Source organism: Arachis stenosperma, chromosome 2 (genome assembly GCF_014773155.1).
Source record: "Arachis stenosperma cultivar V10309 chromosome 2, arast.V10309.gnm1.PFL2, whole genome shotgun sequence".
NCBI lineage: Eukaryota > Viridiplantae > Streptophyta > Magnoliopsida > Fabales > Fabaceae > Arachis > Arachis stenosperma.
The window spans coordinates 109968239-110040327 of NC_080378.1; the positions used below are offsets into that span (position 1 = coordinate 109968239).

The 72089-nt window shown below is 36.2% G+C and overlaps 1 long non-coding RNA gene, 1 other non-coding gene and 1 pseudogene across 2 annotated transcripts; 2 read left to right on the top strand and 1 right to left on the bottom strand.

Annotated features, from left to right (window-relative positions):
- Positions 1–4221: 4221 nt before the first annotated feature.
- LOC130964609 (small nucleolar RNA R71) lies at positions 4222–4329 on the top strand. Its single transcript, XR_009080697.1, has one exon. It is a non-coding gene; the product is annotated as a small nucleolar RNA R71 (small nucleolar RNA).
- Positions 4330–30593: 26264 nt separating this feature from the next.
- LOC130963445 (uncharacterized) lies at positions 30594–38887 on the top strand (annotated as a pseudogene).
- Positions 38888–43786: 4899 nt separating this feature from the next.
- LOC130960309 (uncharacterized) lies at positions 43787–44904 on the bottom strand. The gene is made up of 4 exons (XR_009079061.1): positions 44803–44904; positions 44376–44436; positions 44043–44141; positions 43787–43843 (listed from the first exon to the last, which is right to left on the bottom strand). It is a non-coding gene; the product is annotated as an uncharacterized LOC130960309 (long non-coding RNA).
- Positions 44905–72089: the final 27185 nt, after the last annotated feature.

Sequence of the window (72089 nt, forward strand, 5' to 3'; positions counted from 1 at the left end):
TTAATAGGACCTTTTGATATTGTATCGGAACTCATGACACTTTACGTGTTTCATACTGTACCTTCTACGGCATGAGTCTCTAAACCCCATGGTTGGGGGTGAGGAGCTCTGCTGTGTCTTGATGGATTAATTCAATTACTACTGTTTTTCATTCAATCACGCTTGCTTTTATTCTAAGATATCACTTCTTCCTCAACTTGATGAATGTGATGATCCGTGACACTCATCATCATTCTCACCTATGAACGTGTGCCTGACAACCACCTCCGTTATACCTTAGATTGAGTGGATATCTCTTGGATTCTTTAACCAAAATCTTCGTGGTATAAGCTAGAATTGATGGTGGCATTCAAGAGAATCCGAAAGGTCTAAACCTTGTCTGTGGTATTCTGAGTAGGATTCAGGGATTAAATGACCGTGACGAGCTCCAAACTTGCAATTGTGGGGCGTTAGTGACAGACGCAAAAGAATCACTGGATTCTATTCCGACATGATCGAGAACCGACAGATGAATAGCCGTGCTGTGACAGAGCGTGTTGAACATTTTCACTGAGAGAATGGGAGGTAGCCATTGACAACGGTGAAACCCTACATACAGCTTGCCATGGAAGGAGCCTTGCGTGCATGAAGAAGAAGACAGTAGGAAAGCAGAGATTCTGAAGATGGAGCATCTCCAAACCTCAACCTGTTCTCTATTACTGCAAAACAAGTATTTATTTCATGTTCTTTTACTTTTTACAATCAAATCTGAGAATTATTGATATCCTGACTAAGAGTTACAAGATAACCATAGCTTGCTTCAAGCCGACAATCTCCGTGGGATCGACCCTTACTCACGTAAGGTATTACTTGGACGACCCAGTGCACTTGCTGGTTAGTTGTGCGGAATTGCAAAAGTGTGATTGCAATTTCGTGCACCAACGGGCTTGTCCTCATCCATAAGGATGTCTCCCTCTATGTCAATCCCAGCCGAATTGCAGAGGTGGCAAATAAGGTGAGAAAAGGCTAACCTTGCCAAAGTGGAGGACTTGTCAGCCACCTTGTAGAGTTCTTGAGGTATAATCTCATGAACTTCCACTTCCTCCCCAATCATGATACTATGGATCATGATGGCCCGATCCACAGTTACTTCGGATCGGTTGCTAGTGGGAATGATAGAGCGTTGGATGAACTCCAACCATCTTCTGGCCACAGGCTTAAGGTCCGGTCTTCTCAATTGAACCGGCTTGCCTCTTGAGTCAACTTTCCATTGAGCTCCTTCCACACATATGTCCATGAGGACTTGGTCCAACCTTTGATCAAAGTTGATCCTTCTAGTGTAGGGGCGTGTGTTTTCTTGCATCATTGGCAAGTTGAACGCCAACCTTACATTTTCCGGACTGAAATCTAAGTATTTCCCCCGAACCATTGTGAGCCAATTCTTTGGGTTTGGGTTCATACTTTGATCATGGTTCCTAGTGATCCATGCGTTTGCATAGAACTCTTGAACCATTAAGATCCCGACTTGTTGAATAGGATTAGAGAGAACTTCCCATCCTCTTATTCTAATCTCTTGTCGGATCTCCGGATACCCGCTCTTTTTGAGCTTAAAAGGAACCTCAGGGATCACCTTTTTCTTGGCCACAACTTCATAGAAGTGGTCTTGATGGACCTTTGAGATGAATCTCTCCATCTTCCATGACTCAGAGGTGGAAGCAATTGCTTTCCCTTTCCTCTTTTTTGAGGTTTCTCTGGCCTTAGGTGCCATTGATGGTTATGGAAAACAAAAGCAATGCTTTTACCACACCAAACTTAAAAGGTTTGCTCGTTTCCGAGCAAAAGAAGAAAGAAAGTAGTAGAAGAAGAAGAAAATGGAGGAGATAGAGGGAGAAGGTGTATTCGGCCAAGGGGGAGAAGTAGTGTTTGTGATGTGTGAAAATGGAGTATTGTTAAGAGGTTTATATAGGGGTGGGAGGGAGGTTAGGTTTCGGCCATTAGGGTTGGGTTTGGGAGGGAAAGGATTTTGAATTTGGAGGTAGGTGGGGTTTATGGGGAAGAGGTATGGAGGTGATTGGTGAAGGGTATTTGGGGAAGAGTGTTATGAAAAGGTGTGAAGAGGAGAGAAGAAGACGTGGGGTAGGTGGGAATCCTGTGGGGTACACAGATCCAGAGGGGTCAAGGACTTAGCATCCCTGTTCCATTTAGGCGTGCAAAACGCCCTTAGAATGCATGTCTGGCGTTAAACGCCAATTCCATGCTCTGTTCTGGCGTTAAACGCCAGTCTGGTGCTTGTTTCTGGCGTTTAACGCCAGCTTGATGCTTCTTTCTGGCGTTAAACGCCAGTTTGATGCTTCTTACTGGCGTTTAAACGCCAGTAAGCTCTTCCTCCAGGGTGAGCTATTTTTAATGCTATTTTTCATTCTGTTTTTGATTTTTCAGTTGTTTTTGTGACTTCACATGATCATCAACCTAAAGAAAACATAAAATAGCAATGAAAAATAAATAGAAATAATTAAATAACATTGGGTTGCCTCCTAACAAGCACTTCTTTAATGTCAATAGCTTGACAATGAGCTCTCATGGAGCCTCACAGAAAATTAGAGCAATGTTGGGGCCTCTTAATACCAAACTTAGAGTTTGGTTGTGGCCTCCCAACACCAAACTTAGAGTTTGAATGTGGGGGTTTTGTTTGACTCTGTTCTAAGAGAAGCTTCTCATGTTTCCTCTTTATGGTTACAGAAGGAGAACCTTGAGTCTTAAATACAAGGTAGCCCTCATTCAACTGAAGGACCAACTCTCCTCTGTCAATATCAATCACAGCTTTTGCTGTGGTTAGGAAGGGTCTGCCAAGGATGATGGATTCATCCTCATCCTTCCCAGTGTCTAGGATTATGAAATCATCAGGGATGTAAAGGCCTTCTTTACTAACACGTTCTCTGCTAGTCCATAAGCTTGTTTCATTGATTCGTTTGCCATATCTAGTGAGATTCTTGCAGCTTGTACCTCAAAGATTCCCAGTTTCTCCATTACAGAGAGGGGCATGAGGTTTATCCCTGACCCCAGGTCACACAGAGCCTTCTCAAAGGTCATGGTACCTATGGTGCAAGGTATGAAGAATTTTTTGGGATTCGGTTTCTTCTGAGGTAATGTATGCCTCATTAATACATTCAGTTCTTTGGTAAACAAGGGGGGTTCATCCTCCCAAGTTTCATTACCAAATAAACTGGCATTCAACTTCATGATTGCTCCTAGATACTTAGCAACTTGCTCTTCAGTGACATCTTCATCCTCTTCAGAGGATGAATATTCATCAGAGCCCATGAATGGCAGAAGGAAGTTCAATGGAATCTCTATGGTCTCTGTATGAACCTCAAATTCCTTTGGTTCCTCAGAGGGGAACTCCTTTCTATCCAGAGGACGTCCCAAGAGGTCTTCCTTACTGGGATTCACGTCCTCCTCCTTCTCTGGGCATTCGGCCTCACCAAGTAAGGTTATGGCCTTGCACTCTCTTTTGGGATTTTCTTCTGTATTGCTTGGGAGAGTTCTGGGAGGAGTTTCAGTAATCTTCTTACTAAGTTGACCCACCTGTGCCTCCAAATTTCTAATGGAGGACCTTGTTTCATTCATGAAACTTAGTGTGGTCTTGGATAGATCAGAGACTATGGTTGCCAGGCCAGAATGGCTCTGTTCAGAATTCTCTGTCTGTTGCTGAGAAGATGATGGAAAAGGCTTGCTATTGCTAAACCTATTTCTTCCACCATTATTATTGAAGCCTTGTTGAGGCTTCTGTTGGTCCTTCCATGAGAAATTTGGATGATTTCTCCATGAAGGATTATAGGTGTTTCCATAGGGTTCTCCCATGTAATTCACCTCTGCTATTGCAGGGTTCTCAGGATCATAAGCTTCTTCTTCAGAAGATGCTTCTTTAGTACTGTTGGATGCAGCTTGCAATCCATTCAGACTCTGAGAAATCATATTGACTTGCTGAGTCAATATTTTATTCTGAGCCAATATGGCATTCAGAGTATCAATTTCAAGAACTCCCTTCTTCTGAGGCGTCCCATTGTTCACAGGATTCCTCTCAGAGGTGTACATGAACTGGTTATTTGCAACCATTTCAATGAGTTCCTGAGCTTCTGCAGGGGTTTTCACGTGAAGAGATCCTCCTGCAGAATGGTCCAATGACATTTTTGACAACTCAGACAGACCATCATAGAATATACTTATGATGCTCCATTCTGGAAGCATGTCAGTAGGACACCTTTTGATCAGTTGCTTATATCTTTCCCAAGCTTCATAGAGGGATTCTCCTTCCTTCTGTCTGAAGGTTTGGATTTCCACTCTAAGCTTGCTCATCTTTTGAGGTGGAAAGAATTTGGCCAGGAAAGCACTGACCAGCTTATCCCAAGAGTTCAAGCTATCCTTAGGTTGTGAATCCAACCATGTTCTAGCTCTGTCTCTTACAACAAAAGGGAAAAGCATAAGCCTGTAGACCTCGGGATCAACTCCATTGGTCTTGACAGCGTCACAGATTTGCAAGAATTCAGCTAAAAACTGATGAGGATCTTCCATTGGAAGTCCATGAAACTTGCAATTCTACTGCATTGGAGAAACTAATTGAGGCTTAAGCTCAAAGTTGTTTGCTCCAATTGCAGGAATTGAGATGCTTCTTCCATAGAAGTTAGAAGAGGGTGCAATAAAGTCACCAAGCGTCTTCCTTGCATCTCTACCATTGTTATTATTTTTGGCCATGTCTCTTTCTTTTTCGAAAAGTTCTGTAAGGTTTTCTCCAGAGAGTTGTGCTTTGGCTTTCCTTAGCTTCCTCTTCATAGTCCTTTCAGGTTCAGGATCAGCTTCAACAAGAATATTCTTATCCTTGTTCCTGCTCATATGAAAAAGAAGAGAACAGAAAAGAAAATATGGAATCCTCTATGTCACAGTATAGAGATTCCTTATGTGAGTATAAGAAGAGGAGAATAGAAGAAGGAGAAGAGAAAAACTCGAACACAGAGAAGAAGATGGGGTTCAAATTTTGGGTGGGAGAGAAGTGTTAGTAGATAAATAAATAAATAGAAAGAGATGAGAGGGGGAAGAATTCAAAAATTAAATAAAAATAAAATAAAAATATTTTTGTTTTTATTTTAAATGTTAATTAGAATTAGAAAATTAAAAAGAGAAATAAAATTAAAGTTAAAATTTGAAACAATTAGTTAATTAAAAGGAATTTTGAAAAAGTGGAGAGGGGTTTTCGAAAATTAGAGAGAGAAAATTAGTTAGGTGGTTTTGAAAAAGATATGATTGAAATAGAAAACTTTAATATCAAACCAAAAAGGCAAGTAGTTAATTGAAAAAGATTTGAAAATCAAATTTGAAAAGATATGAAGTTAGAAAAGATAAGAGGTTAGGAAAGATTTTGAAATTAAGTTTTGAAAAAGATATGATTGGAAATTTATTTTGAAAAAGATTTAAAAAAGAAATTTAAAAAGATTTGATTTTGAAATTAAAGTTGATTACTTGACTAACAAGAAACTAAAAGATATGATTTTAAAATTTAAAGATTGAACCTTTCTTAATAGGCAAGTAACAAACTTTAAAATTTTTGAATCAATCACATTAATTGTTAGTAAAGATTTTGAAATTATGAAATGAAATTAAGAAAAAGATTTTGAAAATCATTTTGAAAGTTTTCGAAAATAAAAAAAAAAATATGAGAAAGATTTGATTTTTGAAAGGTTTTGAAAAGATAAGATTTTTAAATTGAAAATTTGATTTGACTCATAAGAAACAACTAGATTTTAAAATTTTTTGAAAAAGTCAACTCAAATATTCGAAATTTATGAGTGAAATAAAGGAAAGATATTTTTTTTATTTTTGAATTTTTAATGAGGAGAGAGAAAAAAAGGAAAGATATCATTTTTATTTTTTTCTCCTTTTCTATTAAACAACAAAAATGAAACACACATAAAAATTTAAGATCAAAATAAAAAATGCATGCAAGAACACTTTGAATGTCAAGATGAACACCAAGAACACTTTGAAGATCAAGATGAACACCAAGAACTTATTTTTGAAAATTTTTAAGAAAAGACCCACATGCAAGACACTAAACCTAGAAATTTTCAAATTTTAGATACTAACAAATTGAAAATGCATATGAAAAACAAGAAAAGACACAAAACATAAAAATGCAAAGATCAAACAAGGGAAATCATCAAGAACAACTTGAAGATTATGAAGAACAAATGCATGAATTTTTGAAAATTTTAATGAATAATTAAAAAGATGCAATTGACACCAAACTTAAAAATTGACATTAGACTCAAACAAGAAACATCAAATATTTTTGGTTTTATGATTTTATTAAATTTTTTGGTATTTTTCGAAAATTAATTGGAAAGAAAAAAATAAAGATTTCAAAATTTCTAATGAGAATTCCAGGAATCATGCAATGTTAGTCTAAAGCTCCGGTCCAGGAATTAGACATGGCTTACTAGCCAGCCAAGCTTTCAGTGAAAGCTCCAGTCCAAAACCCTAGACATGGCCAATGGCCAGCCAAGCTTTAGCAGATCATTACATACAACAGCTAAATTGCTAAGGAAGACAAAGAAGCTCTTCTCTTAAGGATAAGTGAAACCTCGGTCCAAAAGATTAGACATGGCTTAATAGCCAACCAGGATTCAACATATCTCTTGAAACTCTAGAATTCATTCTTAAAAATTCTGAAGTCATAGAATAATTTATTTTTATTATTATTATTATTTTTTTTAATTTTTTTGAAAATTGTTCGAAAATAAAAAGAATAAAAACAAAAACTTAAAATTAAAATAAAATTACCTAATCTGAGCAACAAGATGAACCGTCAGTTGTCCAAACTCGAACAATCCCCAGCAACGGCGCCAAAAACATGGTGCACGAAATCGTGATTGTTCGTTCCTTGGTAACGGCGCTAAAAACTTAATACGCACGTTCATAATCTTAGTTCTTTTTCACAACTTCGCACAACTAACCAGCAAGTGCACTGGGTCGTCCAAGTAATAAACCTTACGTGAGTAAGGGTTGATCCCACGGAGATTGTCGGCTTGAAGCAAGCTATGGTCACCTTGTAAATCTCAGTCAGGCAGATTCAAATGGTTATGGAGATTTGATAATTAAAATATAAAATAGGATAGAAATACTTATGTAGTTCATTGGTAGGAAGTTCAGATAAGCGTATGGAGGTGCTTTTATTTCTTTTGAACCCGTACTTTCCTACTGTCTTCATCCAATCATTCATACTCCTTTCCATGGCAAGTTGTAAGTTGGGCATCACCGTTGTCAATGGCTACATCCCGTCCTCTCAGTGAAAATGGTCCAAATGCACTGTCACCGCATGGCTAATCATCTGTCGGTTCTCGATCATGCTAGAATAGGATCCAGTAATCCTTTTGCGTCTGTCACTACGCCTAGCACTCGCGAGTTTGAAGCTCGTCACAGCCATTCCTTCCCAGATCCTACTCGGAATACCACAGACAAGGTTTAGACTTTCCATATCTCAAGAATGGCCGCCAATAATTCTAGCCTATACCACGAAGACTCTGATCGTGAATCAAGAGGCTAAGAGATATGCATTCAAACTTGTTTTCATGTAGAACGGAAGTGTTTGTCAGGCATGCGTTCATAAGTGAGAATGGCGATGAGCGTCACATAATCATCACATTCATCATGTTCTTGTGTGCGAATGAATATCTTAGAGAAGAAATAGGATTGAGTTGAATAGAAAAATAATAGTACTTTGCATTAATTTATGAGGAACAGCAGAGCTCCACACCTTAATCTATGGTGTGTAGAAACTCTACCGTTGAAAATACATAAGTGATAATGGTGTTCATTGGCTTCGGCCCCAGAGAGGGAACCAGAATGACCAATTCTTAAAAGTGGTCCAAAAGACTCTGAATACAATAGTAAAAAGTCCTATTTATACTAAACTAATTACTAGGGTTTACAGAAATGAGTAAATGATGCAGAAATCCACTTCCGGGCCCACATGGTGTGTGCTTGGGCTGAGTATTGAAGCTTTCACATGTAGAGGTCTTCCTTGGATTTGAACGCCAGTTTGTAACTTGTTTCTGGCGTTTAACTCTGCTTTGCAACTTGTTTCTGGCGTTTAACGCCAGAATAGGGCAGAAAGCTGGGGTTGAACGCCAGTTTGCATCGTCTAAACTCGGGCAAAGTATGAACTATTATATATTGCTGGAAAGCCCTGGATGTCTACTTTTCAACACAATTGAGAGCGCGCCATTTGGGTTTCGATAGCTCCAGAAAATCCCTTTCGAGTGCAGGGAGGCAGAATCTAATAGCATCTGCAGTCCTTCTTCAGCCTCTGAATCAGATTTTTGCTCAAGTCCCTCAACTTCAGCCAGAAATTACCTGAAATCACAGAAAAACACACAAACTCATAGTAAAGTCCAGAAATGTGATTTTTATTTAAAAACTAATAAAAATATACTAAAAACTAACTAAATCATACTAAAAACTATGTGAAAATAATGCCAAAAAGCGTATAAATTATCCGCTCATCAAGCTTCAACAAGAATGTCTTTATCCTTGTTCCTGCTCATATGAAAAAGAAGAGAACAGAAAAGAAGAGGAATCCTCTACGTCACAGTATAGAGATTCCTTTATGTGAGTGGAAGAAGAAAAGAATGAGGTAGAGAGAAAATAAGAAGAATTCGAACACAGAGAGAGGGAGAATTCGAATTTTAAGAAGAAGAGAAGTCTTAGTAAATAAATAAAATAAATAGAAAGAGATGAGAGAGAGAATTCGAATACTAGTAAAAAAAAAAGAAAAGAAAATATTTTTGTTTTTATTTTAATTATTAGTTAGAATTCGAAATTATTAAAAGGAATAAAATTAAAATTTAAAACAATTAGTTAATTAAAAAGAATTTTGAAAAAGGATGTTAATGGTTTTCGAAAATTAGAGAGAGAAAAGTAGTTAGGTAGTTTTGAAAAAGATAAGAAATAGTAAAACAAACAAAAAGTCAAGTAGTTAATTGAAAAAGATTTGAAAATCAATTTTGAAAAGATAAGAAGTTAGAAAAGATTTTGAAATTGATTTTGAAAAAGATATGATTGAAATTTATTTTGAAAAAGATTTGAAAAAGAAATTAAAAAGATTTGATTTTTGAAATTAAAGTTGATTACTTGACTAACAAAAAACTAAAAGATATGATTCTAGAATTTAAAGATTGAACCTTTCTTAATAGGCAAGTAACAACTTGAAATTTTTTGAATCAAAACATTAATGTTAGTAAAGATTTTTGAAAATTTGAAGTAAAAATAAGAAAAAGATTTTGAAAACCAATTTTTTTTTAATTTTCGAAAATATTAAGAAGAAAATGAAAAAGATTTTATTTTTGAAAAAGATTTGAAAAGATAAAAATTTTTAAATTGAAATTTTGACTTGACTAATAAGAAACAACTAAATTTTAAAATTTTTGACCAAGTCCACTCAAAACTTTCGAAATTTATTAGTAAAATAAGGGAAATATATTTTTTTGATTTTTGAATTTTTAATGAGGAGAGAGAAAAACAACAAAATGACACATGACATAAAAATTATGAATCAAAACAAACAATACATGCAAGAACACTTTGAATGTCAAGATGAACACCAAGAACACTTTGAAGATCATGATGAACATCAAGAACATATTTTTGAAAAATTTTTTAAGAAAAGAAAAACATGCAAGACACCAAACTTAAAAATTTTTAAACTCTAGACACTAATAATTCAAAAATGCACATGCAAAACAACAAAAACACAAAACAAGAAAATCACAAGATTAAACAAAGAAAATCATCAAGAACAACTTGAAGATCAATGAAGAACACAATGCATGAAATTCAAAAATTAAAGAAAAATTAAAACATGCAATTGACACCAAACTTAAAATTTTGACACTAGACTTAAACAAGAAACAAATTTTTTTTTGGTTTTATTAAATTTTTTTTGTATTTTTTGAAAATTATTTTGGAAAAAGAAAATAAAGAAATTCAAAATTTTTAATAAGAATTCTAGGATTCATGTAATGTTATTCTAAAGCTCTAGTCCAAAAGATTAGACATGGCCAAATGGCCAGCCAAGCTTTAGCATAAACCATACAAGTATGTTAATGGGAAGTGGAAGCCTCAGTCCAAAAGATTAGACATGGCTAAACAGCCAGCTAGGCTTCAACATATCTCATGAAGCTCGAAGATGGAATTCATTCTTAAAAATTTTGATGAATTTTTTTGAAAATTAATTATTTTTAAAATTTCTTTTGAATGATTTTTCGAAAATAAAAATAAAAAGCTTAAACATAAAATAAAATTACCTAATCTAAGCAACAAGATGAACCGTCAGTTGTCCAAACTCGAACAATCCCAGGCAACGGCGCCAAAAACATGGTGCACGAAATTGTAATTCACACTTTTCACAACTCCGGTGCAACTAACCAGCAAGTGCACTGGGTCGTCCAAGTAATAAACCTTACGTGAGTAAGGGTCGATCCCACGGAGATTGTCGGCTTGAAGCAAGCTATGGTTATCCTTGTAAATCTCAGTCAGGCGGATTCAAATGGTTATAAGGTTTTGATAATTAAAAGATAAATAAAATATAAAATAAAATAAAGTTACTTATGTATTTCATTGGTGGGAATTTCAGATAAGCGTCTGGAGAGGCTTTGTTGCCTCTGAACCTCTGCTTTCCTATTGCCTTCTTCCAACCATGCGTGCTCCCTTCCATGGCAAGCTGTAGGATCCTCTCAGTGAAAATGGTCCTCTACGATTTCTGCACGGCTAATCAACTGTCGGATTTCTCGTCTCGGATGAAAAATACCAGGTACAGCTACCGCATGGCTAATCATCTGTCGGTTTCCGCTAGCGTCGGAATAGGATCCATTGATCCTTTTGCACACTGTCACTTGCGCCCAACATTCGCAGGTTTGAAGCTCTTTACAGTCATCCCTTCCCAGATCCTACTCGAAATACCACAGACAAGGTTTAGACTTTCCGGATCCTAGGAATGCTGCCAATGGTTCTAGCCTAAACCACGAAGATACTAATCTCACGGACTCGGTCCGTGTATTAGATATCCAAGAGAATATACTCCGGCTGTCGTCTAATGACTACGTTGAACATCATGTAGACCGCTTGTGGTTTTCAGGCACGTGGATCTTGGCTAAGCGAGTAACGAAGATATTGGGTGATTGTCACGGGTCACCTCTTCATTCTGACTTAACTGAATTAAGTACGAGAGTATATCTTGGAGAAGAAGTAGGCGTGAATTGAGAGAAAAACAATAGTACTTGCATTAATTCATGAAGAACAGCAGAGCTCCACACCTTAATCTATGGGGTGTAGAAACTCCACCGTTGAAAACACATAAGTGAAAAAGGGTTAGGCATGGCCGAATGGCCAGCCTCCCATGGAGGTCTCAAGGTGTAAAAAGTTACATATGATTCCAAAGATGGTCAAAAGACCTATAAAAGTAGTTTTTATACTAAGCTAGTAACCTAGGGTTTATAGAAAATGAGTAACTAAGTGCAGAAATCCACTTCCCGGGCCCACTTGGTGTGTGCTTTGGCCGAGCATTGAAGCTTTTTCGTGCTTAGGCTGTTCTTGGAGTTAAACGCCAGCTTTGGTACCAGTTTGGGCGTTTAACTCCAATTCTGGTGCCAGTTTGGGCGTTTTACGCCAAGAAGTTTTAGGCTAGCTTTGGACGCCAGTTTGGGCCATCAAATCTCGAGCAAAGTATGGACTATTATATATTGCTGGAAAGCCCAGGATGTCTACTTTCCAACGCAATTGAGAGTGTGCCAATTGGGTTTCTGTAGCTCCAGAAATCCACTTCGAGTGCAGGAGGGTCAGAATCCAACAGCATCTGCAGTCCTTTTTCAGCCTCTGAATCAGATTTTTGCTTAGGTCCCTCAATTTCAGCCAGAAAATACCTGAAATCACAGAAAAACACACAAACTCATAGTAAAGTGCAGAAATGTAATTTTTGAATAAAAACTAATAAAAACATAATAAAAAGTGACTAAAACATATTAAAAACTATGTAAAAACAATGTCAAAAAAAGTATAAATTATCTGCTTATCACTTGGTTACCACACCAGAAACATTTGAGCTGCAAAAACTTTTTTAGTGATGATTGTGCGTGCACCAAGAAAAATTCTAGTAACCGAAAACCTCAGAACCAGTGGTAAAAATAATTTCTATTCAAGTAAATGTGTCTCTAGATTTATATTGGCTATCTCTTCATGATTTACTTCTTTAAGAATAGTTATTAGTCATTAATTGTTTTACTGTCCGGTAAAAGTTATCCCAACCAAATTTCTGCCTAGTATTCCGCAAATGACTCCTAGAGTCCCTGAATCCTCTTTCTTGCTACCCAATTAACTCGGCTTCCCTCTCTTAGCCTCTGGGATGAGATTATCTCAGCCTCTCACCCCACTCTGCTGTGTTTTTAACAACGAGAAATTAACTACGGTTAACTACAGATAAACATGTCATTATGATGCTGACTGTGTTTCCTCGAAATCATGCCCTTTCTCTCTTGCTATCAGCCCATTTCTATCTAACTTTTCCATCCCGCTTTTACTACATTTAATTAGGTTAGATTTCAAATTTTTATTTAAGACAATTACCAAGCAAAAATTCAATACCATTTTACCATAAAGAGAAGATAAGAACCGTGAGTGAAAGAGGAGAAACAGAGAAAATTCTGCATACACTACCTACGTTTTTAGCCTCTTATTTTACCATTCACAAACTATTCTTCAAGTGTTCTTCAAGGACTCAAACCATACAAGTACAAACTCTTGTCCGTTTTCACCAATTTTACGTTTATACCCGAATTCGACTAGGTAAACTCTTGTTCTTTCTCCTTTTCTTTTTATTTTAAAAAGAAACAGTAATCATTATGAATCTTTACTCTCCTCTATGTATAGAGAACTCCTCATGAAGCACCCGTGGAGCACGCCTAAGGAGTGACAAACCCCGTTTTGACGGTTTATCTTGTATTGATTTTAGGGGATTTTATAACCTTTTACCCACATTTATTCAATGAAATAGCATGGTTTTGTATATTCTCCTTTAATTGTGCTTAAGAGTGAAAACATGCTTTTTAGGTCTTAAAATAGCTAAATCTAATTCTCCTTGATTCCATTAGATGCCTTGATATGTTTGTTAAGTGATTTAAGGTTTAGGAGGCAAAGATTAGATCAAAGGAATGAAGAAGAAGCATGAAAAGTTGGAGAACTCATGAAGAAATGAAAGAACCAGAAAGCTGTCAAGGCGACCTCTTCGCACTTAAACGACCATAACTTGAGCTACAGAGGTCCAAATGATGCGGTTCCAGTTGGGTTAGAAAGCTAACATCCGGGGCTTCAAAACGATATAAGATTTGCCATAGTTACATCGCGCATAGGGGCGCGCACGCGCACGGTACGCGGACGCGCCGATGGTGGCACATGACCCACTTAATGCAACACGTGGCCAGCGATTTTAGAAGCCTTGTGGGCCCAATCCAACTCATTTCTGATGCTATTTAACCCAAGGAATGAAGAAGGAAACACATGTTAGTTACCATTAGTCATAGTTTAGTTTTAGAAGTAGTTAGAACTAGTTTCTAGAGAGAGAAGCTCTCACTTCTCTCTAGAATTAGGATTAGGATTAGGTTTAGTTCTTAGATTTAGATTTAGATTCATCTTCTTCTACTTCTATCTTCTCAATTCCTTGTTGTTACATTCATTCTTCTTCCATTCTTTTATTGCAATTTCCTTTATGTTGTTCTTATATTTTGTTGTAGATCTAGTATTGTTCCTTCTACTTTCTTCCAATTCAATAAAAGGCAATTCATAATAAATGTGTTTCTTTTGATTGTTGTTGTTAATTCCTTTCAATAAATGTTGTTAGATTCTATTCTTGTTGTCAATTTGCTTTGCTTTTCTTTTGTGCCTTCCAAGTGTTTGGTGAAATGCTTGGTTGGATCTTAGTGTAGGTTTTGTTCCTCTTGGCCTAGGTAGAGTAATTAGTGACTCTTGAGTTATCTAATTCCTTTGTTGATTGATAATTAGAAGTTGCTAATTGATTTGAATGCCTCTAAAGCTAGTCTTTCCTTTAGGAGTTGATTAGGACTTGAGGAATCAAATTGATTCATCCACTTGACTTTCCTCCATGGTTTGAGGTTAACTAAGTGGTAGCAATGAACAATTCTCATCACAATTGAGAAAGGTAACTAGGATAGGATTTCTAGTTCTCATATCTTGCCAAGAGCTTTGTTAGTTGTTAGTTTATTTCCTTTGCCATTTATAATTCTTGTCTATAATCTCAAAAACCCCAAAATAACTCACAACCAATAACAAGACACTTTATTGTAAATCCTAGGGAGAACGACCCGAGGTTCAATACTTCGGTTTATAAATTTAGGGGTTTGTTACTTGTGACAAACAACTTTTTGTATGAAAGGATTAGTGATTGGTTTAGAAACTATACTTGCAACGAGAATTCATTTGTGAATTCTAAACCGTCAAAAAATCAAATCGTCAAAATGGCGCCGTTGCCGGGGATTTGCAATGGTGTTGTGTTATTGGTTATTGTACATATGTGAATAGTGTAAATAGTTTGTCTTTTGCTTGTTTACTAGATTTTGTTAGTTTTATTTTGTTTTTCCTTAATGAATTCTCACTTTGGCTATGAGTTTGGCTCTAATTGTGTTGTAGGAAATGCGCACTTTAATGGCAACATGTACCATGGATGGAACCAACAAAGATGGGAGGAGCCTCAAGGAATTGATCACTCCTATTGGCAACAACCTCCGGATACTTATAGGTACAATTTCCATCCTAATGCATGCCAATTTAATGGCTATGATGATTCTTTTTGTGACACTCAACAACCACCATCATATGCCTATGAATATCATCCTCAACATGAACCTCAACCATTCTCGCAAGCCTTTCCATACCAAGCACCTTCCTATGTTTCATGTCCATCATATGACCAATCATCCATACCATATTTTTATGACCATTATGAGCAAGAACCTTTAGACCCACCACAACCATATCAAGATCACTACCAAGAACCACTTCAATACACACAATCTCCACAACCTCACCAAGAAGAACCACCTTCCTATTATGAACCCTCTCTCCGAAATGATGAACTTTCCTATCCACCACAAGCCCCAATAGACGATTCTCTCACTTTGTTACTTCAAGGACAAGAGGCCATGAAGCGGGATACACTTGAGTTCGTGACCAACTTGACCAAGGTAGTGTCCACCTTAGCCTACCAATGCTTGAACACTCAAGGTACTTCCGTGACCCCATGTGCAAAGTCAAAAGAAGAGCAAAGCATGAAGGAGAAATTGAAAAATTCGGTGGAAAAGGAGGAGTCGAATTTTGTGTTGGAACAATTGGAGAAGCCTATGATCATTGAAGAAAGGGAAGAAGTGGTTGAAGATTTAGGAGATGTTGAAAGTCCATGGGAATGTAGCATCATGGAAAACTCTTCCAAGAAGCTTGACATTGATGTTGAGGAGGGTGCACAACCTCCAAGGCATGTCATCGTTGGAGACTTGGAAGAAGCTTATCAAGAGATGGATTCAATCATGGATGAATTTCTCTCTACAATGGAATCCTCTCCCATTGGACATGAAGTTGAAGTTATAGAAGAGTGTGCACAACCTTCCATACCCTTGGGGAGCAATGAGAAAGAGAGCTACCAAGAGGAAAACGTTGGCACGGTGTATGTTGAGATTGAAGAATATGAAGAGGTTGATCAAAAGATGGATTTATTCATCAATGAATTTCTATCCAAAATTGAGTCACCTCCCATTAGGCAAGAAATCAAAGTTCTTGAAGACAACACCAAGCCATGTGATAAAAGGGGAAAGGTTGAAATCGAGGAAGCTCGCAAAGAGGTGGAAATACACAAAGAAGAGCACAAGGAAGTGGACCTTGCATTGTCTAAGTGTGGGGAAGCCTCCCTTCCCAAGTTACCATCCAACACAACATTCAAGTGGGTAAAATTCTTATCCATAAGCTTTGTTTTCTCGCTTGAATATGGTTTGATTGAAACGGATGGACAACTTAGAGCTCTTTGTGGAATTAAAAGCAAGAATAAGTTGTGTAGTGGTTGGAAGTTTGGATTTAAGCTCATTGAGGTCAAAGCTTCAAAATGTGGGAACTATGATTGGATGCATGCTACCTTGTGTCGGTCTAGGAGGAAGACTTGGTATACTCAAGAGAATTCTATGTCTCAACCACCCGGATGGAAGAATCATGATAATCAACTAGAAGATGGGTGTGAGAATAAGATATGGGATCCCGGATCGAAGCATGTCAACCAACTATGGGAGCTCATTTCTTGGGTAGAACTTTGCCCAAGGATGGTGAATTTGGTTGGAATTTCTGTCAACCATTTGAAGAACAATGATCCTTGGAGATTCAAGGATGAGTACAAACATAAGCCACCATGACAATAAGCTCCTCAAATGTCCAACTTAAGGACTTAAACTAAAAGTGCTAGGTGGGAGACACCCCACCATGGTAACATTTTTTCATTTTTTTCCTTGTACATATTGGTAGAATTAGTTTAACTTCTTGTTTTTATTGGTTTGTTAAGTTCAGTTAGAAGTATAATATGATAAATAAGGTTTTAGGGTGTTTTGGTAGCTGTTTGGAGGATTGAAAGGCTCGGATTGGTGTAAGAACTTAGAAAAATATTTTTTGAAAAACAGAACACCATCCACGCGTGCGCACACCTAACGCGTACGCGCACCTGAACATTTTTCGACCACCCACGCGGACGCGCACTGTACGCGTACGCGTGGATGCAAAAATTCTACCCCAGCCAAAAACCCGAGAGTTAGGCCTGCACTGTGCGAACATTGGGCCTAAGGCACAAGTCTATGCACGCGTGCGCGCACCTGGCGCGTACGCGCACATGATCTTAAATTGGCAATGCGCGCGCACGCACACTGTGCGCGCGTGCGTCGATTGCACAATCTGCACTCTCGGTACTTTTACCCGAGAGTTGTGCCAGACTTGGGCCGACATTATGCCTCCGGCCTAACTCGATGCACGCGTGCGCGCAACTGGCGCGTACGCGTCCTTCAACCAATATGCACATCGACGCGTAAGCACGCATGACGCGCACGCGTCGGTAAAAAAAAAAAAGAGTTTTTTTCTCCTCTTCCATTTTCTCTTGTTCATCACATTCGTATACTTCTACTCTCCCCATTTTCATTTTGTTTTTATAGCATGTTTTCGATTTTTTTTCTAAGTGTCATTTTAATAATGGTGTTGAATTCTCTCACTCAATTGTTGAGAATTTCTTGCATTTGTTTTGGTGCTTCATGACTTGTGTTACATTAATTGTAATATTTGTCAATACACAAGGTTAGTGCTTTAGTCCTTCCTAATTCATTATCCTTTGTTTTTGTACTTCTTCATCATTGAGTTAGGATGAGACTGAATGCTCTCATGCTTACCACTATTCTTGTTTGTGTCAATCCTTATTTGATCTTGATGCTCCATATACTCTCCATGCTTTAACTTTACTCTTGCATCAAGTATTAGTTGATATGCCCTTTGCTTAAATTGTTTTCCTCCTCTACATGTTGTAGCTACCAGGTAGTAGAGAACCATACTCTTATTTGGCATTAGCCCCCGCCTATGTTCTAATTGCTTTGATGTCTTTGTTACAGGCTTAATTTTCTTTCTTTTTCTCTCCTTCTAGGTTGGCCACCAAGAAGGAAAGGAATGAGAAAGCTTCTAAATGGGGCAACAAACAAGTTCATCCGCACAACCCTTTGAAGAAACTCATCAATTGTAGCAACCCGTCCACCTTGCTCTTCTTTGCATGCACCGAGGACGGTGCAATCTTCAAGTGTGGGGAGGTCGTTCGACCGATCTCCATGGGTAACAATTTCCTTTTCAACACCAATTCTTAGTTTTCTTTGTTAGATTAGTTATTGCATTGCATGATAGGTTGCATGTTAGTTAGAATTTGTACATATTTTACTACCTTCTTCTTATTAGGACTACTTGGTTAGAGTGATGATTTCTTTTCCAAGAAACCATTTTAGGGCAACCTACCAATTTAGAAAATTTTTGTTGAACTTGCTTGAAAGAATGTATTTTGGAACATGGTTTTTGAGCTAAGAACACAAGCTTGCGAGATTCGAGCCTAATGGTGTGGTTACATCTTATAACCACTTATTTTCCCTTCTTGTGTGCATTATTCTCTTTCTATGATTGTAATCTTTGATTTGTTTGATTCTTTATATCCATTATTTTGTGTATTCATGCATTTATATGATTGAGGCCATCATTTCATTAGCTCACTTACCCAAATGGCCTTACCTTTTATCTTCCTTTGTTAGCCAACTTTGAGCCTACGCTTAACCCACTTATTCTTATTTTAGCACATTATAAGCCTTAAAGCGGAAAACAATGAATGTCCTTTATTTGGATCTTTGATTGGCTTAGGCTAGTGAGTGTGAGTGTCATCCAAGAGTGGGAAGACTTTGGAACATTGGTTGGGATAAAAGGGTGTTTGTGTTTTATATTTTTATATTGGGGAATTGGGTACATGCTCATGTATTGATTAAATGTATAGACCTTATGCATTGATGTTCTTGTATATAGTTTGAAAAAAAAAAAGAAATAAAAGTTGAAAAGAAAAAAAAGAAAAAGAAAAGAAAAGAAAATGTATATAGAAAAAGAAAGAAAAAGAAAAGCAATAAAGGGGACAAAATGCCCCAAAGTGAAGCTCAATAAGAATCAATGCATAAGTATTGTGAAATGAAAAGGGATACATGAGTATGTGAAAAAGTGAGGAATGGGTAGTTAGATTAGTACTTAATTGTATAGGTCACTATATAGGTTAGGTGGGAAAGTTTAAGTTAATCAAAGATTCAAATCCTAAGTCCACTAGCCATATATGGTCCTACCTTGACCCTAGCCCCATTACAACCTAAAGAAAAGACCTCATGATACTTGTATGCATGCATGAAATATATGTTGGTTGTTAGAAGAAAAACAAATCTTAGAAAACATGATTAGGGGAGAATTGAGAGAATTGACCCTACACACTTGAGCGACTAGAGTGCAAACACTTCCGGTGAGGGTTCGATGCTCAATTCTTTGATTCCCGGCTTTTATGAGTGTTCTTCTTGCAAGTCTACTTGAACTTCATTTTGATATTTAAATTGGTAGGACTCATGAATCGTTATATGATCTTAAGCCCTACTTGTGCATGTATGTCTTGGAGATTGATTTATTTTTAATCAAGTAGGTAGAATCATTTTGCATTTAGTGGCATGCATATAGTTTCTTTGCTTTGAATAAGTGTCATATCCCTTATTTCTCTCTTGGTTTAAGCATGAGGACATGCTTGGTTTAAGTGTGGGGAGGTTGACAAACCCCGTTTTGACGGTTTATCTTGTATTGATTTTAGGGGATTTTATAACCTTTTACCCACATTTATTCAATGAAATAGCATGGTTTTGTATATTCTCCTTTAATTGTGCTTAAGAGTGAAAACATGCTTTTTAGGTCTTAAAATAGCTAAATCTAATTCTCCTTGATTCCATTAGATGCCTTGATATGTTTGTTAAGTGATTTAAGGTTTAGGAGGCAAAGATTGGATCAAAGGAATGAAGAAGAAGCATGAAAAGTTGGAGAACTCATGAAGAAATGAAAGAACCAGAAAGCTGTCAAGCCGACCTCTTCGCACTTAAACGACCATAACTTGAGCTACAGAGGTCCAAATGATGCGGTTCCAGTTGGGTTAGAAAGCTAACATCCGGGGCTTCGAAACGATATAAGATTTGCCATAGTTGCATCGCGCATAGGGGCGCACACGCGCACGGTACGCGGACGCGCCGATGGTGGCACATGACCCACTTAATGCAACACGTGGCCAGCGATTTTAGAAGCCTTGTGGGCCCAATCCAACTCATTTCTGATGCTATTTAACCCAAGGAATGAAGAAGGAAACACATGTTAGTTACCATTAGTCATAGTTTAGTTTTAGAAGTAGTTAGAACTAGTTTCTAGAGAGAGAAGCTCTCACTTCTCTCTAGAATTAGGATTAGGATTAGGTTTAGTTCTTAGATTTAGATTTAGATTCATCTTCTTCTACTTCTATCTTCTCAATTCCTTGTTGTTACATTCATTCTTCTTCCATTCTTTTATTGCAATTTCCTTTATGTTGTTCTTATATTTTGTTGTAGATCTAGTATTGTTCCTTCTACTTTCTTCCAATTCAATAAAAGGTAATTCATAATAAATGTGTTTCTTTTGATTGTTGTTGTTAATTCCTTTCAATAAATGTTGTTAGATTCTATTCTTGTTGTCAATTTGCTTTGCTTTTCATTTGTGCCTTCCAAGTGTTTGGTGAAATGCTTGGTTGGATCTTAGTGTAGGTTTTGTTCCTCTTGGCCTAGGTAGAGTAATTAGTGACTCTTGAGTTATCTAATTCCTTTGTTGATTGATAATTAGAAGTTGCTAATTGATTTGAATGCCTCTAAAGCTAGTCTTTTCTTTAGGAGTTGATTAGGACTTGAGGAATCAAATTGATTCATCCACTTGACTTTCCTCCATGGTTTGAGGTTAACTAAGTGGTAGCAATGAACAATTCTCATCACAATTGAGAAAGGTAACTAGGATAGGATTTCTAGTTCTCATATCTTGCCAAGAGCTTTGTTAGTTGTTAGTTTATTTCCTTTGCCATTTATAATTCTTGTCTATAATCTCAAAAACCCCAAAATAACTCACAACCAATAACAAGACACTTTATTGTAAATCCTAGGGAGAACGACCCGAGGTTCAATACTTCGGTTTATAAATTTAGGGGTTTGTTACTTGTGACAAACAACTTTTTGTATGAAAGGATTAGTGATTGGTTTAGAAACTATACTTGCAACGAGAATTCATTTGTGAATTCTAAACCGTCAAAAAATCCAATCGTCAAAATGGCGCCGTTGCCGGGGATTTGCAATGGTGTTGTGTTATTGGTTATTGTACATATGTGAATAGTGTAAATAGTTTGTCTTTTGCTTGTTTACTAGATTTTATTAGTTTTATTTTGTTTTTCCTTAATGAATTCTCACTTTGGCTATGAGTTTGGCTCTAATTGTGTTGTAGGAAATGCGCACTTTAATGGCAACATGTACCATGGATGGAACCATCAAAGATGGGAGGAGCCTCAAGGAATTGATCACTCCTATTGGCAACAACCTCCGGATACTTATAGGTACAATTTCCATCCTAATGCATGCCAATTTAATGGCTATGATGATTCTTTTTGTGACACTCAACAACCACCATCATATGCCTATGAATATCATCCTCAACATGAACCTCAACCATTCTCGCAAGCCTTTCCATACCAAGCACCTTCCTATGTTTCATGTCCATCATATGACCAATCATCCATACCATATTTTTATGACCATTATGAGCAAGAACCTTTAGACCCACCACAACCATATCAAGATCACTACCAAGAACCACCTCAATACACACAATCTCCACAACCTCACCAAGAAGAACCACCTTCCTATTATGAACCCTCTCTCCGAAATGATGAACTTTCCTATCCACCACAAGCCCCAATAGACGATTCTCTCACTTTGTTACTTCAAGGACAAGAGGCCATGAAGCGGGATACACTTGAGTTCGTGACCAACTTGACCAAGGTAGTGTCCACCTTAGCCTACCAATGCTTGAACACTCAAGGTACTTCCGTGACCCCATGTGCAAAGTCAAAAGAAGAGCAAAGCATGAAGGAGAAATTGGAAAATTCGGTGGAAAAGGAGGAGTCGAATTTTGTGTTGGAACAATTGGAGAAGCCTATGATCATTGAAGAAAGGGAAGAAGTGGTTGAAGATTTAGGAGATGTTGAAAGTCCATGGGAATGTAGCATCATGGAAAACTCTTCCAAGAAGCTTGACATTGATGTTGAGGAGGGTGCACAACCTCCAAGGCATGTCATCGTTGGAGACTTGGAAGAAGCTTATCAAGAGATGGATTCAATCATGGATGAATTTCTCTCTACAATGGAATCCTCTCCCATTGGACATGAAGTTGAAGTTATAGAAGAGTGTGCACAACCTTCCATACCCTTGGGGAGCAATGAGAAAGAGAGCTACCAAGAGGAAAACGTTGGCACGGTGTATGTTGAGATTGAAGAATATGAAGAGGTTGATCAAAAGATGGATTTATTCATCAATGAATTTCTATCCAAAATTGAGTCACCTCCCATTAGGCAAGAAATCAAAGTTCTTGAAGACAACACCAAGCCATGTGATAAAAGGGGAAAGGTTGAAATCGAGGAAGCTCGCAAAGAGGTGGAAATACACAAAGAAGAGCACAAGGAAGTGGACCTTGCATTGTCTAAGTGTGGGGAAGCCTCCCTTCCCAAGTTACCATCCAACACAACATTCAAGTGGGTAAAATTCTTATCCATAAGCTTTGTTTTCTCGCTTGAATATGGTTTGATTGAAACGGATGGACAACTTAGAGCTCTTTGTGGAATTAAAAGCAAGAATAAGTTGTGTAGTGGTTGGAAGTTTGGATTTAAGCTCATTGAGGTCAAAGCTTCAAAATGTGGGAACTATGATTGGATGCATGCTACCTTGTGTCGGTCTAGGAGGAAGACTTGGTATACTCAAGAGAATTCTATGTCTCAACCACCCGGATGGAAGAATCATGATAATCAACTAGAAGATGGGTGTGAGAATAAGATATGGGATCCCGGATCGAAGCATGTCAACCAACTATGGGAGCTCATTTCTTGGGTAGAACTTTGCCCAAGGATGGTGAATTTGGTTGGAATTTCTGTCAACCATTTGAAGAACAATGATCCTTGGAGATTCAAGGATGAGTACAAACATAAGCCACCATGACAATAAGCTCCTCAAATGTCCAACTTAAGGACTTAAACTAAAAGTGCTAGGTGGGAGACACCCCACCATGGTAACATCTTTTCATTTTTTTCCTTGTACATATTGGTAGAATTAGTTTAACTTCTTGTTTTTATTGGTTTGTTAAGTTCAGTTAGAAGTATAATATGATAAATAAGGTTTTAGGGTGTTTTGGTAGCTTTTTGGAGGATTGAAAGGCTCGGATTGGTGTAAGAACTTAGAAAAATATTTTTTGAAAAACAGAACACCATCCACGCGTGCGCACACCTAACGCGTACGCGCACCTGAACATTTTTCGACCACCCACGTGGACGCGCACTGTCCGCGTACGCGTGGATGCAAAAATTCTACCCCAGCCAAAAACCCGAGAGTTAGGCCTGCACTGTGCGAACATTGGGCCTAAGGCACAAGTCTATGCACGCGTGCGCGCACCTGGCGCGTACGCGCACATGATCTTAAATTGGCAATGCGCGCGCACGCACACTGTGCGCGCGTGCGTCGATTGCACAATCTGCACTCTCGGTACTTTTACCCGAGAGTTGTGCCAGACTTGGGCCGACATTATGCCTCCGGCCTAACTCGATGCACGCGTGCGCGCAACTGGCCCGTACGCGTCCTTCAACCAATATGCACATCGACGCGTAAGCACGCGTCGGTAAAAAAAAAAAAGAGTTTTTTTCTCCTCTTCCATTTTCTCTTGTTCATCACATTCGTATACTTCTACTCTCCCCATTTTCATTTTGTTTTTATAGCATGTTTTCGATTTTTTTTCTAAGTGTCATTTTAATAATGGTGTTGAATTCTCTCACTCAATTGTTGAGAATTTCTTGCATTTGTTTTGGTGCTTCATGACTTGTGTTACATTAATTGTAATATTTGTCAATACACAAGGTTAGTGCTTTAGTCCTTCCTAATTCATTATCCTTTGTTTTTGTACTTCTTCATCATTGAGTTAGGATGAGACTGAATGCTCTCATGCTTACCACTATTCTTGTTTGTGTCAATCCTTATTTGATCTTGATGCTCCATATACTCTCCATGCTTTAACTTTACTCTTGCATCAAGTATTAGTTGATATGCCCTTTGCTTAAATTGTTTTCCTCCTCTACATGTTGTAGCTACCAGGTAGTAGAGAACCATACTCTTATTTGGCATTAGCCCCCGCCTATGTTCTAATTGCTTTGATGTCTTTGTTACAGGCTTAATTTTCTTTCTTTTTCTCTCCTTCTAGGTTGGCCACCAAGAAGGAAAGGAATGAGAAAGCTTCTAAATGGGGCAACAAACAAGTTCATCCGCACAACCCTTTGAAGAAACTCATCAATTGTAGCAACCCGTCCACCTTGCTCTTCTTTGCATGCACCGAGGACGGTGCAATCTTCAAGTGTGGGGAGGTCGTTCGACCGATCTCCATGGGTAACAATTTCCTTTTCAACACCAATTCTTAGTTTTCTTTGTTAGATTAGTTATTGCATTGCATGATAGGTTGCATGTTAGTTAGAATTTGTACATATTTTACTACCTTCTTCTTATTAGGACTACTTGGTTAGAGTGATGATTTCTTTTCCAAGAAACCATTTTAGGGCAACCTACCAATTTAGAAAATTTTTGTTGAACTTGCTTGAAAGAATGTATTTTGGAACATGGTTTTTGAGCTAAGAACACAAGCTTGCGAGATTCGAGCCTAATGGTGTGGTTACATCTTATAACCACTTATTTTCCCTTCTTGTGTGCATTATTCTCTTTCTATGATTGTAATCTTTGATTTGTTTGATTCTTTATATCCATTATTTTGTGTATTCATGCATTTATATGATTGAGGCCATCATTTCATTAGCTCACTTACCCAAATGGCCTTACCTTTTATCTTCCTTTGTTAGCCAACTTTGAGCCTACGCTTAACCCACTTATTCTTATTTTAGCACATTATAAGCCTTAAAGCGGAAAACAATGAATGTCCTTTATTTGGATCTTTGATTGGCTTAGGCTAGTGAGTGTGAGTGTCATCCAAGAGTGGGAAGACTTTGGAACATTGGTTGGGATAAAAGGGTGTTTGTGTTTTATATTTTTATATTGGGGAATTGGGTACATGCTCATGTATTGATTAAATGTATAGACCTTATGCATTGATGTTCTTGTATATAGTTTGAAAAAAAAAAAAGAAATAAAAGTTGAAAAGAAAAAAAAGAAAAGAAAAGAAAAGAAAATGTATATAGAACAAGAAAGAAAAAGAAATGCAATAAAGGGGACAAAATGTAACGACCCAATTTTCAATATGTCTAGATCATACCGGAAACTGAGCGCTACCAATTTGTCTTCCTAATTATTATCTATTATTTACTATATAAGTCTGATTCGTTGTTAAAAGCGTAGTTATTTTGCGAGGTACTTTTTTTTTTGAAAACGTTTGGATTAACAAACAGTGTCATTCATAATCAATTCACAACTAATAATATATAAAACAGTTACAAACAACCACACATAAACACATCACAAGTAGTTGACAACATTCGGTGATTCAGCCTTTATTAGAATATAGACTGTTAGTTAGAACACCCCTAGATATAACTAAATAATAACTATATACATATATATACATACAATATCCCAGGTCCTGACCTGTTCAAGAAGTCCCTAAGCTGGCACCCAGGCTAGCCTAGACTCTATACTCGCCTAGTCCCTCTAAACTACTAAAGCGAGGGAAAGTACGTTCTAAGTCTTCAAAACTCAAGTCAGGTGAACGTCACCAAAGGTTGGACATCATCTGCTATTCCTCTGCACGGCCAGACATTGCCATAGGACGTCCCTCTGGTACCTCATCAAGTAGCCACACAACGGGAGTCTCGTACACAAGATTTAGGTTAAAGTGCGCATACGAACGGGGTGCAGACGTTGGCCGGTCTCACAGTATATACGTATAATCAGAGAACGATATTCACCCTAGACTCAGAAGACTATCTAGAGCAGGATCCTCTTCGCAGAACCATCATCAACGAACTACGGTAAGGTACTCTTACTTCCATCTGAAGGGGAAGGGAGAGAGAAGGGGTAAGAACTGGGGAGTCCTTAGTAGGGTCGGGGTTATTAGTTACGTTCATTAATTTCGTGTTGTTTAGCAGACTAATAACAGAATATAGAGAAGTAGTAAACAGAAGACAGATAAATAGAGAAAATAGAGAAAACAGAAAAAGATCACAAACAGAAGAATGCAAGAAAGTAAAACACAGACACAAACACGGAGAATAGAATACAAACAAAGAGAGCATACATTCATGCAACAATCATAATAGAGAAAATGCACAACCAAGTATGATGCATGTCTGTCCTATGCAGGCCATGAGCTCACGTGTCGGTTTACACCCTGCATCCCGACATTACCTAGGAACAAGTCCCAGATATGGCTTCCCTTTGTGTCCTTAGTGCATATGTGTCGGTGGTAAGAATACCACTCCTTCGTGACTACCGGCAATCGGCGCAAAGTCCGACCCCATAATATACGCACAAGGGGAAACAGTGATCTTCAGTTCGTGGGCGTCCCCGAGATCAATTCACAAACAAAACAGAGATCCTCAGTTCGTGGGTTTCCCCGGGATCAATACATAACAAACACAGCGATCCTCAGTTCGTGGGTTATACCCGAGATCAACATGCAACAAAAGAACGATCTTCATTTTGTGGGTTATACCCGAGATCAACATACAACAGTTCATGGGTTATTCCCGTAATCAATGATTATCAGTTCGTGGGTTATTCCCGTAATCAATGATTATCAGTCCGTGGGTTTTTCCCGCTTATAAAACAAATAACAATTTATGGGTTTCCCCGAGATCAATGATCATTCAGTTCGTGGGTACTTCCCGACATTACCCAGCAACCTTTGTCTGGATAAGGCTTTCCTGTTGGCAATAACCACTGCGAGCAACCTTTGTCTTGCAGGGTATCCACTGCAAGCAACCTTTGCTTGCAGAGCGAAACTTATTAGCCGATATACGCCCAACAGACTCACTGTAAGCAACCTCTGTCTTACAGGAGCAACAACATACTCACTGTAAGCAACCTCTGTCTTACAGGAGCACATTCATCTTGATACCTCTGTAAGCAACCTCTATCTTACAGCAAAGCATTATAGCAAGGTATCCCAGGAAAGCGTTCTCAGTGGTCATACCACCATCTATCTGACTGCCTTCACGCAGCAGATCATCACATAGATATCTCTGGGGTTGCCTTAACGCAACAAATGACCTTTCAATAGGCCCTTTACTTGTTCTCTATTCTCTCTATCATATTACTCTTTTCTCTTTGTCTTTTTACTTTGCTCTGATTACTCTTTTCTCTGTATCCCTTTATTCTGCTCTAGTTACTCTGTTCTCTGTGTTTCTTTACTCTGCTCTGATTTTCTCTTTTCTCTGCTTAACGTATGTATTTAAAGCTTATGTAAATCTCGATATGAATAGTTAGCCTGTCCCAAGTATAGGTTCATTAAGTCTATACTGAAACAGTTTAACTTTTCATATAATACCTAACCCTAGTCGCAACTCAAGGACTAACTATGTTGCCCTAGTTCGTTCACTAATCTCTGTCTGTTCTTCTGTTATTAAAACTTTACAGACTTTTCTTCGGTTTTTATCTTTCCTTTAACTTTTTATCTTTCTTTTATCTTTGCCTCACTAATATGTTCTTACCACTCCCTAAGTGTTTTATGAAGGTAATTATGAGATTCTGCACTTAAAGTTGTCTTTCTAAAGCTTTTACAGAAAACTGCCTTTTTTCGCATTATTTTATTATTTTTATTAAAATATTATTTTTAATTAAATATTATTATTTAATATTTTATTATTATTTATTATTTTATCATTAATTTTCGAAAATTAACTTTACTTTAACCTTTAACCTTTAAAATTCACTTTTTACCCCGGTAACTTTTAATATTTCTACTTTAACCACCCTAACTTTCAGAAATTACCAAATAACCCCTTAAACACCAAAATAATTACTTCCTTGCCCTTTCTAAGATCTAAAAGGTGTTCTTCAATGTTCTTCACCACACTCAAAGTGTTCTTCATGTTCTTCATAAATTCTTCAAATTCTTTCTCTGTTTTTACCCGTTTTTCAGTCTTTTCAGCAACCGATTTTTACCATAATTCAAAATAAAATTGCAGCCACTAAAACCCCATCTTTTCTACATGATTTCAACACAAATTGAACCCCAATTTAAGCTCTAGGGTTTCGTTTTCCAGCAGCCATAAGAACACACATTCATAGCTTGAATTTCATCAAATTTCATCAATTTTTCACCAAAATTTCAACAAGAATTACTCATACAAACAATCAATTTCAAGCACATCCAAACCATATCATAATCACAAAACTCAAACACAATCAATCAGGATTAAATTCGTCAAACCCTACCTTGATTTGCTGCTCCAAATCCGGTTACTCTTTGAAGTGTTCTTAAAGCACTTTTTCCTCCTAAAACACATCAAGAACAACTTTAAATCCAAAAACTCTCAACTGACCAAATCTCACTCAGCATGTTAGGAAGAGATATATCACCTTAGAGTTGCTAGAAATTCACGTTTCTTGGCCCTCAAGTCAAGTTAAGCATGATTCCTAAGGAAAAACATCAAGAAAACACATGTTTTGCATGGTTTTCCTTGAAACCAAATTGAAGAGGGAGGGAGACAGCCATCTCACCTTATTTCCAGCCTTGATAATTCACATGGTTATGTAGAGGAAGAAGAGAGGATCATTTTGGTGAAATCGGAGTTTTGATTTGAGTTTTAGTTCAGAAGAAATCAAGCTTTGAAGATTTATGAACCAAGAACTTTCTCTCCTTTTTCTCTTGGTGATTTTCGGCCACAATGAGCAAATGAGGCAGCCTTGGGGGTTTTGGGGGTGTAGGGTGAGTTGTGATTGGTTGGCTTGGAGGTGGATTAAAATAATATTAAAATATCTCAGGTGTATAACTACTAAAACTAGGTGTATCGGAACACTTGTAAAAACATCTCTAAAAATTATTTTCTGAGCTACTAGCATAAATGACACTAGTAACATATTTATTATGAGAATAAAACATGAATAATGAGGCCTTAGCATTGCTAAAGTCATCAGAGAGTGCTGGTGCTAAGCTGCACCAGTAAACTGTGAACCCGGTTAAACCGATTTTCTGTTTTTAACTAAAACAGACCAGGTAACCTTATAATATCATTCAATCATCTTCTAATACTATTATAATGATAATATTATACTATTATCTCTCTCCTCTCATGAATCGAGTCCGTTTCGTCAAATAGAGACTATTTACGAAAATCAGAATCAAAACTGCCAACCGATACGGTTCAAAAACTAGGTTCTTCGCGATTGCATTATCAAGCTTGCCTCAAAGGAGGTTCTAGCTTAAGGATGACATAATAACAATGAGGATTGAGATACTTGATGATATATCAAAGGTTCTCCTTTTACCGATCCTCCGGAGTTCTCCGTATCTTTAGAAAAGATCTCATGTACTTGAAAATTAGGGTTGTTACATTCTACCCTCCTAAAAGAAAATTTTGCCCTCAAAATTTCAGCCGCATGCAAGAATCCATCTTCAAGCAGTCTATTTCCTTCAAGCCATCCTGACGAAGATATCAGTTCGTTCCTTACAGCATCTAAATATCACATAGCCATAGCCATTGAGATCATAACAACTATAAGAATAGTTGTGCCTGACACGAATTTGTCGTTCGGAACTCGATTAAACCATGCCTATTCACAGTCATTGAGGTCTTATCCGCACCAAACAATCAATATTAAGGTGATCAGTCTTAATATCTCAAGTTAAGTACAAACATTCCCAAAATGAGCAGTCATAGACATTCATGCCAAATGTATCTTAAAAATACCCTAACGGCATGAGACACACAAGCAGAGTATGCAATGAAGCATAGTCAGTCCACTCCCCAGGCTCTACTGGAAACGAACTGCTCTGATACCAAATTGTAACGACCCAATTTTCAATATGTCTAGATCATACCGGAAACTGAGCGCTACCAATTTGTCTTCCTAATTATTATCTATTATTTACTATATGAGCCTGATTCGTTGTTAAAAGCGTAGTTATTTTGCGAGGTACTTTTTTTTTTGAAAACGTTTGGATTAACAAACAGTGTCATTCATAATCAATTCACAACTAATAATATATAAAACAGTTACAAACAACCACACATAAACACATCACAAGTAGTTGACAACATTCGGTGATTCAGCCTTTATTAGAATATAGACTGTTAGTTAGAACACCCCTAGATATAACTAAATAATAACTATATACATATATATACATACAACATCCCAGGTCCTGACCTGTTCAAGAAGTCCCTAAGCTGGCACCCAGGCTAGCCTAGACTCTATACTCGCCTAGTCCCTCTAAACTACTAAAGCGAGGGAAAGTACGTTCTAAGTCTTCAAAACTCAAGTCAGGTGAACGTCACCAAAGGTAGGACATCATCTGCTATTCCTCTGCACGGCCAGACATTGCCATAGGACGTCCCTCTGGTACCTCATCAAGTAGCCACACAACGGGAGTCTCGTACACAAGATTTAGGTTAAAGTGCGCATACGAACGGGGTGCAGACGTTGGCCGGTCTCACAGTATATACGTATAATCAGAGAATGATATTCACCCTAGACTCAGAAGACTATCTAGAGCAGGATCCTCTTCGCAGAACCATCATCAACGAACTACGGTAAGGTACTCTTACTTCCATCTGAAGGGGAAGGGAGAGAGAAGGGGTAAGAACTGGGGAGTCCTTAGTAGGGTCGGGGTTATTAGTTACGTTCATTAATTTCGTGTTGTTTAGCAGACTAATAACAGAATATAGAGAAGTAGTAAACAGAAGACAGATAAATAGAGAAAATAGAAAAAACAGAAAAAGATCACAAACAGAAGAATGCAAGAAAGTAAAACACAGACACAAACACGGAGAATAGAATACAAACAAAGAGAGCATACATTCATGCAACAATCATAATAGAGAAAATGCACAACCAAGTATGATGCATGTCTGTCCTATGCAGGCCATGAGCTCACGTGTCGGTTTACACCCTGCATCCTGACATTACCTAGGAACAAGTCCCAGATATGGCTTCCCTTTGTGTCCTTAGTGCATATGTGTCGGTGGTAAGAATACCACTCCTTCGTGACTACCGGCAATCGGCGCAAAGTCCGACCCCATAATATACGCACAAGGGGAAACAGTGATCTTCAGTTCGTGGGCGTCCCCGAGATCAATTCACAAACAAAACAGAGATCCTCAGTTCGTGGGTTTCCCCGGGATCAATACATAACAAACACAGCAATCCTCAGTTCGTGGGTTATACCCGAGATCAACATGCAACAAAAGAACGATCTTCATTTTGTGGGTTATACCCGAGATCAACATACAACAGTTCATGGGTTATTCCCGTAATCAATGATTATCAGTTCGTGGGTTATTCCCGTAATCAATGATTATCAGTCCGTGGGTTTTTCCCGCTTATAAAACAAATAACAATTTATGGGTTTCCCCGAGATCAATGATCATTCAGTTCGTGGGTACTTCCCGACGTTACCCAGCAACCTTTGTCTGGATAAGGCTTTCCTGTTGGCAATAACCACTGCGAGCAACCTTTGTCTTGCAGGGTATCCACTGCAAGCAACCTTTGTCTTGCAGAGCGAAACTTATTAGCCGATATACGCCCAACAGACTCACTGTAAGCAACCTCTGTCTTACAGGAGCAACAACATACTCACTGTAAGCAACCTCTGTCTTACAGGAGCACATTCATCTTGATACCTCTGTAAGCAACCTCTATCTTACAACAAAGCATTATAGCAAGGTATCCCAGGAAAGCGTTCTCAGTGGTCGTACCACCATCTATCTGACTGCCTTCACGCAGCAGATCATCACATAGATATCTCTGGGGTTGCCTTAACGCAACAAATGACCTTTCAATAGGCCCTTTACTTGTTCTCTATTCTCTTTATCATATTACTCTTTTCTCTTTGTCTTTTTACTTTGCTCTGATTACTCTTTTCTCTGTATCCCTTTATTCTGCTCTAGTTACTCTGTTCTCTGTGTTTCTTTACTCTGCTCTGATTTTCTCTTTTCTCTGCTTAACGTATGTATTTAAAGCTTATGTAAATCTCGATATGAATAGTTAGCCTGTCCCAAGTATAGGTTCATTAAGTCTATACTGAAACAGTTTAACTTTTCATATAATACCTAACCCTAGTCGCAACTCAAGGACTAACTATGTTGCCCTAGTTCATTCACTAATCTCTGTCTGTTCTTCTGTTATTAAAACTTTACAGACTTTTCTTCGGTTTTTATCTTTCCTTTAACTTTTTATCTTTCTTTTATCTTTGCCTCACTAATATGTTCTTACCACTCCCTAAGTGTTTTATGAAGGTAATTATGAGATTCTGCACTTAAAGTTGTCTTTCTAAAGCTTTTACAGAAAACTGCCTTTTTCGCATTATTTTATTATTTTTATTAAAATATTATTTTTAATTAAATATTATTATTTAATATTATTATTATTTATTATTTTATCATTAATTTTCGAAAATTAACTTTACTTTAACCTTTAACCTTTAAAATTCACTTTTTACCCCGGTAACTTTTAATATTTCTACTTTAACCACCCTAACTTTCAGAAATTACCAAATAACCCCTTAAACACCAAAATAATTACTTCCTTGCCCTTTCTAAGATCTAAAAGGTGTTCTTCAATGTTCTTCACCACACTCAAAGTGTTCTTCATGTTCTTCATAAATTCTTCAAATTCTTTCTCTGTTTTTACCCGTTTTTCAGTCTTTTCAGCAACCGATTTTTACCATAATTCAAAATAAAATTGCAGCCACTAAAACCCCATCTTTTCTACATGATTTCAACACAAATTGAACCCCAATTTAAGCTCTAGGGTTTCGTTTTCCAGCAGCCATAAGAACACACATTCATAGCTTGAATTTCATCAAATTTCATCAATTTTTCACCAAAATTTCAACAAGAATTACTCATACAAACAATCAATTTCAAGCACAGCCAAACCATATCATAATCACACAACTCAAACACAATCAATCAGGATTAAATTCGTCAAACCCTACCTTGATTTGCTGCTCCAAATCCGGTTACTCTTTGAAGTGTTCTTAAAGCACTTTTTCCTCCTAAAACACATCAAGAACAACTTTAAATCCAAAAACTCTCAACTGACCAAATCTCACTCAGCATGTTAGGAAGAGATATATCACCTTAGAGTTGCTGGAAATTCACGTTTCTTGGCCCTCAAGTCAAGTTAAGCATGATTCCTAAGGAAAAACATCAAGAAAACACATGTTTTGCATGATTTTCCTTGAAACCGAATTGAAGAGGGAGGGAGACAGCCATCTCACCTTATTTCCAGCCTTGATAATTCACATGGTTATGTAGAGGAAGAAGAGAGGATCATTTTGGTGAAATCGGAGTTTTGATTTGAGTTTTAGTTCAGAAGAAATCAAGCTTTGAAGATTTATGAACTAAGAACTTTCTCTCCTTTTTCTCTTGGTGATTTTCGGCCACAATGAGCAAATGAGGCAGCCTTGGGGGTTTTGGGGGTGTAGGGTGAGTTGTGATTGGTTGGCTTGGAGGTGGATTAAAATAATATTAAAATATCTCAGGTGTATAACTACTAAAACTAGGTGTATCGGAACACTTGTAAAAACATCTCTAAAAATTATTTTCTGAGCTACTAGCATAAATGACACTAGTAACATATTTATTATGAGAATAAAACATGAATAATGAGGCCTTAGCATTGCTAAAGTCATCAGAGAGTGCTGGTGCTAAGCTGCACCAGTAAACTGTGAACCCGGTTAAACCGAATTTCTGTTTTTAACTAAAACAGACCAAGTAACCTTATAATATCATTCAATCATCTTCTAATACTATTATAATGATAATATTATACTATTATCTCTCTCCTCTCATGAATCGAGTCCGTTTCGTCAAATAGAGACTATTTACGAAAATCAGAATCAAAACTGCCAACCGATACGGTTCAAAAACTAGGTTCTTCGCGATTGCATTATCAAGCTTGCCTCAAAGGAGGTTCTAGCTTAAGGATGACATAATGACAATGAGGATTGAGATACTTGATGATATATCAAAGGTTCTCCTTTTACCGATCCTCCGGAGTTCTCCGTATCTTTAGAAAAGATCTCATGTACTCGAAAATTAGGGTTGTTACACAAAATGCCCCAAAGTGAAGCTCAATAAGAATCAATGCATAAGTATTGTGAAATAAAAAGGGATACATGAGTATGTGAAAAAGTGAGGAATGGGTAGTTAGATTAGTACTTAATTGTATAGGTCACTATATAGGTTAGGTGGGAAAGTTTAAGTTAATCAAAGATTCAAATCCTAAGTCCACTAGCCATATATGGTCCTACCTTGACCCTAGCCCCATTACAACCTAAAGAAAAGACCTCATGATACTTGTATGCATGCATGAAATATATGTTGGTTGTTAGAAGAAAAACAAATCTTAGAAAACATGATTAGGGGAGAATTGAGAGAATTGACCCTACACACTTGAGCGACTAGAGTGCAAACACTTCCGGTGAGGGTTCGATGCTCAATTCTTTGATTCCCGGCTTTTATGAGTGTTCTTCTTGCAAGTCTACTTGAACTTCATTTTGATATTTAAATTGGTAGGACTCATGAATCGTTATATGATCTTAAGCCCTACTTGTGCATGTATGTCTTGGAGATTGATTTATTTTTAATCAAGTAGGTAGAATCATTTTGCATTTAGTGGCATGCATATAGTTTCTTTGCTTTGAATAAGTGTCATATCCCTTATTTCTCTCTTGGCTTAAGCATGAGGACATGCTTGGTTTAAGTGTGGGGAGGTTGACAAACCCCGTTTTGACGGTTTATCTTGTATTGATTTTAGGGGATTTTATAACCTTTTACCCACATTTATTCAATGAAATAGCATGGTTTTGTATATTCTCCTTTAATTGTGCTTAAGAGTGAAAACATGCTTTTTAGGTCTTAAAATAGCTAAATCTAATTCTCCTTGATTCCATTAGATGCCTTGATATGTTTGTTAAGTGATTTAAGGTTTAGGAGGCAAAGATTGGATCAAAGGAATGAAGAAGAAGCATGAAAAGTTGGAGAACTCATGAAGAAATGAAAGAACCAGAAAGCTGTCAAGCCGACCTCTTCGCACTTAAATGACCATAACTTGAGCTACAGAGGTCCAAATGATGCGGTTCCAGTTGGGTTAAAAAGCTAACATCCGGGGCTTCGAAACGATATAAGATTTGCCATAGTTGCATCGCGCATAGGGGCGCACACGCGCACGGTACGCGGACGCGCCGATGGTGGCGCATGACCCACTTAATGCAACACGTGGCCAGCGATTTTAGAAGCCTTGTGGGCCCAATCCAACTCATTTCTGATGCTATTTAACCCAAGGAATGAAGAAGGAAACACATGTTAGTTACCATTAGTCATAGTTTAGTTTTAGAAGTAGTTAGAACTAGTTTCTAGAGAGAGAAGCTCTCACTTCTCTCTAGAATTAGGATTAGGATTAGGTTTAGTTCTTAGATTTAGATTTAGATTCATCTTCTTCTACTTCTATCTTCTCAATTCCTTGTTGTTACATTCATTCTTCTTCCATTCTTTTATTGCAATTTCCTTTATGTTGTTCTTATATTTTGTTGTAGATCTAGTATTGTTCCTTCTACTTTCTTCCAATTCAATAAAAGGTAATTCATAATAAATGTGTTTCTTTTGATTGTTGTTGTTAATTCCTTTCAATAAATGTTGTTAGATTCTATTCTTGTTGTCAATTTGCTTTGCTTTTCATTTGTGCCTTCCAAGTGTTTGGTGAAATGCTTGGTTGGATCTTAGTGTAGGTTTTGTTCCTCTTGGCCTAGGTAGAGTAATTAGTGACTCTTGAGTTATCTAATTCCTTTGTTGATTGATAATTAGAAGTTGCTAATTGATTTGAATGCCTCTAAAGCTAGTCTTTCCTTTAGGAGTTGATTAGGACTTGAGGAATCAAATTGATTCATCCACTTGACTTTCCTCCATGGTTTGAGGTTAACTAAGTGGTAGCAATGAACAATTCTCATCACAATTGAGAAAGGTAACTAGGATAGGATTTCTAGTTCTCATATCTTGCCAAGAGCTTTGTTAGTTGTTAGTTTATTTCCTTTGCCATTTATAATTCTTGTCTATAATCTCAAAAACCCCAAAATAACTCACAACCAATAACAAGACACTTTATTGTAAATCCTAGGGAGAACGACCCGAGGTTCAATACTTCGGTTTATAAATTTAGGGGTTTGTTACTTGTGACAAACAACTTTTTGTATGAAAGGATTAGTGATTGGTTTAGAAACTATACTTGCAACGAGAATTCATTTGTGAATTCTAAACCGTCAAAAAATCCAATCGTCAAGGAGTTAAGGAGTTTCGAGCTCACAATGGCTAAATTTCGACGTTTTGCGACACTTTAGGCCCAAAAACGAAACTCACCACCACCAACTGTGTTTCTACCCTTGTAGGCACATTTTCTAGTGTGAGAAAGGTTTAATAACTGAATTACATAAGAGGTAAGGGTTAGGATTAGTTAGAGTATGGTTGTGCATGTTTTCGGTGCTTATATGAGCCATTTTGTGGTGAATTTGTGCTTGTTTTGAATTTCTGGAAATTTTGTGAGTTACCACAGTTTTGGCTTGATAAATATGTGTAAAATACTGTTATATTGCCTCTGGATTTTGTGTGAAAACAGCCGGAAATATGGAAGCGCTTGGGGTTTTAAGTTTCAAGCTTTAAACGTCACAAAAAGTGAAGAAAAACATAAAAACTGCACCTCTGAAATTTCAGTCACTAAGAGCACAAAAATCATGGTAAAAAGAGTTAAAAAGTAGTTACAAAAGTAGTTTTAATCCTATGGAATGAAGGTAAAAAGATAAAAAGGGGTGTTATGGTCATTTTTGGGTAAAGAGAAAGTTAAAAATGTAATTTAAATGAAAAATAAGTAAAATTCTAAATTTAGAGGATATAAATCTTTATTATTATTTAATAAATGTTTCATGTTCAAATTGTATTTATTTATTTATTTTAACTAACCTATAATTTTATTTCTGTTGTTATGTTATTGTTAGTTTTTCAAGATATTATTGAGACTTGTTAGGTCATTGTTGGTTACTTAAAAATTGATGTTGAGACTTGTTATATATATATATATATATTTAATTTTTTAATTTATAAAATCGCAAATCCAATCCAATCCAAACCGCTTGAAATTGGATTGGATCGGATTAGATTTTTTTTTTAAAATAATCATTTCCAAACCGCGTCAGTGATGTGCGGATTAGTGCCGGTCTAGAATTTCACAAAATAGGAACTCGTTGCAAGCATATTCTAGGCCAACAAGAAATTCCCACAACCAAAGTTTAATTCAAAGGTTTGTCACAATCAAAACAAATATTAACCGAGAGTTTTAAGTCCCGGGTCGTCTCCCTCGGACCATGCAACTTAGGTGAACATTCTTGGTTGTGAAATACGGGAGTGGTAAGACATTTTTTTGGAATGGACTTTCTTCTGCTATTCGGTCTAGAGGAAAGATTATTTTAAATGTTGCATCCAGTGAAATTGTGTCTTTACTCCTACCTGGTGGTAGAACGGCTTATTCTAGATTTTCAATAACCATTACAATTACTGATGAATCTACTTGCAACATCAAGCATGGCAGTTTGAAGGCTAAGCTGCTCATCCAAAGTAGCTTAATAATTTGGGATGAAACTCTAATGCTCAATAAAATGTGCTTTGAAGCACTTGATCGGACGCTCAGGGATCTTATGCCAGTTACCGATCAACATAAGACACATCAACCATTTATCGGTAAGGTTGTTGTTCTAGGAGGTGATTTCAGACAGATACTTCCGGTGATTCCGAAAGGGAGTAGACACGATATATTGTCATCAGCTATTAACTCATCCCATCTGTGGTCGTTTTGTAAGGTTCTAAAACTGCATACAAACATGAGACTTCTAATGTCTTCTTCGGATCAAGATGAAGGTGAAATGAAGAGATTTGCTAATTGAATACTAGATATTGGAAATGGAAATATTGATTCTGTTGTTGGTGATAAATCAGAAGTTGAAATTCCAGATGATCTGTTGATTACAATTACTGATGACCCTCTCTCTCATTTGGTAGACTTTTCATATCCAAATTTATTGCAAAATATGTCAGATTTTAGGTATTTTTAGAGTAGGACAATTCTTGCACCCACATTTGAGAGTGTCGAGAAGGTAAATGATTTTGTCTTGACAATCTTTCCAGGGATGGAAAAGGAGTATTTGAGTTCTGACACAACATGTCAAGCTGATGAGAATGAAGATGTAAAACAAGAGTGCTTTGCACCAGAGTTCCTAAATGATATCAAATGTTCGGGACTACCCAATCACAAGTTGACTCTGAAGCCAGGAGTCGCTGTAATGCTACTGCGAAACATAGACCAGACTTCAGGTTTATGCAACGGGACAAGATTAATAGTTAACGAACTTGGCAACAACGTAAATTGGAGCAACGGTAGTGACCGGTAGAAATATTGGAGATAAATTGTACATTCCAATAATGAACTTGATCCCTTCAAATTTAGGATCGCCATTTAAGTTCCAACGAAGACAATTTCTTTTAAAAGTATGCTTTGCAATGACCATTAACAAGAGTCAGGGTCAATCATTATCACATGTAGGAATTTACTTGCCAAAATCAATGTTCACCCATGGATAACTTTATGTTGCTCTGTCAAGAGTTAAGAGTGGCAGTGGCCTCAGGGTTTTAATTCTGGACGAAGACGGCAATCCAAAGATATGAACAACAAATATCGTGTTCAAAGAAGTTTTTAATAATATTTAGGTAAGAATAATATTATTTTCATTTTAATAGCATGTTATGATTTACACTTTTGTACAAATATTTACTGTAGATATAACTAATTTATCTATAACTCTATTTTCAGATTTGAGATGAAATGTGTAACAGGGGAGCATAACATCATATGCCAATTGCTTTTCTAATGAAGTTAGTAAGATACTAGGTTGTCGATAAATTTTTATTAGCCTTTTGATATAAAGTTTAGTGTAAAATTGACATGCTATTATTACATTTATATATGTTCTTTTTTTTTCATGTCTACTTCCTTATGGTTCAAGAATATTATAGACTTTAAAGTGTTCCATTTGCATTTTACTTTGAATAAAGATAAAACAGCATATTCAGTACGTTTACTATATAATGACAATGATAAACTCGAAAAATTTATGATTATAAAATATTATTTTCAATTTAACATGTCAAATTGAAATATAAGCCCGTGCATCGCACGGATTTAACACTAGTTTATTGATTCAGTAGATGGGTTACTATCTATGAAAGATTTTATTTGAATTTAACTAGGGGTATTTAAATCCAAACTGATCTAAATTAAACCGCTCATCAAATCCAGTGCAAACTAAAAATCGATTAAAACTATACTAATTAAGATTTAGTTGGATTCTCTTCTAATTTATTAATTCAGTAGATGGGTTACTATCTATGAAAGATTTTATTTGAATTTAACTGGGGTATTTAAATCCAAACCAATCTAAATTAAACCACTTATCAAATTCAATCCAAACTGAAAATCGATTAAAACTATACCAATTTAGATTTAGTTGGATTCTATTTTTTGCAAACTATTGGGTCGGATTGGATTTCGAATCTATTTCTCATAACCGATCCAATCCAATCCAAACAGCACAATGTGCTATAATATTATTATTTTGAATTTTGATCTTTTAACTTTTGAATTTTTACTTTAGAGGGTAAGGTGTGATCTCTCACCTTGAATGATTTCTCTCTCATATTTTCTCTTGGTCCCACTTATGAAATAAATGGTGAGAGATCAGACTTTACTCTTTAAAGAAAAATTCAAAATTTAGAGGATATAAATCTTTATTATTATTTAATAAATATTTCATTTTCAAAATCTATTTATTTATTTATTTTAACTAACCTATAATTTTATTTCTGTTGTTATGTTATTGTTAGTTTTTCAAGATATTATTGAGACTTGTTATGTCATTGTTGGTTACTTAAATTTTGATGTTGAGGCTTGTTATATATATTTAATTTTTTAATTTATAAAATGACAAATCCAATCCAATCCAAACCGCTTGAAATTGGATCGGATCGGATCAGATTTTTTTTAAAAAAATCATCATATCCAAACCGCGTCGTGATGTGCGGATTAGTGCCGGTCTAAAATTTCACAAAATAGGAACTCGTTGCAAGCATAGTCTATGCCAACAAGCAATTCCCACAATCAAAGTTTAATTCAAAGGTTTGTCACAATCAAAACAAATATTAACCGGGAGTTTTAAGTCCTGGGTCGTCTCCCTCGGACCATGCAACTTAGGTGAACATTCTTGGTTGTGAAATACGGGAGTTTTGAAGTATAAAACGGAAAATGTAAAAGAACTAAGGAATAAAAGAACTAACAAATGATCAAAAAGGAAATTAACGCAATTAAAAAGAAGATAAGGTCAAAAGTAGGGAAAATGCAATAATTGTATAAAAGAGCCTTGACTTGGGAATGAAAATTAAGGAATCTTATCATCGTCATAACCATAACTATGGCAACTATGATGAGTTAATCTCACTTTGTCAACCCCTAACATCGAGGAGTAAGTCAAGCAAGCATAATTGACCTTAATCCATAAGTCTTAGCTAACTTACTAATTAACTTAGTAAAAAGCTAGCGTCAATGGAAACAAGAGCCAACTAAAAACCCAAGAATTACCACTAAATGTCGGATATGACTCTAGTATCCTAGGAATTCATTTTCCAAGTTAAGGTGTGAAAATCTACTCAAAATCTATAGATGGCATTTTCACAAACACTTTGTGGGCATAAAAACAAAACATAGTAAATTACAAAGGATAATAAAAACTATAACCAAAATATTCACAGTATCAACAATACACTACAACAAACAAGGCTTTTCGCAACGGTCAAAAACCGTTGCCGTAGATTGAAAAACCGTTCCCAAAACTTTAGGCAACGCTTTGGCAACGGTTTTTGACCTGTGGTATATGCGGCCGTTACCAATGCTCAAAGGCAACGGTTTTTTACCTAAGGCAACGGTAACAGAAAAACCGTTGTCACAGTTAGTGGCATAGACAACAGTTTTGACAGAAAATTTTAGACAACGGTTTTGATCCGTTACTCAACAAGCAACGGTTTCTAACCGTTCCTATTAACATGACAACGGTTTAAAAGCGTAACTGGATAGGCAACGGTTTTAAACTGTTGTGGTTTTATTATTCACATAGCCAACGGTTTTAAACCGTTACCGTTGGCTCCAGGTTTCAGCAACGGTTTTAAAACCATTGCCAGTTTATAGCCATCTAGGACAACGGTTTTAAAGCGTTACTGTTAATGTCATTTTCGGCAACAGTTTTAATACCATTGCCATTTTATAGTCATCTAAAACAATGGTTTTAAAGCATTACCTTTGGAGTCGTGTTTTGGCAACGGTTTTAACACCATTGTCTTTTGTAACTATTGACAACGATTTTTTTGTGATATATAATTTTTTATTTACAATAGTTTTCTCGTGAATGAACTTAATTTCAGTTTTTTTTAAATTATTTAATGTCAATAAATAATCTAAACTATTTGAATGAAGTCACTAAAGAAAAAAAATTGAACATTTCCCATCAAATTTAACTTATAAAAATTGTTGTAAGATCTACAATATCATCTAAGTTTGCAAAAAATATAATAACAAAAGAGAGTTGAAATAGCTAAGTAGCAAATAGTCATCATGTTAGTAAGAATAAAATACATGTGTACATTTCTAGATACTTTCTAAAAGAAACAAGACTAAAATTCTCACTTGAATATATTCCCAAATGGCTTCTTTATCTTTAATCCCCTTCCAATTTGTGTAAATTAATGGACAAAAATCTGAATTCCTTGTCACTGTGCCCAAAAATTTGCTCAAGTTGTTTCCAGCTTCATCAGTAGGACCAATTGCCTCTCCTTCACTATCTAGAGTAATTTCTTCTCTATCTTCCAGCTGTCTTGCATGAATCTTCAAGCATTGTGTAGGTCCTCGTGTTTTCTTCACTGTTTTCTCTATACAAAGATACTAATTATATATGACATTTTTAGAAATTACCAAATTCGATTCACAAATTGGAATTTAATTAACACAAATTTTTAGAAATTTCGGCAGCATTCTGGCATTAAATATGACATTTCTGAATTTAACAAATTAACCCATATGAACTCGCTAAAACCAAATCAGCACTAATCAGCAAAATCAACACTAAACAGCAAAATCAACACTAAAACCAAATCAGCACAAACAGCAAAATCAACCCATATGAACTCACTAAAACCAAATCAGCACTAATCAGCAAAATCAACACTAAACAGCAAAATCAGCAAAAAAACCAAATCAGCACAAACAGCAAAATCAACCCATATGAACTCACTAAAACCAAATCAGCACTAATCAGCACTAAAATCAAACGGCAGCAAGCGAAAATGGCAATCAGCAGCAATATAACTAATTAAACTAAGAAAATGTAACCAGGGAAAAAAATTGAGAACCTGCAGAAGAAGCAGAAACAGAAAATGGCAAGCAGAATAAGGCCATCATCATCATTGCTCAATCAAAACAAGGCATGAAATCAGCCATTAACAAGGATAAAGCAGCACTAAACAGCAACATCAACCCATATGAACTCACTAAAATCAAATCAGCACTAATAAAACAGCTCAAAATAAGGCAATCAGCATCATTGCTCAATCAAAACAAGGCATGAAATCAGCCATTAACAAGGATAAAGCAGCACTAAACAGCAAAATCAACCCATATGAACTCACTAAAACCAAATCAGCACTAATAAAACAGCTCTAAATAAGGCCATCATCATCATTGCTCAATCAAAACAAGGCATGAAATCAGCCATTAACAAGGATAAAGCAGCACTAAACAGCAAAATCAACCCATATGAACTCACTAAAATCAAATCAGCACTAATAAAACAGCTCAGAATAAGGCCATCATCATCATTGCTCAAATAAAACAAGGCATGAAATCAGCTATTAACAAGGATAAAGCAGCACTAAACAGCAAAATCAACCCACATGAACTCACTAAAATCAAATCAGCACTAATAAAACAGCTCAGAATAAGGCCATCATCATCATTGCTCAATCAAAACAAGGCATGAAATCAGCCATTAACAAGGATAAAGCAGCACTAAACAGCAAAATCAACCTATATGAACTCTCTAAAATCAAATCAGCACTAAAAAAATAGCTCAGAATAAGGCCATCAGCATCATTGCTCAATCAAAACAAGGCATGAAATCAACCATTAACAAGGATAAAGCAGCACTAAACATCAAAATCAACCCATATGAACTCACTAAAATCAAATCAGCACTAATAAAATAGCTCAGAATAAGGCCATCATTTGACAACATCAAAGTAAATAGTAGAAATTAAGAATAATATCAGGAGTCTTTAACTCAACTGTAAACGTAAAAGTAACAACAATTGATGGACAAATTGCCAAGAGACAGGAAATCTATAACCTATTTTAACTCAACCCCAAAGCTAGCTCAAAGGCAAAGAATGTCTCACATTTATAAACCACCTAGAAACCTCATCTTTGAATGATGTTGGATTTGTAATGCTGGCAATGTTCATTACCTTACAAAAGTCACCAGAAATCTGCTTAGATTTTGCTTGTAAAGTCGTATGGTACTCACGCAACAAGCACTGGTTAAGAGTTTAAAATCTACCCTCTCGTATCTGCATCAGTTAGACAGTTTACATTATAGTAAGCAGCTTTTCGTATGGAAGGAAGAAAGCATAGTAATCAAGAACTCAAATGAGTTTTGACAAGAAAATATTAGACGGTTTACATTATAGTAAGTAGCTTCTCGTATGGAAGGAAGAAAGCATAGTAATCAAGAACTCAAATGAGTTTTGACAAGAAAAAGAAACTCACTGATCTCAGGGAAACCTTCAAGCTCAATGGCGAAGCTTCTTTAAGTCTATTTAGGGTAGAAATGCACCATGCATCATTTGTTTCACTTGCCACTCTTTCCTAATGGAAATTTAAGTAATTAGATGGAAAAAGAAACCGTGAATTGTTACCAGAAAGTTAAGCCACTCACAATAGATAGATGTTAATCAAGACTAGCTGGTACAAATAGAGTTAACAAGATAAGAGACTACAACTAAAAGCAACACTAAAGACATTTTAGCAGCAGAATAAATGAAATTCTAAGATAAAGTTGTGCTAGAGGTACTTAAATTTAATGGAAGATGTAAAGCTCACCAAAGAATCAACAATCTGTTCCATTATGTCATGGCAAAAGCATTTATCTACAATTTCAATCCTGAAGAAAATGAAAAGTAGAAAAAAGGGCTATCTTAAACTGTGAATCAGAATATAAGAAACAAAGTTAGTAAAGAGAGCATCTAAACAGCTATAGGAAATTTTCATTTTCAGAGAACCAGTTTCCAAATCAAAATCAGAACAACATTAGACATGTATCTTCTCAACACACTCTTGCAGACTACAGCGTACACATATCAACATGTTCTACCTTACTATCGTAAAATCAACAAGAGGCACAACCAGTCACACATTTAATCTACAACCAAATCCATTACATATGAAGCATTCAACTATTAGTAATAATCCAGTAAACCTTTCAGGCATTCAAAGTTTAAAATATTTAATTTAATAAAATATTCCCTACCTCGATGTCACAACTCGCGAAAATCACTAAACACAGCAGCTCCATCAGTGGTTCCAATACCAGCTCCCATGGCAGCAGCAGTAGTGATTCTGGGCAGCTCCAGTGCTGGTTCCCGGCGGCTGAGGACTCCGGCAACTTGCAGAACCTAGAGGCGAGGCAGAACAGAGCCGTTTTCCTCAAATCCCAAGTAGCAGCTTCCCTGTTTCCTTTTCCATTCACGTTCCTCTCCATGGCCATGATGAAACAACGAATTGAACGGCGGTGTAGCCAGGATGCAACGGCGGTGGCTCCCTTTCCCTGGCCCCTGGCTCATGCGTAGTTCTTTCTCTCCGCAACATGAAAGTGACGGAAATGGAAGCTTCTGTGACAGAAACGAACGCGACGGCGACGGCAGCGGCTCAGCGACCCCTCGACGGCTCCTTCTCCTTTCTCGCACGATGATGGCGACCGCTCAACGGAGGCGACGACGCAATGGCGTTGCGAGGTTAGCGCGGCTTCTCTTCTCCGTCCCTCACTCTCCCTTTGCGGACTCTCTTTCTCCTTCGGGCTTGGCAACGACGGCGACGGCGGCACCTAACCCGCCGGCACCGTCCTCTTCTCCTTCCTCCTCTCTTGTCCGTGTGTGTGTATCTGTTACGCTTATGAGTGGGGGTTGTGTGCTCAGTGTGGGGGGTGTTTAGGGTTTTAGAATTTGGAAATTAGAGTTTTTTATTTAATTTGGGAATTTAGTTAGGAATGAGAGATTTTATAAAAGAATATAGATAAAATAGATATATTGATAAAAATGGGTGGATAGAATAATAATTTTAAAATTTAATATACTATAGTCATCAAAAAAAATCTAATATATTATATTAAAATTATTTAAAAATATTATTTATCAATCTTTTGCTGAATTCAAATAATTATTTCTAACACTATATTTGTTATAACAAAATAATTATTTATAATAAAAATATATAATATTTATTATAAATTTATTTTAATTTTATTTTTTTCAAAAATAATATTTGCTATATAATAATCAATAATGGATATATAATATTTATTTTAAAATTATTTTAATTTTATTTCTTTATATTAATATTTATTATATATTTATAATAAAAATATATAATATTTATTATAAAATTATTTTAGCCTTATGTGTTTAAAATATAATATTTTTTATATATTTATAATAATATATAATATTTATAATAAATTTATCTTAATTTTATTTTTTTAAAATAATATTTGTTATTTATTTATAACAATAGTTTTTGAGTATTTTATAAATTCAGTATTTATAGAAAAAATAGTTTCAATTTATATAATTATCTAAAATTATTTTTATTAGTATTATTTAATTTGTACAATTATTTAAATAATATTAGAAAATAGTTGTTTCATAAATAATTGTTGTAATGGTTGTAAAACCGTTCTTTAAAATAGTCAAATAGAACGGTTTTATTTTGTTACTATAGCATAATGAAAAAATGAACTTCAACAACAACACTGTAAAAACCGTTGTCTAAGATCATCTAATGGAACGATTTTAAAGTGTAGCATTTTGGCAACGGTTTTAATGCGTTTCTTTTGTACAATTCTTTAAACAACAATAAAAAACCGTTGTTTAAAACCAAATCATGGTAACAGTTATAAAACCGTCCTTTAAAATAGTCAAAGAGAACGGTTTTATTTTGTTGCTAGAAATTGATGAAAAACTGAATTCAACAGTAACACTTTAAAAAACCGTTGTCTAAATCTATCTAAGAGAACGGTTTTAAAGCGTTGCAAAATTTGGCGTTGCTAAAGGCCATATTTGTTGTAGTGATAGAAACTCAATCAAGCATACAGCAATTATAAATATCAAATTCATAAACAAAAGATTCAAGAAATCAAAATTGTTTATATTAACAAAGTAACTTGAACCAAAAGAAAATATAACAAGAGTAGTGTAATTAAAGGAAAATTAAAGAGTACTTACAATGAGATAAGCAAGATCCAAGATCAAAACTTGAAGTATAAAATTCTACAATGAAACCTAATTAAACCCTAAGAGAGCATTTTCTAAACTACACTACTCCTACTCCTAATAATGTCTTCTTTAGTCTAAAAGTGAGCTCTCCTTCATATGAAATGATCATCCTTTGATATAGCACTCCAAATGAGCTTCCAGCTTCCGAAATTGGGCCAAGAAGCTCCCAAAATCACGAGCCACGTGCTTCATTAATGAAGTGTGTGCGTACGTACACTTGCTGATTTCCACTTGTGCGTACGCACACTTGACTGTGTGCTTCTCCTTTATTTTCTTCATGAAATCTCCCTTCTTGCATGCTTTCTTCCACTTCTACCAAACCATTTTTGCCTAATTGACCTGAAATCACTTAACAAACACATCAAGGCATCAAATGGAATTAAAGTGGAATTAAAATGACCAATTTAAGCACAAAAACGCATGTTTTCTCATTTAGGTCCAATCTAGAGAGAAACACAAATGTATGCTATTTGGTGGTTAAGTGTGAGTTTATGGGATGAAATCTATCTAATTCAAGCCAAAACTTATCATCAAATATGGACCCATCAATTCTCCCACACTTAAATGTAAACCCCGTAAAATTAGTAAATACTTAATCAATAAATTAATTTTTAATAAAAGAAATTAAAAATGTGAATTTTATAGTTTAATAGGATAGAGCTAATTAAAACAAGAATTTTGACACTAATTTCAAAGAATTTGGCCCAAGATTGGGCCAAACAGACCGAACCGGTTAGACCAGGCCCAAACCGAAACTGTGGGCCCAACCAACTCATAAAACAAGATGAGCTCAGCTCATTCTTCATCATTCAAAGTTGCTCCACGCTGAAGAACACAAGGGAAGGTGAGGAAGGGTTTTAAAACCCTTGAATTCACTTCAATCTCATATAACTTCTTGCTCCGAGCTCCGATCGCCGCACCGTTTGCGGCCACGGGACCGCAGCGTCGAGCTCTACAAAGCCCAGTCAATAATTAGGTAAGGAAACCACTTGTGTTCCAATTTTTTCCTTCCCGATTTCGAAAGTTATGAGCAATTATGTTGAAAATTGTTTAATTTCGGTGTTTAGGCTCGAATTAGCTTGAGGAGAATGTTCAATCTTGCTTCTTTGGTGCTTGTTTAAGGTGAGAATCCTAGAACCTTAGCTAATTCATTGATTAAGTGTTTTGGGTATTGAATTTTGGGTATGTATTTGTGATAAATGTGTTAGGTGTATGTATATATGTGATGTGAGGCAATTGGATATGTTGGAAGCTTAATTAGAAGCTTGAGTGAAATCTAGTTGCTGAATTTTGGTGGTTGATGTAACACCCTCACTACCAGAATGTCACGCTTCCGGCTGCGCCACTCTGATAGCAAGAAGTATTACGACTACTTTATATACTTAATATTAAAATAGGAGCCTATGACTCGACACCGTATCGCTGATTTGTTTTTGAAAACCGGAAATAAATACTTTACCTTAAAAAAAAATAAACAGGCATAGATTCATATACAAGACTTCTTGCATAATAGCTTATAATGTAATATACATATAAAACATACAACTCCTATCCCTCTTATAAAATTGTAATAACAAAGACGAGGGAAGAAAAATTATTTAATGAATACAATATTATATAAACCAAAACGCAGTATAACTCTTCATAATGCTCCTTCACCCGATTCCTTCAAAGGTAAAGCTGTATGGGGTGAGAACCTAACCACACGATCTCACCACGGAGTTTCAAAATTTTCATAAGAAGATATTTAATAAGAAAACTGTTTTCAAGCTTAGTGATTATCATAGCCTTATGAATCTCTTAAAAACCAGTAGCTAATCATTCAAAACCCTTTCAAAAAAAACAATATTTAATCTTTCAGAAATCCAAAACCTTTCTTTTTTTATAAGAAAATCTTAATCAGAGACTAACCACGCAATCAATCAACTCAATCATCAATTTAGCACCAAAGCTCATTCTCAAAAGTAGCACACCAGGACAAACACAGGCAAAATAGACAAAGAAAGCACAGGTTTAGGTAGCAGTTACAGCAAATAGTTCAGGTAGCAGTTAAGAGCAGTTTAATAATTAGGCAAACCAAAACAAATTGAAATCCAAGCAAAGCATACAAATGCATATGATGCATGCCTGTCCTATGGCTAATAAGCTCATCTATCGGTTATACAGCCAACCCGACAAGTCCGGTTTGCTAAACCATTGGACTGTCGCCCGACGTGCATCCCCATGAGTCTATGCATAGCTTTTCCTTATATATATATATATATATATATATATCGCTCAATGGGGGTACCATTCCCGGGAATTTATAAGTGCCCGATCACCCTTACATCGTAAGGTCAATAGATTATCGAGTCACAACCTGGAGCAAGTGGTGGCAAGCCATTGCGTCTACCCAGGGAGACTCATGTCTCAGATAATTCAAATTCATAAGCCATATGAATAATTCATTCATCATTCATCAATATCTAAGCCATTTTCAATATCATCATCAATCGTCAATCCATATCTTATTTCCAAATTCATTCAAAAATCATATTTCAAATCAATCCTCATCATCCTTCTTTCCATTCCATTAATCAACACTCCCAATCCAAAACATAATTCTTTCTTTTCTAAATAAATCAATCTTAAAACATATAATGTTTAAAAACTAAATCTTTTTAAATAATTACTTCAAATGAAACTTCCAATTTTATAAAATTTCGGCAGCATCTCCTCTAAAACTCGGATTCTGCCACCCTTTTTAGGTCCCAACCAAACCAAACCAAATGCCTGTTAATCAGTCAAATTACTTCCAATAACCAATGTCACAACAACAACACTCAACCGAAGGAAATTACAAAATCCAGAATTCAATTAACCAATCCTATAAATCATAATTTAAACCAACTTCATTCAACAGCGTCAATCAATAATTAAGAATTCTCGGTCTTCTCAAATAGTTTCAAACCAAACCGTTCCTCAAACCCTATTCAAACCATTTCTAAAATAGTAAATCATTCTCAATAAACAAACCATTTTCAACTATTAAGTCCTTTCCAAATTTGTTTTAAAATCAAATTTCGATATTAAATCGGGTCCAATATCAAATCAAATTTCAATATTAAATCTTTTTTAAAATTATGTCATTTCCAAAATTAAACTAAAAGCCAATATTAATTTTTTTCCAATAATTCAAGGAAAACCACTATAATAACATCACTCAACTAATCAGAATATTCAACTTTCTCAATTGATCAATCAATCAATCGAACTAATAATCTCATTCATCCAAAGTAACTTAATTCAATTCATAAGACTTACGAAACAATAAAATGTATTTTACGCATTAATATCGAATTATAACAACTCTGGAAAGTAAAACAAGTTTAAGAAAAGTTCTCCTAACTCGACTAGCTGAATTCACATAGGTTAAACATGGTAACTCCCTTCCCTTTTTGTTTCATGGCAACAGTGGTGATTCCAACGTGACCGAAACAGTGGCAGCAGCACCAATTTTAATTTTTCAAACATACCTTGGCAGAACTAAAACAGAGACATACGCTGTCATAATTAAAAGAAGATCATAGCAAAAAAATAAAATGGCAGCAGAGCAAGGATAGAAGAGTTACATATTCAAAAATAACAGAATTGAGATTGAAACTGGAAAAGGGCAGTGCTGATTTGAAGACAAGAACAGAGGAGGCTGTGGTGGTTAAATGGGACCGAAGTAGTGACTAAGGTGGTTCAGTAGCAGCGGTGTTCAGAACACTTCTCCAACGGCAACCATGGTGACTCCACTGGTAGTGATAGCTAGGGTTCGGCAGCGGTGGATCCTTCTGGTGGTAGCTCAGACGGTGGACGCCACCCACAGCGACGCTCTCCTCCACAGACCTTGGAAGCAGCAGAGATGGAAAACCAGCGCCGCTTCCTCTTCTCCCTCGCGAAATCATCTCTTTCCCTCTCCTCTGTTCACGGTTCACGGCAGCGGCATAAGCTTCATCAACGGCGATGCAGCAGCGGTAAGGGAACGACGATCTCCGACGGCGAGCTCGGCAGTGACCAGGCGCGACAGAGCTGGCGGCATCCTCTTCATTTGCGACGGCGATGCAAGCTCGGCTCTATGGAACGGTGGCGACGACGCAGTGGCTTTGCGGCAGCAACCACAGGGCACGACTCCTCCATCTCTCTTTTCTTCTTCCTCCATTCGCAGCTGTCTCTTCCCTCTCTTTCCCCCTTTCCGTTCCCCCCTTTTATTTTCTTTCTCAGATCTCCCTTTCTTCTTTTCTTTTTTTTTTTTTACTGCTGCCGCCGAGCTTGGTAGGGTTTAGGGAAAACATTGGCAGTTAGGGTAAGGTTATAAGGGGGTTAGGGGTGTTAATTTGGGAATTAGGTTTTTGTGTATGAAATTGGGGATTTCGAGTTAATCTGAAATCTAATTAAATCTCTAAAATTACTCTAAAATATTATTTATTGTATTAAAATACTAATTGATTTGAAATCAAATACTCTAATTGAAATTATAAGGTAATATAATTGATTTTCTTTATTTATAAAAATATTAGTATTAAATTCCAAAATCTCAATTATTTAAACCAAATCATATAAAAATTCTTATCATTTTATATTTGTTGAAATTTATAATTTAAATATAGAAAATAATTCGATCATTATAAAATCAGATAAAACCTTAAATTACTTTAAACTCAATTAATCAAAATTTGCTTTAATAATCTTTAATAAAATAATTTCTAAAAATTAAAATACTTAATAAATAAATCAAAATTAGCTCTTAATAAAATTTTTCTGAAATTTCTGGGTCTTACAGTTGAGGCTTGCAATTTTGCCTTGTGGTAGTGCCTTTGGGTTATACGAGAAAATCGGCCAAGGTATGGTTTAGGTTTCTCGTATTTAATATATAATGTCTTGTGAAAACTTAGGCTAGATGACTATAGGATAGGTTGGAACGTATGAGTATGTTTAATGCTTAGCGCCCTTGATGATGATTGTGATATGAATCGAGTATTTGTTGGATAATTATTATTTATAGTGATAATAGGATGTTAAGTGATGATTTGATGATGATTAACATGATGATATAAATTTATATATTGAGTAGGTGGATGAAAATCATGTTGGCATATTTGAGAAATTGATGCATGAGATTGTTAAAATTAAAGAATGGTAGGATGTAAAGGTTGTTGTGTTGCTGAAAAGGATACGTTATGTTGATGATTTTGTGTATGGTAGGTTGAGTTTCAGTTGGTTTTGGTGAAAATAGAGGTTTAAGAATTTTTGTGAAAAATTGATTTTTGGCCAAACTTCAGTGAGCCATAACTTAGCTTCCGGACCCCCAAATTGTTTCAAACTTGTTTTATATACAAATTGGGTTTGCGAAGTTTATGCCATTTGAAGAACGGATGAAAATGTTTTAAAATGAGAAAGTTATGCGCGTCGGAAGTTTTTTATGTAAAGTTAAAATTCTGTAGACTTTGTCATATTGACTGATTTGCATTGTTTGTGTACGCTAACCCCTCCATATGCGAAGGGTAGTCTATGTTTGTCATGTATGCATACACAAACATGTGTATGCGTACGCATCATGGGCCAAAAGAGACATTTGCATATGCAAGCATGAGGCTTCATACGTTGACGGTTGATTCTGTCCAGCATACATATGTACGCGTACCAGGTAATACGTATGCATGATGAGCCAAATGCACCCCACGCGTACGCGTGGCTCCTGTTTCTACAAACATGGACTTTGTGTTTTAAAGTTTAATTTCAAGCCTTTAAACTTCTATTTTCACCCCCTTTAACCCTAGATCTTAGTAATAAGACTAGTAATGAAATGAAGCTAGGAAACAGTGGTATCTTGAGGACGAAGAAAGTTTGAGAAATGATGATTCAGGTATGAGGAGGTAGGGTGAATATGTATATGTATATATATACTACTTAAATTATGAAACTGGCTAAAGAAAGGAATAAATGTTATATCTTAGTACTCTTTTTGAAAGTGCAACCCCAGGAGATGCTGGAAGGTGAGAATCCCCCTCTTTGTTCCTCCTGGTGCTGTAAAATCGCCCCCAGCGAGATGGTGGGAGGTTAGGATCTCCTCCTTTGTTCCTCCTAGCATATGAGAACGTACCTCCTGGGTAGACGCAAGGGTTTTGGTTTTGCCCCACTTGCTGCAAGTTGGTTAGTATAGAGGCTCCTCGGGTAGACGCAAAAGTTGTATGAGTATGAAATGATTATGTATAAGTAATGTTTTGGCCATAATGAATGATAATGAAATGTTTATGAATGAATATGAAATGATTATCTGAGATATGAGTTTCCTTGGGTAAAGTACCGTGGCTTGCCACCACGTGTTCTGAGTTGAGACTCGATACTCTGTTGACCCTACGTCGTAAGAGGTAACCGGGCACTTATAAATCCTCGAGAAGGTTAACCCCCATTGAGAGATTTTATATATATATATGAATTATGAATAAGAAGAGAAAAAGCTATGCATAGACTCATGGGGATGCGTGATGGGGGGACAGTCCAAGGTTTAGCAGCCGAACTTGTCGGGTTGGCTTGATAACCAACAGATGAGACTCATCAGCCATAGGACAGGCATACATCATGTACATATTGTTTGCTTTGTGATAAACCACTATTTTATGGTTTATCTTGTGCTCAATTGAGTGGTTTTTATTAACTCTTTACCCACTTATTCATACTATTTGCATGAGTTTACATTCTCCTTTCTGATTTTGTGCTATGATTGAAAACATGTTTTCTTTGGTCTTAATTTGCTAATATTAATCCTCTCTTATTGCCATTAGATGCCTTGATATGTGTGTTAAGTGATTACAGAGATTACAGGGCAGGAATGGCTCAGAGGATGGAAAGGAAGCATGCAAAAGTGGAAGGGATACAAGAAGTTGAAGAAACTGCTAAGCTGTCCAGCCTGACCTCTTCGCACTCAAACGGCTATAACTTTAGCTACAGAGGTCCAAACGACGTGGTTCCAGTTGCGTTGGAAAGCTAACACCTGGGGATTCGATTTGATATATAATTTGCCATATCTGCCTCGATGTTAGGTGATGCGAACGCGTGAATGACGCGTCCGTGTCACATCTGTAAACTTCAATCCACGCGGCCGCGTAGACGACGCCTCCGCGTCACCTTCCCGCGACCTGAACGTAACAGAAATCACTGGGAGCGATTTCTGGGCTGTTTTTGACCCAGTTTTTGGCCCAGAAAACACATATTAGCGGCTATAAAGTGGGGGAATGCATCCATTCATAATAAGCTTTCACATTCACAATTTTAGGAGTAGATGTAGTTTTTAGAGAGAGAGGTTCTCTCCTCTCTCTTAGGATTAGATTTAGGATTAGGATTAGGATTTCATCTTCTACAATCACAGGTTCAATGTTCTTTTTATTTATTTTCTCAATTTAATTTATTAATTCTTCTATGTTACAGATTATTCTTTGAATTAATGTTATTTGAGGTATTTCAGTTTATTATTGCTCTCTTTTATTTACATTATTGTTATTCCCATCTGAAGGCATTCTTATTCCAGTAGATTTACTTTTTCCTTTTTGGTCTTGGTTAAGAAATCAGTAACTCAGGAGTTATCAAACTCAACGTGATTGATTATTGTTATCCTTGCTAATTGAATTGAACTTCAATAATCCCAATCTTTCCTTAGGGATTAACTAGGATTTGAAGATCAAACTAATTAGTCACTTGACCTTTCTTTGCTTTAGCAAAGGCTAACTAAGTGGAATTAAGATTCAATCTTCTTCATCATTGATAAGGATAACTAGGATAGGACTTCCAATTTCTCATACCTTGCCAAAAGTTTATTTTACAGTCATTTATTTATTTTATTTGTCATTTAAATATATCTGTGCCCATTGCCCAAACTCCAAAACCCCCAATTTACAAAACTCATAACCAATAATAAGAACATACCGCCCTGCAATTTCCTTGAGAAGACGACCCGAGGTTTAAATACTCGGTTATCAATTTTAAAAAGGGGTTTGTTACTTGTGACAACCAAAACGTTTGTACGAAGGGATTTCTGTCGGTTTAGAGACTCTATCTACAACGCGACTGTTTTTATAAAATTCTTTACCAGCAAAAATCCCAACGTCAAAATGGCGTCGTTGCCGGGGAATTGCAAACGTGTGCCTTATTATTGGTTATTGTAAATATTTTTCAAAAAAAAAATTTCTTATCATTCTTATTTTTAAAAATCAAATATTTTTTTTAAAAATCATATCTTTTTCAAAATCTTCTCTTACCCTTTTTCAAAAATCATATCTTTTTCAAAATATTTTCTTTTTATTAGTTTTTATTTTTATTTTCTCCTACTACTATGAACTCTCACCCCTTTGGCTATGAGTCTGGTTACAATTATGTTGCAGGAAGAAGAAATTACAATGAGAACAGGCATCAAGGTTGGAACAATCAAAGATGGGAGGAGCCACAAGGATTTGATCAACCCTCTTGGCGACAACCACCTCCAATGGACTATCAATAACCACCACCATATGCCTATGAACCCTTTCCTCAACATGACTTTGGACCACCATACTCACAAGCCCCTTTCCGCCAATCACCTCCATATGACCCTAACCCATATCCACCATACCAACCACCTTATGAGCCAAATGAACCATACACAGAACCACCACCTTTCCAAAACAACTACTCTCATGAACCACCACCTCAATATTCACCATATCATTATCAAGATGAACCACCTTCCTATTATGAACCCCTTCTCCCAACCAATGAATCCTCATATCCACCCCAACCTCCAATGGATGACAAACTTCGTGTTATTCTTCAAAGGCAAGAAAGGATGAATGAGAGTGTGCTAAATTTCACGGCCGCCTTAGGTGAGTTAGTAAATATAATAGCTTCCCAATATCTGAGCACTCAAAGAACTCCCATAGCTACATGTGGAGAATCAAAAGAAGAGCAAAGCATGAAGGAGACACTAGAAACTTCGGTGGACAATGAGGAACATGGCTTTGTATTGGAACAAGTGGAGGAAGCCATAATAGTTGCAGAGAAAGAAATGGTTGAAGATTTAGGAGATGCAGAACCTCCATGGGAAAGTCAAGTTATAGAGCCTCCTTCAAAGACGTTTGAAATTGATGTTGAGGAGGGTGTACAACCCCCAAGGCATATCATGGTTGAAGAATTTAAAGGAGATGATCAAGAGATGGATTCAATCATTGATGAATTCTTATATACATTTGAATCATCCTCCGATGGACTTGACATGGAGATTAAAGAAGAAGAAGAAGCTTGCAAAGAAGTGGAAGTTGTCAAAGAGCACAAGGGAGTGGAGCTTGAAATCACCTTGCCAAAGTTATTGGAGACTCCTCCCCCTAAGTTGCCATCATCCTTCATAACATTCAAGTGGGTAAAATTGATATCCCTTAGCTTTCTAATTCCACTTGAATATGGGCTACTGGAGACGGATGGTCAACTTAGAGCTCTTTGTGGCATAAAGAGTAAGAGGAAGATGGTCAGTGGTAAGAATTGTCCTGCAAGGTTCATTATGGTTGGAAGCTTTAAGTTTAAATGCAAAGGTTGGTGTAAAGCTCAACTGAATGGGTCTAGGAAGTTGTTTGGTCGCTCTAGTGAGAATTTAGATTGCTTGCTACCTGGATAGAATTATAATGATCAACAAGAAGACGGGTGCAAAAGCAAGATTTGGGACCCCGGAATTCATCCCAGAAATCAACACTCTTGGGGCCTTGTCACTTGCTTTAACTTACTTGAAGGCTTTCTGCGCCTAGTTTGGGACCCTAGAGGCCATTGGAATCACAAACATTGATGGAGATTCCTGGATGAATACAAGCATAAGCCACCATAACAGGGAGCTCACCAAATATCCAACTTAAGGACTCTAACTAAAAGTGCTAGGTGGGAGACAACCCACCATGGTATGATCGTTTCTTTTTCAATTTTATTTCTTGTTGTTTGTTTTGTTTTAAATTTCATTGAACCTGGAACCATGCATAACATTCATATTAGCATTGCATTCTGCATATTGCATTAAAAAAAGGAAACACGCACGCGACGCGGCAGCGTCGCTGACGTGTCCGCGTCACCAGTGCGTTTGGAAGAAAAGAAAAGTGAACAGAGAGTCACGCGAGAGTGTGGCTGGAGGCATGCCCGTGGCACAAATCGCATGACGTGACCGCGTCGCTAACGCGTCCGCGTGCCATGAAAATCGACGTGAAAAGGTTGCATAGCCAAAAGTTATGCTGGAGTGGTGCTGGAACGGTGCTAGAAGCACAAGCCTTACCACGCGAACGCGTGCCCCACGCGTCCGCGTGCCCCATGCGTCCGCGTGCCCCACGCGTCCGCGTCATTTCCAAAATATGGCCATCCACGCGATCACGTCAACCACGCGACCGCGTCACCCAGATTTTTGGCAAAATGCAATTCAAACAGAGAGTTGTGCGAATGCGAGGCTGCACTCGCGCCAATCGCACAAATCAGGTCACGCGATTGCATGACCCACGTGTCCGCGTCACCTGACCTTATCGCGCACCACGCGACTGCGTCACTCACGCGTCCGCGTCGCCTGCGCTGCACAACTTATCCAGATCAGCGCCAATTATATTATCTTTTCTTCCCCAATCCTAATTTTTCCTCCCTCCTTTCTTACTTACTTATCCTCTCTTTCTTTCCCTTCTCATTCTTCTTATCTATCATTTTATTTTACTTCATTTATTTGCATATTGCATTCATTGCATTATTTTCATTGGTGTTAGAAATTTATTTGGGTCATTATTTCCTATATTTTTGTGGATTATTAAAATGGTTTGACAATTATATATTAATTTTTAAAGGGTTGCTTGCATGATCAATTTATTATTAGATTATTTACCATGCATGCTATGTGTTTGTGAAAATGCCCGTATAGCATTGTGCACTATTTTCAGTATCTTTTATCCTACTACTCTGAATGCTTGCATTTCACAAAACCCTTTTTCGTATCATATTCATTCAATATAATTGTCATTACAAACAGATTGTTAATAAGAAAGACTTGGTAATCTAACTTGGACGTTGAATGCTTGATCTATGCTACTCATGCCTTTGCCAGCATGCCAATAAACACCTTGCATTTAACTGTCTTCATATGCACTTGCTATATTTTCATTGATGCTTTTCACATGTAGTCATGACCATGTGCCAACATCCTTTGTTTCTAATGTGCATTGATTACCACAATTCCTGTTCTCTTTCTTGCTTTGACCCTCAATTTTACAAAGTTACTTTCTTTTTCCCTTTTCAGGATGGCCACCAAGAAGGGTAAAGAGAAAGCTACTCCCAAACCACCGGCAAGGAAAGGGACAAAAAGAACCCCAGCTGAGGACCCACAATCCCTATCCACTTGCACATCTTAGCATGCACCGAGGACGGTGCAATCTTTAAGTGTGGGGAGGTCGATACCGATCTCTACGGGTTAGTTACCTTCTTCTCAACACCAATATTTTACTTTAGTTGTTAGTTCATTGTTGCATTTGCATGTTTAATTGCATGCTTATTTGATTTTATGCATTTAGTTACTACTTGGTTAAAGTAATAAATTTCTTTTTTAGGACTCTATTTTTGAAAAATTTCACTAATTTAAAATCATAACTTTTGTGTTAAACTTGTTTGAAGTTGTATTTGGAACATGGTTTTTGAGCCAAAGAACACACAACCTATGAGATTTTGAGCTTATTTATATGGTTACATTATTTAACCATAAATTTTTATTCTTGTGTGTTTTCTTCACTATGATTGCAATCTTTGCTTTGTTCCATTCTATATGTCCAATATTTAGTGTATTTACATGCTTGCATATGATTGAGGCCATTATTTGATTTTAGCTCACTTATCCCAAATAAGCCTACCCTTTACATCACCCTTGTCAGCCACTTTAAGCTTTTTAATCCCATTTATTCTATATTTTACCACATCACTAGCCTTAAGCAGAAAAACAAATTAAATACCCCAATTGAATCTTTGGTTAGCTTAAGATAGAGATTGTGCATCAACTAAGTGTGGGGAAATTGTGGGAACATGGGTTAATAAGGGAATGTATCATGTTTCTAATTTATTTGAATATTGGGAATTTGGGAACCTACTCATGAAAAACCAAAATAGAAAAATAATAGAAAATCCATGTGCATTGATAAGTTATGTTTATTTCTCCACAAAAAAAAGAGAGAAAAAAAGAGAAAAATCCAAAAATATTCAATAAATAAGTAAATAAATAAGGGGACAAAATTACCCCAATGCTAAGTTAATAAAAAGATCAATGCACATGTGATAAAAGTAAAGAAATATCAAAATTTTGGTACATGAGTATGGGAATCATACAAAAGTGAGAATTATGGGTAGCTAGGCATGAATTTAAAAGTATATAGAGTATATGTATATTAGGTGAGAGCTTAGGTTAATTAAAGATTCATATTATAGCTCACTTGGCCATACATATATCCTCACCCTTACCTTAGCCCCATTACAACCCTGAAAAGACCTCATGATGTTTGCATTGGTATATTAAATATTTGTTGATTGGTTAGATGAAGAACAAAGTTTAGAAAGCATGATTAGAGAAGAGTAGAGTGAATTGCTCTATACACTTGAGAGATTAGAGTGATATACACTACCAGTGAGGGTTCAATGCTTGATTCTATGTTCCCTGCTTTCATGAGCCATCTTCTTATAAGTTTACTTGTTTTTTATTATATGATTTGAATTAGTGAAATCTGATTTATGTTTGTCTTGAAGAGCTTATTTACTTTTAACCAAGTAGATAGAAACATCTTAGCATGTAGTTGCATTCATATAGATAGGTTGCATTTCATACTTTCTACCATTCCTCTTCATCTTTATAGTTTCTCTTGAGCTTAGCATGAGGACATGCTATTGTTTAAGTGTGGGGAGGTTGATAAACCACTATTTTATGGTTTATCTTGTGCTCAATTGAGTGGTTTTTATTAACTCTTTACCCACTTATTCATACTATTTGCATGAGTTTACATTCTCCTTCCTGATTTTGTGCTATGATTGAAAACATGTTTTCTTTGGTCTTAATTTGCTAATGTTAATCCTCTCTTATTACCATTAGATAATTGATATGTGTGTTAAGTGATTACAGAGATTACAGGGCAGGAATGGCTCAGAGGATGGAAAGGAAGCATGCAAAAGTGGAAGGGATACAAGAAGTTGAAGAAACTGCTAAGCTGTCCAGCCTGACCTCTTCGCACTCAAACGGCTATAACTTTAGCTATATAGGTCCAAACGACGCGGTTCTAGTTGAGTTGAAAAGCTAACGCCCATGGCTTCGATTTGATATATAATTTGTCATAGCTGCCTTGATGTTAGGCGATGCGAACGCGTGAATGACGCGTCCGCATCGCATCTGCGAACTTCAATCCACGCGGCCGCGTGGACGACGCCTCCACGTCACCTTCTTGTGACCTGAACATAACAGAAAACACAGATTAGAGGATATAAAGTGGGAGAATGTATCCATTCATAATAAGCTTTCACATTCATAATTTTAGGAGTAGATGTAGAACCTCTCCTCTCTCTTAGGATTAGATTTAGGATTAGGATTAGGATTTCATCTTCTACAATCACAGGTTCAATGTTCTTTTTATTTATTTTCTCAATTTAATTTATTAATTCTTTTATGTTACAGATTATTCTTTGAATTAATATTTTTTGAGGCATTTCAGTTTATTATTGCTCTCTTTTATTTACATTATTGTTATTCCCATCTGAAGGCATTCTTATTCCAGTAGATTTACTTTTTCCCTTTTGGACTTGGTTAAGAAATCAGTAACTCAGGAGTTATCAAACTCAACGTGATTGATTATTGTTATCTTTGCTAATTGAATTGAACTTCAATAATCCCAATCTTTCCTTAGGGATTAACTAGGATTTGAAGATCAAATTAATTAGTCACTTGACCTTTCTTTGCTTTAGCAAAGGCTAACTAAGTGGAATTAAGATTCAATCTTCATCATCATTGATAAGGATAACTAGGATAGGACTTCCAATTTCTCATACCTTGTCAAAAGTTTATTTTACAGTTATTTATTTATTTTATTTGTCATTTAAATATATCTGTGCCCATTGCCCAAACTCCAAAACCCCCAATTTACAAAACTCATAACCAATAATAAGAACATACCTCCCTACAATTCCTTGAGAAGACGACCCGAGGTTTAAATACTCGGTTATCAATTTTAAAAAGGGGTTTGTTAGTTGTGACAACCAAAACATTTGTACGAAGGGATTTCTGTCGGTTTAGAGCGCGACTGTTTTTATAAAATTCTTTACCAGCAAAAATTCCAACGTCACTTTGCTTGTTTGTGCATTAATTAGGAACGCCTAAGTGAATTTACTATGTTAATTGTTATATTCGCTAATTGTAGTACTTGTATAATAGTTGTGTTTTCCCTTACTTGCTTGTTTGTTTGTCCGGTATCACTGGTGTTGGAGGATCGGAGGAAAGGCTGGGAAGTTAGGGAGTTTAGTCAAGTTTAAGGTCTAGCTAAGTTAGAATCTTAGAAGACCACCCATTTATGGTTTCTATTTTACATCTTTAAATTTTATAATCTGAGTGTCGGCGTTCTAGGATTGCCTCTTGCATTCCTAATACCTTATATCTTATGTACCTAGCACCTTTACTACGCTGAGAACCTACGGTTCTCATTTCATACGAATATTTGTGGTTTTCAGATACAAGTCAGGCGCCACCTCGTCGAGGAATGCTGGAAGCTTCTGATAGCGGAGATCCTTGTCTTTGGGGCTTTATTTTGGATATATGTATATATGTAGATACTTTTATCTCTACTGCTTATGTATTTGATGTTTTAACTTCAATTTAGAGGCTATTTTGGAGAAATAGGTTCTGTAACTCTGTATTTTGGGCTTATTTTTTGTTTCTCCTATATATATGTATATATACTTATGTGCTCAAACCGGTTTATCTTCACGAGCCGAGTCTTGAGCTTTGATATTTGTACCATGGAACTCTCTTTCGGTTATATTTATGTTAGCTTCTCCTACCTTTTTCATTTAACGTTATGTGTCGTGAGTGTTGCGCTTTTCGTTTTACCGTTTTCGATTTTAAACTTTTCTTCGAAAGCTCCCAGAATAAATCTTCTTCAACTATATTATATATCTAAGTTTTTATTTTTAGATGTCGTAGCACCTCGCCGCCTCTATTTTACATCCTAGGTGTAAAGCTCTGTGTGGTAGGGTGTTACATTATGGTATCTGATGTAGGATTATTATCGGTTTAAGAATTTCTCAATAGAAAAGGAACTTCGTTGCAAGCATAGTTCCAAACCAACAAACAATCCTCAGTCAAAGTTTAATTGTTTGTCACAAGTACAAACCCAATAAAAACTGAGAATATTTAAACCTCAGGTCGTCTCTCAAGAAATTGCAGGGAAGTGTGCATATTATTGGTTATGGAGTGTATTTTGGGTTTTTGGGTTTGATAGACAAGGAAATAAAATTAACAACTAAGAAATTATTAAGCTAAAAGTCACTCAAGGTAAGAATCAAGAGTCAAGGTTTTCTATCTTGGATTATTGACCATAACATGGTGATTATAAAGGGTTAATTCTACTTATTTGCCCTCTAACATCGGAGGATTAAGTCAAGTGGACGTGATTGGTCCTAAAACCAATTAACAACCCTGAATCACCAATGAAACTGGACATCAATAATCTCAAGGGACCTAAGTCCTCAATCACAGGTCAAGAGTGCAAAAATCTACTCTAAAATCCAACCAAGCATTTTATCAAACACTTGGAAGGCATAAAAAGAAAGCATGTTAAAATTGCACAAATAATAAAATCTAACAACTACCAATTGCAAGAAATTAACAATAACAACTAAAGAAAGCAATAATAAAATGAAAACATAAATTGCATGAATAGAAATCAAAATCCACAAGAGTGCTCATAAACATAAAAATGACATAAAAGGAGAATTAACAATGTAAACTAAGAGAACAAAGATAGATTGCACACACTTATGCATTCTTTTTAAATTGAAACTAAATCAAAACAAGAATTAAACCTAAATCTAGGGAGATTCTAACCTAATTCTAGAGAGAAGAGAGAGCTTTTCTCTCTAGAATTCTAACCTAAAGCATGGTAAAAACTCCCTAATGACTACTTGGTTCATTCTCTATTCAATCCCTGGTTCAATAGCATCAGAAATGGGTTAGATTGGGCCCAAAATGCTTCAAAAATCGCTAGTCACGTGATGACTTTTGTGAAGCACGCTGATCCTGTCACGCGTACGCGTGACCTAACTGCATGGCAACTATGGCGAATTGCATATCATTTTTAAGCCCCGGATTTAGCTTTCCAATACAGCTGAAACCGCCTCATTTAGACCTCTGTAGCTTAAGTTATGATCGATTTAGTACGAAGAGGTCATGATTGACAGCTTAGCAATTTCTTCAATTCTTCATGAATTCTCCTACTTTGCATGCTTTTCTTCCATTTTCTTAAGTCATTCTTGCCTTCAAAACCTTAAATCACTCAAATAAACATATCAAGACATTGAATGGGAGAAAAGTGAATTAAATTTAGCAAATTAAGGGCCTAAAATGCATGTTTTCATTCTTAAGCACAATTTAGGAAAATTCACAAAGCTATGCTATTTTAATGAATAAAAGTAAGAAAAGTTGATAAAATCCACCAAATTCAATACAAGATAAACTATAAAATTGTGGTTTATCAATCTCCCCAGACTTAAACAATAGCATGTCCTCATGCTAAGCATCAACAAAGACAAGAAAAGGCCTCACCGGATGTATATACACTCTAATCGCTCAAGTGTTTAGGGTTGATTCTCTCAATTCTCCTCTAATCATGCTTTCTAAGATTTGTTTTTCATCTAACAATCAACAATTATTTAATGCATGCATACAAATATCATGAGGACTTTTCAAAGGTTGTAATGGGGCAAGGGTCAAGGTAAGGATATATATGGTCAAGTGAGCTTGAAATTCGAATCTTTGATTAACTTAAACTCTCACCAAACACATATAACAACCTATATAATTCAAATGCACACCTAACTACCCATTCTTCACTTTTTCACACACTTTTGCATTCTTTTCAATTCACATCTCATATGCATTGATTATTATTGAACTTTCCTTTGGAGCATTTTATCCCCTTTTTATTGCTTTATTTTTCTCTTTTTCTTTTTTTTTCTTATTTTTCTTTTGTTTTTCTTTTGTTTTTCTCTTTTTTTTTTAAATAAAATATATACAAGAGTATTAATGCATATGGTTTAAACATCTAATGCATGAGTATGTACCCAATTCCCAATATCTTCAACAAAAATACAAAAATACACTTTTATATCAACCAATGTTCCCAAACTTTCCCACACTTGAATGATACACATTTTCACTAGCCTAAGCTAGTCAAAGATCCAAATTAAGGACATTTATTATTTTCCCTTACGGATAGTGATGTGCTAAAATTAAAAACAAAAGAGGATTAAAATAGGCTCAAAATTTGCTAACAATGTTGGATAAAAGGGGTAAGGCTATTTGGGTAAGTGAGCTATTTGAAATGAAGGCCTCAATCATATAAATGCATTCATACACAAAATAATGGACATAAAGAATCAAACAAATTAAAGATTACAATCATAGAAAGAGAATAATACACACAATAATGGAAATAGTGGTTATATGATGCAACCACACAATTAGGCTCAAAACTCACAAGGTTCTGTGTTCTTAGCTCAAAAACATGTTCCACAATATATAATTCAAGCAAGTTTTATGAAGAATATATCAACTCAAATCAATTGGGATGTCAATGCCCTATATAAGAGGAGTTTTCTTAGAAAATTTTATTATTTTGACTCAGCTTATTATATATATTGGTGCACGAATTTGCAATCCGTACAACTAACCAGCAAGTGCACTGGGTCGTCCAAGTAATACCTTACGTGAGTAAGGGTCGATCCCACGGAGATTATCGGTTTGAAGCAATCTATGTTTATTTTATTAATCTTAGTCAGGATGTCAATAAGGTTATTTGGATTTAATTGTAAGAAGTAAAAGTGTTTGGAATAAGTAATTGTTACTTTATTAATAAAGAATATGTTGGGGTTTTGGAGATGCTTTGTCCTCTGAACTTCAACTCTTCCTTGAAATCCTTTTCCACACGCAAGGCTCCTTCCATGGCAAGCTGTATGTAGGGTGTCACCATTGTCAGTGGCTACCTCCCATCCTCTCAGTGAAAACGTTCCAGATGCTCTGTCACAGCACGGCTAATCAGCTGTTGGTTCTCGATCATGTTGGAATAGGATCCATTGATCCTTTTGCGTTTGTCATCACGCCCAGCAATTGCGAGTTTGAAGCTCGTCACAGCCATTCAATCCTTGAATCCTACTCGGAATACCACAGACAAGGTTTAGACCTTCCGAATCCTCAAGAGTTGCTGCCATCAATTCTAGCTTATACCACGAAGATTCTGATTAAGGAATCTAAGAGAAGCTCATTCAGTCTGATGTAGAACGGAGGTGGTTGTCAGGCACACGTTCATGGATCTGAGGAAGGTGATGAGTGTCATGGATCATCACCTTCTTCATGTTTAAGCGCGAATGAACATCTTAGATAGGAACAAGCGTGTTTAAATGGAAAACAAAGGTAATTGTATTAATTCATCGAGACGCTGCAGAGCTCCTCACCCCCAACAATGGAGTTTAGAGACTCATGCTGCCAAAAGGTACAAATTTCAGATCTAAAATGTCATGAGGTGCAAAGTAAATCTCTAAAAGTTGTTTAAATAGTAAACTAGTAACCTAGGTTTACAGAAAATGAGTAAACTATGATAGATAGTGCAGAAATTCACTTCTGGGGCCCACTTGGTGTGTGCTGGGGCTGAGACTTAAGCTTCTCACGTGCCTGGGGCTGTTTTGGGCGTTCAACGCCAGGTTGTAACCTGTTTCTGGCGTTGAACTCCAGCTTGTAACCTGTTTCTGGCGCTGGACGCCAGACAGCAGCATGATACTGGCGTTGAACGCCAGTTTACGTCATCTATCTTCGCGCAAAGTATGGACTATTATATATTGCTGGAAAGCCCTGGATGTCTACTTTCCAACGCCGTTGAGAGCGCGCCAATTGGACTCCTGTAGCTCCAAAAAATCCATTTTGAGTGCAGGGAGGTCAGAATCTAACAGCATCAGTAGTCCTTTTTCAGCCTAACTCAGATTTTTGCTTAGCTCCCTCAATTTCAGCCATAAAATACCTGAAATCACAGAAAAACATACAAACTCATAGTAAAGTCCAAAAATATGATTTTTGCCTAAAAAATAATAATATTTTACTAAAAACTAATTAAAACATATTAAAATCTACATGAAATTACCCCCAAAAAGCATATAAAATATCCGCTCATCATATATGCAATACCAAAAAAAAATGCAACTAAAAATTCTAAAAGACCTAGTAATAGAAGAAAATAAATGAAATGTGAAAGTGTTAGGATTAGAATTTGTCACCCAAAAATCACCGATTGGTCGGATGACCTCCCCACACTTAAAAGTTTGTATCGTCCTTGGTACATTCAAAGATGAGCAAGGGGGTACGGCGACTTTTCGGATTGCCACCTTCAGCTGGTGGATCAACTGGCTAGTGCGTGTTCTTTTCTCCGCTTCCCTTTTCGCTTATGGCGACTTATCCTAAAAGTAGAAAACAAGATAAGAAGACAAGTAAATGCAAAAGTAAGGAAGAATATATTGTTGGAAAGAGGTAAGAATTACTAAAATGAAGTGAGTGAATAAGTGTGTGATATTACAGAAAAATAGTGTGTGAGTTCTAAGTTTGCGCGCAGTTTAGAACACATACACTAGCATGAAAGGCTATGTCACAATTACACAAAAGAAGTAAGCACTTCACTCATTCTAGTGTGCTTGAGATTGTAACGACCCAACTTCTAGCCTGTCATGACCAAGGCTAGCAGCCAGGCGCTACTATATATTTAGCTGGCTTTAGATACTTTAGATCATATATTAAGTGTATACATATGAGCCTGTAGTGTTAGTCGAGAATCGTGTATCTAGTCGTGCATATTGAAATAAATGTAAATCAAGCAGTTAATACAAGAAACGGAAAAGCATAGCATAGCATACTCATATAATACATGAAACGCCCGGAGGCTTAATTCATCACAAAACACAATGAAAGGCTTCTTAATAGAACAAAGCACTTGAAGGTATGGATAAGCTATGCGGAATTTGAGGCAACGACAATAGATCAGAACAGTTTAGACTTGACAGAAGAAGAGCAAGAGAGGGAATGGCTTCAGCGTGCTAGAAGTATGTTATCCCGATGCTTTTGTTGTTTGATTATTCTTTTATCTGAATTGGAATGATATCCTGATTCACTCTACTTTTGTTTCTGCTTAAATTAAATCAGGGGTATTTGAGGAAGCTCTTAACTACTTCAGATCGTTAGCTCCGGAACTGAAGGAGGAAAGGGCATTGCTATTGGAGAAATGGCTCAACATGGAGGCTGCTTCGGGGAGCTTGGTGATGTTAGTTTAGTCCAGTCTAAGCTGCTAATGAGCCGATAATTTATACGCTTTTTGGCATTGTTTGTAGGTAGATTTTAGTATGAGTTAGTTAGTTTTTACTACGTTTTTATTAGTTTTTATGCAAAATTCACATATTTGGACTTTACTATGAGTTTGTGTGTTTTTCTGTGATTTCAGGTATTTTCTGGCTAAAATTGAGGGTCCTGAGCAAAAATCTGATTCAGAGGCTGAAAAAGGACTGCAGATGCTGTTGGATTCTGACCTCCCTGCACTCGAGATGAATTTTCTGGAGATACAGAAGCCCAATTGGCGCGCTCTCAATTGCGTTGAAAAGTAGACATCCAGGGCTTTCCAGCAATATATAATAGTTCATACTTTGCTCAAAGATAAACTACGTAAACTGGCGTTTAACGCCAGTTCCATGTTCCATTCTGGTGTAAACGCCAGAAACAGGTTACAAGTTGGAGTTAAACGCCCAAAACAGGTTACAACCTGGCGTATAACTCCAGAAACAGCCTAGGCACATGTAAAGCTTAAGTCTCAGCCCCAGCACACACCAAGTGGGCCCCGGAAGTGGATTTCTGCACTATCTATCGTAGTTTACTCATTTTCTGTAAACCTAGGTTACTAGTTTAGTATTTAAACAACTTTTAGAGATTTATTTTGCAGCACATGACATTTTAGATCTGAACTTTGTATCTTTGACGGTATGAGTCTCTAAACTCCATTGTTGGGGGGTGACGAGCTCTGCTGTGTCTCGATGAATTAATGCAATTATTTCTATTTTCTATTGAAACACGCTTGTTTCTAACTAAGATATTCATTCGCACTTCAATATGATGAATGTGATGATCCGTGACACTCATCACCATTCTCAACCTATGAACACGTGTCTGACAACCACCTCCGTTCTACCTTAGATTGAATGAGTATCTCTTGGGTTCCTGGCTCATGAGTTTGATCGCCTCTCCTGACAACAGAACTTTCAGATCCGTGAGACCAGAGTCTTCGTGGTATAAGCTAGAATTCATTGGCAGCATTCTTGAGATCCAGAAAGTCTAAACCTTGTCTGTGGTATTCCGAATAGGATCCGGGAAGGGATGACTGTAACGAGCTTCAAACTCGAGAGTGCTGGGCGTAGTGACAGACGCAAAAGGATCAATGGATCCTATTCCATCACAAGTGAGAACCGATAGATGATTAGCCATGTACATGGACCTTTTTCACTGAGAGGATGGATGGTAGCCATTGACAACGGTGATCCACCAACATACAGCTTGCCATGGAAGGAGCCTTGCGTGCGTGAAGAAGATGACAGTAGGAAAGCAGATATTCAGAAGACAAAGCATCTCCAAAACTCTAACATATTCTCCATTACTGCATAACAATTATTTAATTCATGCTCTTTTATTTTTCGTAATTCAAACTGATAATCATAATTGATATCCTGACTAAGAGTTACAAGATAACCATAGCTTGCTTCAAGCCGACAATCTCCGTGGGATTCGACCCTTACTCACATAAGGTATTACTTGGATGACCCAGTGCACTTGCTGGTTAGTGGTACGAGTTGTAAAAAAGTGTGATTTACAATTTCGTGCACCAGCTGCCGAAGAAGCTCAAAAAGAGAAGGCAAGTTACTACTGAAGATGGTTCTGCCAGGTTTGTATTTTGTTACTGTCAATATTCTATTTTTGCCATTCTGGTTATAAAAGCCTTTACTAGATTTCATATTAACTCCTATTCTTTTGATTTGGCAGAATTGGGGAATTCATCGACTATTTGTTCCCTGAAGAAATTCAGACGACTAATCTTAAGATCTTAGAAGCTGCATACCAGTGGAAGAAGCAAAAGTTGTCTTCTAGCGACAACTAACTATATTTTCATCTTTTGTCTTGTTTGTAACATTATATATGTTGGGGTGATTAGGGATGGCTTATTGTTAAAATCAAAACTGTTGAATACAATTATTGTGACTACAACTTAGCCCAGTTACGTCTTTAGAACATTCATTGTTTTAATCCACAAAACCAAATTTTCTTGATTTCTAATTAATATACTAAAATTGAGTTTTTTTCAATTAATTAAAGTGAAGTGCTAATTTTTTATGAGCTCTGTTTCCTCTCAAATAAAAGTATTTTTTTGGATATAATAATGACATTTATTATTATTTATCAATTTTTTTTACTTTTATTTCTCACATTTAATAAAAATTTCGTTTCAATATTTTAGGTATTAATTATACTCTAGTTACATAGTATTAAAATTGTGAACATGATCTCAATTCAATTTTGAACAATATCGGAAGCAAATATATATATATATATATATATATATATATATATATATATATATTAACTTATTATTTTTCCATCACATGACATATTCATTATTATATTTCAAATTTAGAGTTTTCATGATCTAACATTGTGGTGAAGAAATGACAAGTAAAAATGAATAAAAAAAACATAGGAATATTCCAAATGTAATTACCGTTAATCCTTTTTTCTTTAGTTTTCGAATATGTTATTTATTTTATTTATTTATTTAGAGTAATAACTAAATTTATTATAACTGTAGTACAATTATCTTTCAACTATTAGTATTATTGATATATTTTTAAAAATACTGATATATTATTAGTATATATAATAAGCAATAGTGAATTTTCTCACATGTTTATCATTTAGAAAATTTATAATTTCAACATAGTTCTTATTCTATTTTTTTTTTCACACCTAATGGCTATTGTCTAATATCTATGATCCTATCAATAGTATCACTTATAGTAGATTATACGAAGAGAAACTATGAAAAATAAAGACAAGAATTATAAGGCTAGAGAAAGTTCCATCCAAGTTTGACAAGAATAAGACGACTTACATAGAAATAGTTCTAATAGATGATAAGATTAGTTGATTCTTTTACTAAATTTTTTCATGTAATGCTAAATTCAGTTTATAAATAGAGTTTAATTTTGAGACACTGATAGTGAAAAGCGTTTTACTCAGTCCGTGCAATCACATCCGTTCTTTTGGATGACCATCCACGCAGTCAATGTGAAAGGTAGTTAGTTATTTTAACTGATGTGTCATTACGTAATTGAATGTACGTGTAAAACTACTTTACACTCTCAGTGCATCAAAATTAAATTCTTATAAATATTTGTAATTTGTATTTTAAGTTAATTTTATAAGTATACTATTGTACAAGTCAAAGACAATTCTTTTTAATAGCTTTGTGGATGCTAATTCTTTGATATTTAATTTATTTTGCAATACGATAAAATTTGTAAATCCTAAAAAATTAATAAATAATTAATCAATAAATTAATTTTTAATAAAAGAAATTAGAAATGTGAATTTTATGTTAAAATAAGATAGAGCTAAGTAAACAAGAATTTTGACACTAATTTCAAAGAATTTAGCCCAAAATTGGGCTGAACGAATCGAACCGATTAAACCGAGTCCAAACCGAGCCCAAAGACCAACACATAAAAAGAAAAAGATTCAGTTTCCTTCCCCAAAAAATTTCATTTTCATGTTGGGGCTGAAGGAAAGGGAGAAGAACGAGGGTGAAGTTCCAAACCTTCAGTTCCACTTCAATCTCATGTAACTTTTTGCTCGGAGCTCCAATTGCCGCACCGTTTGCGGCCATACGTCCGTGGCGTCGAGCTCTGCAGAGCCCAATGATTAATTTGGTAAGGAACCTTCAATTTGATTCTCAGCCTCTCTTTCTCCCAATTTTCGAAATTTATTAAAGTGATGTTGAGATTTTGGTTCTTTGATGTTATATGGTCCGATTAGCTTGAGAAAAATATTCACTCTTGCTTATTTGGTGTTCAGGTAAGGTAAGAATCCTAGAACTCTAGCCATTCCTTGTTTTGATTATGTTGGGTATTGAATTTTGGTGTTTATGTGTGATATGTGTGTATTAGGCTTGCAAATGTGTATGTTGGAGCTTGCTTGAGTACATTGGAGGCCTGTTGGAGTTTGGGAGACCTTGCCTTGGAGATTTTGAACCTTGAGAGTTGTATTTGGTGCCTTGGTGGTGTCTCAGAAAATATGTGAAAATCGGCCAACGTATGATTTAGGTTTCACGTACATAATATATAATGTTCTGTGAAGACTTAGGCTAGTTGACTTTAAGATAGGAATGAATGTATGAACATGTAAATTGATTAGTACTTAATGATAAATGATGAGTTTTTGCTTAATTGTTGATGTTGGAGTTGGGTTGTTGAATGATGACTTATTGGTGCTTGTAAAGTAGGAAAAGGAATGAATATGAGTTTGTGGTGTATGTTGTGACTAAAGTCATGAGAAATAGGTATGATATTAGGAATATATTGATGTATAATTGATTGAAGCAGGTTGTGGATGACTTTGGTAAAATAAATGGTATGTGGATATGCTAAATATATGTAATGGAAGTGTGATTTGAGTTTGGTTTAATGAAAATTGAGGTTTGGAGCTTTTTGTGTAAAATTGATTTTTGGCCGAAAAGCATAATTTGACTTCCGGACCACCAAATGGTTTCAAATTTATCTCATATGAAAAAATTGGGTCCGTGAAGATTACGCCGTTCGAAAAATGGATGAAAAATATTTTAAAACGAAAAAGTGATGCGCGTCGAAAGTTATGGGTTTTAAAATGGAATTCTGTAGCTTT